This window comes from Melospiza melodia, chromosome 17 (genome assembly GCF_035770615.1).
Source record: "Melospiza melodia melodia isolate bMelMel2 chromosome 17, bMelMel2.pri, whole genome shotgun sequence".
NCBI classification, from domain to species: Eukaryota; Metazoa; Chordata; class Aves; order Passeriformes; family Passerellidae; genus Melospiza; species Melospiza melodia.
In genome coordinates, this window is record NC_086210.1 from 9,937,226 (window position 1) to 10,009,314 (window position 72,089).

The following is a 72,089-nucleotide window of genomic DNA, read 5'->3' on the forward strand; positions in this document are numbered from 1 at the left end:
CGGAGCGTGGGCGGAGCGTAGGAGGAGACATCTCTTTTGGGGAATTTTCAGGTGGTCGTTCCTGTTGCCTTCATCATAGACGGGGTCTTTCCGATGAGTCTTCCTCTCTAAACTTTTGAACTCCTTTCCTAATTTGGTCAATTCCCAGTGTATTTGGCTTAGATCCCGTGGCTTGGCAAAACCCTTAGGGTCGTTTCGACATTGCTGGCTCTAAACCTGCTTAGCCCATTAGTTTCTCCTATACCTATCTCTTCCCCTGTCATGATGCTCTACCTCTTATCTAATTTGTTGCTCTGTTTTCCTAGTGCTGTGCTTTCTCCGTGTGTTCTAGTGCTAGGCCCTTCTTTCCATGCCTCTCATTCCATGTTTTAACCCATTACTTCTGGAAGGCTATCTGCTTTAGGGCTTCACCGGGGTCCGCAGCGATGTTGGCTACCCACCTGACCCGTCTTGAAACACAGACCAAGGAATGAGCTTGACAGGCGGCACGTGCGCGAGTCAGGAGTCGTTGTCGAAAGCCCGCGGCACAATGAAGGTAAGGGCCGGCGCGCGCCGGCTGAGGTGGGATCCCGTGGCGCATGTTGCGCCTGGTAGTCCCAGGCGCACCACCGGCCCGTCTCACCCACCGCCCCTTCGCGGGGCCGGGAAGGTGGAGCGTGAGCGTCCGTGCTAGGACCCAAAAGATGGTGAGCTATGCCTGGGCAGGGCGAAGCCAGAGGAAACTCTGGTGGAGGTCCGTAGTGGTCCTGACGTGCAAATCTGTCGTCCAACGCGGGTCTAGGGGCGAAAGACAAATCAAACCAGCTAGTAGCTGGTTCCCTCTGAAGTTTCCCTCAGGATAGCTGGCACTCGGCAATGGGCAGTTTTACCCGGTAAAGCTAATGATTAGAGGCCTTGGAGCTGAAACAATCTCAACCTATTCTCAAACTTTCAATGGGTAAGGGGGCCGGCTCACTGGCGCGGAGCCGCGCCATGGAATGCGAATGCTCAGTGGGCCACTTTTGGTAAGCAGAACTGGCGCTGCGGGATGAACCGAACACCGAGTTAAGGCGCCCAATGCTGACACTCATCAGAGTCCAAAAATGGTGTTGGTTGATCTAGACAGCAGGACGGTGGCCATGAAAATCGGAATCCGCTAAGGAGTGTGTAACAACTCACCTGCCGAATCAACTGGCCCTGAAAATGGATGGCGCTGGAGCGTCGAGCCCATACCCGGCCGTCGCCGGCAGTGCGATGCCCGCAGGGGCTAGGCCGTGACGAGTAGGAGGGCCACGGCAGTGCGCCTCGAAGCCTGGGGCTTGGGCCCGGGTGGAGCCGCCGCAGGTGCAGATCTTGGTGGTAGTAGCAAATATTCAAACGAGAGCTTTGAAAGCCAAAGTGGAGCAGGGTTCCTTGTGAACAGCAGTTGAACATGGGTCAGTCAGTCCTAAGCGATAGGCGAGCGCCGTTCCGAAAGGGCGGGCAATGGCCTCTGTTGCCCTCAGCCGATCGAAAGGGAGTCGGGTTCAGATCCCCGAATCCGGAGTGGCAGAGACGGGCGCCATGAGGCGCCCAGTGCGGTGACGCAACCGATCCCAGAGAAGCCGGCGGGAGCCCTGGGGAGAGTTCTCTTTTCTTTGTGAAGGGCCGGGCGCCCTGGAATGGGTTCGCCCCGATAGAGGGGCCCGCGCCTTGGAAAGTGTTGCGGTTCCGGCGGCGTCCGGTGAGTTCTCGCTGGCCCGTGAAAATCCGGGGCAGAGGGTGTAAGTCTCGCGCCGGGCCGTACCCATATCCGCAGCAGGTCTCCAAGGTGAACAGCCTCTGGCATGTTGGAACAATGTAGGTAAGGGAAGTCGGCAAGCCGGATCCGTAATTTTGGGATAAGGATTGGCTCTAAGGGCTGGGTCGGTCGGGCTGGGTCGCGAAGCGGGGCTGGGCGCGCGCCGCAGCTGGACGCGTGCCGGGCCCTTCCCGTGGATCGTCCCAGCTGCGGCAGGCGCCGCCCACCCCCCCCCACCCGCCCTCCGCCTTGCCGCAGCCGGCGCCCCGAGCGGTTCGCGCAGGGGAGGGTCCCCCGGGGGGGTCCCCGGGCTGGCGCCCCACCTCGGCTGGCACCTAGCAGCCGGCTTAGAACTGGTGCGGACCAGGGGAATCTGACTGTTTAATTAAAACAAAGCATCGCGAAGGCCCGAGGCGGGTGTTGACGCGATGTGATTTCTGCCCAGTGCTCTGAATGTCAAAGTGAAGAAATTCAATGAAGCGCGGGTAAACGGCGGGAGTAACTATGACTCTCTTAAGAATAGTTACTAACTGGGCTCAGCTGCAGAAGTCGCACCTCCTCGCGGTCCCGCCGGATGCCCTTGTGGTAACTAAGTCAACTTTTGCCCCAGTGTGAGTGAGGGCATTTACCAGCCCTCCCTATTGTTGGGCTCGCCACCCAATGGTAGTATCACGATCTGCTGAAACAAAGAGTTTGCTGCAGCCTGTTCGCTGTTGCACAGTGCCTTGTCCACGGGCCGTTGATGTTGGACAAAAGTTGGTAACTCGAGAGAGGGTCGACTACTGACTATTTCTACCCTCACTTGGGCTGGTCATTTCTTTAACTTAGCGGACTAACATAATGGTGCAATCTCTAGCTTTGCGTTACATCTCTACTGCAACTCAGACTGACCCATTAGATCTAAGGGTCAATGATGCCAAATCTGTGCCCTCTCTGCCCAGGGAAGAGGGGTTCAATCTTGTAAGTCTAGAGTTTGTTAACTCTGGAATTGTCAAAGGAGATGGTATACATCATGCAGATGTCTGGGAGTTTCTGGGGCAACTCCCTGAGCCATATGAGATCTCCCCTATGGGGCTGGCCCAGGAAGAGGCTGTGAGTGCAGAGGGAAGTTTCGAAGAGCCCAGAACACCTGAGGCCGAAAGTAGGAGGGGGGATACTGAAGAGCCCAAAACACCCGAGGCTCCTTACGGGTCCAAAGCTATTGGTAGTACGCCAAAAACACCGGTCGTATCGATGCCGGACAAACAGCCATCTTGTCCTCAATGTGAGACCCGGTTTACTAGGATGCTGGGGCTGATTGATCATCTTAAAAGGGTGCACGGGCAGAGAAAGATCATTTTCAGATGTGCGAAGTGTGGTAAACAAAATCTAAAATACCACAGTATCTCGTGTCACATCCCACGTTGCAAGGGAATGGTGTGTGTGGCTCCCACAGGTGACTGGGTCTGTGAGGTGTGCCATCGAGGGTTTGCCACCAAGATTGGCCTGGGTCAGCACAAGAGGATAAGACATCCTCTTGTGCGGAATGAGGAGCAGATTATTGCTTCCCATCCTAAAGAGTCATCGGCCCGAGGGGCCCACAAACAAGTATGGACTGAAGAGGAAGAGGCTCTCCTGATACAACTGGTGGACAAGTACACCGGTAAAAGGAATATTAATCAACCTTTAGCGGAGCATATTCCAATGAAGACAGCAAAGCAGATAAGCGATAAAAGGTGCCATCTAGTGAAAGGTCCCTCCGCAGAAGAACATGAAGGCCTAGTAGGCGCCGTGGGGATCGAACATCCACCCGAGTCTGCTAAATTGCCGAAGGAGGGACAGTTAAAGCTCCAATACCGCAAGATGATCAAAGCGGGACTATCGGTTGGAAAGTTCACCATGTATCGGGAGGCCTTTGAGAAAATTGTTGATGGGCAAGATCCAGGTCGTGTGGTGAATGACGTATATAACGAGTTTCTTGGTATTCTGGGGGAGCCTAGCCAGAGCAAATCTATCTGTAAGGGTCGAAAAAAGCAGGCATCCCGTGGCGAAAAAACATCCAAGACTACACCAAATTGGATGTGTAAAAGAGCTATCAAGAGGTGCAAATTCTTGCGATTTCAGTTGTTGTTCAAGTCACATAGAAGGCGCCTCGCGCGTATCATCTTGGACAGCACGGAAGCCATTCAGTGCCAGGTACCATCGAGCGTTGTCCACGATCACTTTAAGAATAGATGGGATACATCTGGTACATTTGGTGGCCTCTTAGGTTTCCCTCCTTACAAGGAGGCGAACAATGTGGTGTTCGAGGCCCTAATTACAGAGAAAGAGGTGGATAAGAACTTGAAAGAGATGTGTAAAACCTCCGCTCCCGGGCCAGATGGGATTACTCTGGGTCAAATTATTGCAAAAGACCCGAGATTTTCCTGGTTGACTGAGATCTTCAACCTCTGGCTTATTACCGGTACAATTCCAGATGCGCTGCGGGACTGCAGGACAGTCTTGATACCCAAGTCTTCAGATGTAGAGAAGCTTGGTGATATCAATAACTGGAGGCCTATCACTATTGGTTCAATGGTGATTAGGCTATTTTCCAGGATCGCCACGGCGAGGCTGTCCAAAGCTTGTCCCATTAACCCCCGGCAACGGGGTTTTATTTGCGCATCAGGGTGTGCCGAGAACCTCAAGTTGTTACAACTTGTGGTAAAAACAGCAAAAGGAGAGCACAAACATCTGGGGGTCGTGTTCGTGGACATCGCTAAGGCATTTGACACCGTGTGTCATGAGCATGTATTTGAGGGTCTGGTCCAGAGAGGTGTGGATTCACACGTGATTGATTTAGTGAGGGAAATGTATCGTGATGTCAGGACGTACATTTCCGTTGGAAGGGGAAGAACAGACCCCATATACATTCGCTCAGGTGTCAAACAGGGCAACCCTATGTCACCTCTGCTGTTTAATTTAGCGATGGACCCCCTTCTATGTAAACTTGAACGTGAAGGTGAAGGTTTCCATCATGGGGGTTGGAAAACTACAGCCATGGCATTTGCCAATGACCTAGTGCTCCTGAGTGATTCCTGGGAAGGCATGTGTTGTAACATCAAAATTCTGGAGGCCTTTTGTAATCTTACTGGCCTCAGTACGAAGGGTGAAAAATGTCACTTTTACACTTTGGCTTTTACATCAAGCCAACAAGGGACTCATATACTATCAATGATTGTCCCGCATGGGTAATAAATGGATCCCCTCTTAACATGATCGACCCAGGTTCCTCAGAAAGATATCTTGGCACATGGGTAGACCCCTGGACTGGCTTCGCAGACCCTAGATTATCAGAGAAGCTAACTGTTTGGCTCCATCGAATTGGTCGTTCGCCTTTAAAACCTCTCCAGAAAGTCGATATACTCAGGACTTATACTATTCCGAGACTGATATATTTGGCTGACCATACTGAGGTTAAGGTGGGCCTCCTCGAATCCCTTGACCAGTTGATTCGTAATACGGTCAAGGAATGGCTTCATCTTCCACAAAGTACGTGTGATACGATCTTGTACTCGAGTTTCAAAGATGGTGGTTTAGGTCTCATCAGATTGGTGGCGCTCATTCCAAGTATACAGGCGAGAAGACTGCATAGATTGGCACAGTCTTTGGATGAGACTCTTGTGAATTATTTGAAGGAAATCCATCTGGAACGGTTATTTGAAAGATTGTGGCTAAAAGCAGGGGGGACACAAGAGTCCGTCCCATCAATTTGGGAGCCTCTACTGGCGGTAGAGTTGGGGGGTGATGATGAAGCCCGGCTTGAATGGGAAGCACCCGCTCCTAAAATTTGCTATCCAAAACTGTGTAATTGGAGGAAATTAGAATTTCAAAAGTGGATCCACCTGGTATCCCAGGGTCATGGAATTGAAAATTTTGAAAATGATGAGATCAGTAATGCCTGGATAAGGTGGTTTGGGGGCATACCTCACCGAAAATTAATCACGGCCCTACAATTAAGAGCCTATGTCTACCCGACAAGGGAATTCCTGGCTAGGGGTAGACAGGAGAATGTTGTTCAATCCTGCCGACATTGTGGAGCTAGATATGAGACCGTGGCCCACATTGTCGGCAACTGCGCCATCACTCAGGAAGCCAGGATTAAGAGACATAATGCCATCTGTGAAACTCTTAGTGAAGAGGCTAAGAGGGAGTGTTGGGCAGTAGACAAGGAGCCACACATTAGGAATGAGGCAAACGAATTGTTTAAACCGGATTTGATCTTTGTTAAAGGGTCTAAAGCAGTCGTGGTTGACGTGACAGTGAGGTACGAGCACTCTGAAATCTCATTGAGTGAAGCCGCCTCGGAAAAGGCCAAGAAATATCAGAGCCTTCATAAGCAGATCGAACAATTGACGAATGCAAAGGAAATTGAATATGTTGGCTTCCCCATGGGAGCCTGTGGCAAATGGTTAGGCAAGAATACTGAGGTGCTGACCACCCTTGGTCTCTCTAAAACGAGGCTAGAGAGAACCGCGAGGGCCCTAGCATCTAAAGTACTCTTCGCCTCTGTCGATATTGCACATATTTTTGTAAGCAAAGCTAGATCGACTGTATCTGTAAATACATTGTAAATAAACAAGGCCCCTCCCCTTGGCTGGGTCCACTGGACAGTGGAATCGGTTTTGGGTGGGAGGGGTTCATCCCTCATAACCGCGTCTTAGCCCATATTTGGGTTAAAAATTCTGATTTGGACATCAGGTGGACGGGCCACCTTACTTAACCTGGAAAAGGAACATATACAGTTTGTATGTGTGTAATAAATAGCCAAATGCCTCGTCATCTAATTAGTGACGCACATGAATGGATGAACGAGATTCCCACTGTCCCTACCTACTATCGAGCGAAACCACAGCCAAGGGAACAGGCTTGGCGGAATCAGCGGGGAAAGAAGACCCTGTTGAGCTTGACTCCAGTCTGGCGCTGTGAAGAGACATGAGAGGTGTAGAATAAGTGGGAAGCCGGGCACGCGCTCGGCGGTGCAGGGCAACCCGCCCGCCGGCGTCCCGGCCATCAGTGAAATACCACTACTCTGATTGTTTTTTCACTTACCCAGTGAGGCGGCGGGGGGCGAACCCCGAGGGGGGCTCTCGCTTCTGGTGCCAAGCGGCCGGTGTGCGCCGGCCACGACCTGCTCCGGGGACAGCGGCAGGTGGGGAGTTTGACTGGGCCGGTACACCTGTCAAAGCGTAACACAGGTGTCCTAAGGCAAGCTCAGGGAGGACGGAAACCTCCCGTGGAGCAGAAGGGCAAAAGCTCGCTTGATCTTTATTTTCAGTACGAATACAGACCATGAAAGCGGGGCCTCACAATCCTTCTGGCTTTTTTGGGTTTTAAGCAGGAGGTGTCAGAAACCTTACCACAGGGATAACTGGCTTGTGGCGGCCAAGCGTTCATAGCGACATCGCTTTTTGATCCTTCGATGTCAGCTCTTCCTATCGTTGTGAAGCAGAATTCACCAAGCGTTGGATTGTTCACCCACTAATAGGGAATCTGAGCTTGGTTTAGACCATCATGAGACAGGTTAGTTTTACCCTTCTGATGATGTGCTGTTGCAATAATAATCATCCTGGGAACCCTTGGGATGGGATGGGATGTGTTATCCCTGAGAGAAGTGAGGCCAATGGAGATCTCTCCCCTGAAAACATTGCCTGCAGAACCCCTTCCAGAGCCCAGCTGAAGGCCTGGCCTTTGGGCTGGGATCAGTTTGGTCAGAGGGGTGACCTCCTTTGACCAGGGACACATCCTACTCTAGTGGGGGATGTTGCTGAGCAGGGCTTTGAGGGTCAGGCTCAAATGAATGTGCCAAGGGACAGTGAAGGGGCCTGGGAGGTTCCTCTCCACTCCTGGTGTGTGGCAGAAGAGTCTCACCCTCTCGTGGGTGGCTGTGCTCTGGTGGGACTGAGGCACCTGTGTGGTGCGCGAGTGCTGTGGCAGTTGAGGCAGCTCCCTGGCCCAGGAGAGCCTCAGTGGGCCCAAGGGTCAGGAACTCCCCAGCACTGCATGGGGCTCCTGGGCCAGCTGTGGGATGTGTTCTGCCCCAGAACCTGCTCAGTGCAGTCCTGGAGGTCCTGGGGAAAAGGTCCTTGTTAAATGTCCGGGTTTTCTTTTTTATTTTATTTTCATATCTACTTCATGTTCAGGATATGTGGTTCATGACTGTCTGGTTGGGAAAGTCCTAAACCTGATATTCGACACAGTCGTTAAGTGTGCTGGATCCCATTGCTCTTGTCTGTGGCCATCCTGGGAACCCTTGGGATGGGATGGGATGGGATGTGTTATCCCTGAGAGAAGTGAGGCCAGTGGAGGTCTCTCCCCTGAGCACATTGCCTGCAGAACCCCTTCCGGAGCCCAGCAGAAGGCCTGGCCTTTGGGCTGGGATCAGTTTGGTCAGAAGGGTGACTTTCTTTGATCAGGGACACATCCTACTTTAGCAGGGGTCTTCCTCACAATTGGTAATGATTTCAAAGACAGAGCACATCCCTTCTGGGATTTCCTTTCCTTTCTTTGAGCACTAAAGGAGGAATCTCACCCTGGGTTTAGCTACAGGGACAAAAGGCAGAAGCCTTTCTGTGCAGGTGAGTGCCAGTCCTTGCCCACACTCCCTGGAAACGGAACCCTGCCAAGCAGGAAGGAGATCCAGAGGTGAGGGCCTGGTGCAGTCAGATTGAGCAGTCCCACCTGTCCATAAATTCCCATTTCCAAAGGCCTCCAGACAGTCCTTTGTTATGTTGCCCATCCCCATGCAGATGCCCAGGACCCTGGGATCCCAGGGTGCACAGATGTCCCTGCAGTGGGCTTTTCCCAGCACAGGCCAGGACAGCCTGGAGGAGAGTAAACAAAAAACCAACCTGTAGAAGACCCAAGAAGAGACCCTCAAAAAGATACTTTAAAACAGAGGAGTTCATCATCCTCAGGCAGGATGGGTGGGCTCCCCTTCAAACAAGCAATGTCAGTTTCCCACTGACACCAATCCTTTTCTACAGGATGGACAAATTAGGAGTAAATAAAAACCCACGGAATGTGACATAGATGAAGACTTCCAGGAGCCCAGTTGCGAAGTGTGGATGTTCAGGGACATCACACCATGACCAATATGATCAAGTGAAGCCAAATTTATTATCCCTAAAAAGACCAGATTTATAATAAGTTTCTACTGCCTACGCTTCTCTAGCTAATACATGATTGGTTAATCCTAGCTGTTAACACATCTAAATTAAATGCTGATTGGATCATCTAATTTTTCGTGCATCTTGCTGTGGTTGTCTGGCCCACCCATTGCTTTCTCTTTTTTCTCACTCTCCCAAGCTTGCTGACAAACTTGCTGAGTCCTGATGACTCTTCTTCTTGTATCTTTCTCAAGGATATACTGACCCCATTTCTGAATATGTCCATTATCCATTGTTTGTGAATGTGTTCATTGTCCATTAGTACAAGCAGGCTGGATTGTGCATCGGCCGAATATGGCCATTGTCTAGCAAGAACTCCTCAACCTACAAAAAATCCTCAACACCCCAGAGCCTGACCACGCCCCACAGCCCACCTCAGAAATGAACCACCCAGATTGGGTGGGGGCTCTGATGAAGGAGATGTGTGAGATGGGCCAGATGCTGAAGGAATACACTTCCCCAGCTGGTGAGGAAACCTCCCCCTGCCTCAAAGAGGGAGAGTCTGATGGTGCAGCAGCGGAACCCACAGATGTTACAACTGTCCAAGTTCCAGCTGAACTGCAGAGGCAGTCACAGCCAGCAGCAGTTGCTCTGTGGAAACGAGGAGGTCTAAGATGAAATCAGAGCACCCAGACAAGGATAAGAATGGAGGGCCCTCACAACTCACAGGGGAGCCAATGGTTGAGATCATCACTGAGTCCCTGATGTACAAAAGTCTCTGTAATCTGCACACAGACATTGTACGCACAGGGACGTGAGGCTTATACAACCTGGTTACTATGGGTCTGGGATCTTATGGGTACAGGTGTCCAGCTGGATGGTGGTGAGGCAAGGAATTTGGGACGCTAGACCCAGGACTCAGGTATCAATCAGATTTTTATAAGGGAGCAAGGGCTTTTAATAAGTGTCAGAGAGAGGTTTGTTCATAGGGAGAGAATGCAGGAGCAGCACCATAGAATGTGCTGGAAGACTCTTGAGGATGGGATCCAACAGCTGAGAGAAGTGATAGTATTGGAGGTACTCTTTGGGAGGGATGGACAGCATGATAATGACCCCAACAAGGTCAGGTGCACAGGGCAAATGTTGTGGAGCCTGGCAAATCTGGGGCCATCTCAATACACCACCTTTATTGCAACAATTAATGCCGATACCGGCTGAGAGACAGTGGGTCATGGGGAGATGTTCAAAGGGGAGACAGTGACAAGTCAGGGCAGACTTTGCTGAGCTCTGTGCAAGCCCTTTCTCCCAGCCCTGCCCCTGTTGCTCTGTGCCCCCCAGTTTTCCTTTTCTCAGATCTCTTCCTTCAGCCCCGTGCCTGGAATTTTGCTGGGATCTGGCCCCATTGCTGTGATGAGCAGGGGCTCTGCCCATGGACACCAAGGGGTCAGCTCTGCTCTGAAGCAGTGGGGTCATGGAATGGGGACAGGGGCAAGTCCTGGGGTTAGATTCCATCAGCTCAAACAGCTCCTGAGGCTGAGGAGCTCAGCAGCATCTCCTGTCCCAGGACTAAGGGAGGGTGATGGCCAAAGGCAGTTTGAGAGGGTTTCCTGCTTCACCCAGGGAGAGCAGAGACAGCTGTGCAAGGCAAGAGCAGTGGCTGGAACTCAGTGAAGGGCTAGGGGAGCTGCTCTGTCACTCCGTCGGTCCCCAGCTGCCCTTTTCTGCAATCCAGGGCAGTCCCTGTGTTCCCCTGGAAATCAGCCTGACACAACTGAGAGCAGAGGGACCCACAGCAAAGCAAACTGGTTTAGCCTTTCTCAGAGTCCCAGCCCCACTCTGGCCAAGGACACTCCTGTCCCCCAGTGTACCCTGGAGGCAGCTGACAGCTTGGATGGCATCCTGAGGACACACCAAGGGTCCTGTCCATGGCAGTGCTTGAGGAGAGTGGGCTCATTGCCAGGGTCCCAGGCTGCCCTGCCCAGAGCTCCCCGGGCACAGGGAGCTGGGACACCCCATTGCTCTGCTCAGCCTGCACAGGAGGAGCCCAAGGGCTGGGCCTGGCCCTGCAGCTGGAACTGCCATTGCAGAGAGCCCCTCAGCAATGCCAGCAGCACCTGGGCAAGGCAAGGAGAGAGAGAGAGCTGGGCCTGAGGAAAAGCCTTTCCCTGCCCAGCCCTGCCCAGCCCCTGCCAGGCAGCAGCAGGGCAGGACAGTGGCCCTCAGGCCCTGGTCAGCAGGGAATGGGCACATGGCCGCAGAGATGCCCTTCATCTCTGGGGCTGCTCTGCCAGCCCAGGAGGGACTGAGGGCCCTGAGCCCCCGGGCTGAGGGCTGTGCTGGCTGCGAGGGGACACAAGAGCTGTGCTGCTCAGGGTAGTGTCTGCCCTGCAGGGCAGGCCCAGCAGGTGCCACATCTGCCCTGCAGCAGGGCTGCCCTCAGCACTGCCTCCCTCCCTCCCTCTCTGCCCACGGCTCTGCTGCTGGAGCTGCCCCAGCCCCAGCTGCTCCTGTGGCCCCGGGCTCCTTCCCTGCTAGAGCTGCCGAAGCCCAGCCCAGCCCCTGGGCCAGCCCTGCCCTGCAGCTGCTGGGTCCTACAGGGATTAAAGAACAGCTCCCCCAGCCTGCGCACCAGGGAAAGGTGATGCTGCATGGATCTGGAGGCTGGGCAGGTGTAGGCTCTTGCTGAGGTTCCCAGGAAAACTCAGTGTGATGGCTGAACAGCCTCAGCTCCTGCTCTGGCCTGCACAGCTGAGTTTCCATTGCCACCAAGCTGAGCAGGGAAAAGTGGGAGCACAGATTCAGGAAAGCAGAGACCCAAGCAGGAAACCCCTGCCCTGAATGACCCCATGAAAAGTCCCCTCAGGAATGAGCTGGGCATGAGCTGGAGCTCTGAGCAGTCCTGGCCCACACAGCACCCTCTTCGCAGCAGCAGGACCTGCCCTGGCAGGAGTCACTGCGTGCACCCACCGCTCACCTGCAGCGTCCATGGGGAGCTGCCAGGCAGGCTGAGAGCTGCCCCTGGCAGGTGGCACATGCCCTGAGCTGGCCAAGAGCCCTGAGGGCTGCAGGAGCTGCTCTGCAGGAAAGCCCTGGGCAGCCCTGACTGCAGCCCCAGCTTCACCCCCTGCAGCCATCCCTGGCAGCAGGAGCTGTCCTGCCCTGTCCCTCTGATGGTGCCCAGGGCAACCCCACTCTGCAGCACATCCTCCCCCAAAGCAGAAAGGGCAGCAGAGCCATCCTTACAGTCACATCAGTCCTGCCATCTCCAGCTTTAGGAGATCCCTGCAGCCAGAAACTGACTGTGTCAAAAACTGGGAAGATTTCTCCATGAATGAGCTTAAAATTGTCCTTCCAGTTCCTTTAAGTCTCTCTCTGCTTCACTGCTCTCAGGTACCTGCAAGCAGTGCCCTCAGCCCTGCTGGACTGAGAGAAAAGCTGCTCATCAGGAGAAATGACTTTTTGTGTTCTTCTTGGTTTCCAAGAGCTCCTGTGGCAGAAGCCCAGCCCAGCTCAGCAGCACAGACACAGCACAAGGACTTTAATGACCCTCTCAGGGCTTTGCTGCTGTTTACATAAGACTCAGTCCCAGAGAGTGTTCAAAGAACTTCTCAGGAACTAAAAATTAAATTTAAACTCCAAAGTTTCTACAAGTTTTAATGGGTCCCACTGAGGGACACAACTGAGGAAGTTCTCCAGGCAGAGCAGAACATTGGAGGCAGTGATGACACGTGGGGACAAGCAAGGCAAAGGTATGTCTGGTGCTGAGCACACCTGGATGTGTTTGAGGAATGCAATGGGCCAAGGCCTGAGCCCCAGCCCATGGCCAGGCAGATCCTGTCCTGCCCTCCTTGCTCAGGGCTCTTCCCGGGATGGGCACTGGCATGCGGGGATGTGCAATGGCAAGGGCAGGAGCATGGGGCGGCGTCTGCCAGGCTGCTGAGCAGGGACAAGGAGACAATGAGGCCCCAGGCCTGCAAGGGTCACTTGTCCCCTCCTGGCCCCAGGGCCAGCAGCCATGGCCAAAGTGCTGCCCAAGTTGGCTCTGGCAGGGCTGTCTTGCAGCTGCTGCCCATCCCTGTGCCCTGTGCAGCCCAGGCTGTCCCACGGAGTCCCTGCCCTGTGCCTCTGTCCCTGCAGGCTGTCAGCATCCCCCGGCTGCCCCACCTGGCTGGGCCCTTCCTTTGCTGACAGCTCTGCCTCCTGCCTCCCTCTGCCTGCCCACACAAAGCCTTTGGCTTATTATCAAAAGGGTTAATTCATTTTTACTGTGCCTGTGAGCTTTTAGCACAGGAACAAGGCATGCAGGGGCTGCCTTCCCAGCAGGAATGGTTGGAAGACAAGAAGACATCTGGCTCAAGAATGCAGTGATAGAAAAAAGGACTAAATCTGGGAACTTGGGGTGGGTTTTACGGTAATGGATAAATTCTAATACACATTTAGTGACATTGGGAGAATTACATGTTCACATAATGTTAGGAGTTATCCCTTGCTAGACCTCAGGCCTGAATAAATGATGCCCTCTTAAACTGCAAATGTGGGAGATTAGGGACTGATCAGAAGATCTAGTGATGTTACGGGTAGACAGAACCCCTCCCCTTTACTGTTAAAGTTACTTAGCCCCCCATTTTGTTGGCCGTTAACCCCCCTTATATATAACCCTGTGTAACCGTTAATAAATGCCATTTGCCATCCACCACATTGGTGTCTGCGAGTACGTGGCCCGAGTGGCAGGGGCATTGTCACTGTGCCATTCCCGAAAAAGGTCATCACACCTCCAGCGGAGGCAACAAAGTGGTGCCAAAACCTGGGACTTTGCCCGGGGGACAGGGATCGCCTGGTCGGGTGAACGACGGCCGCAGCAGCTGGCCCAGCTCAGCGGGGAGGATACTCCCGGACCAGCGAGAGGAATGGAGGCCCTTGCGAAGGTCATTTTTCATGTTCACAGGCAGTGGGGTATTGACTGCAAGCCAGGGGATTTTGCCCTCGTAGTATCAAGGCTATTGCGGATTGGGGTTATTGGGCAGCCGGTGGATATTCTCCACACAGAAATGTGGTATAGGTGTACCAAGGCCCTAGCCGAGGAGGCCATGTCCTCAGGCTCGGGGCGGAATCTCAAATTATGAGGGAGAGTCGTGCGGGCTCTACGGAAAACACGGCAGGAGCAAGAAACGTGGAAAGCCACGCAGGACTGTTTGCTGGTGGTGCCCTGGCTGGGTGCTGGGGCGGCTACGCAGACTGTAGGTGATTGCGATTTTGTTGAGTGCAGGGATTCACAGCCATGGGGACGCTCTTTGCGGCTCCCAAGCCCAGGCGCGCCGGCTGACGGAAAAGACCAGGCGCAGTCATTTTGGGACGGGCTGTTGGAGAAAGCGCGAGGCACCACCGTTTAACTCGGAGGCGCAAGGCACCATCATTAACTCAGAGTCTGAGAGCCTGGGCGGAGCCTCCGCCTTCCGCGCCGCAGGGTGGCGAACCCCCGGGTGGGGGGACGTGGATGTGGTCGGCGGGAACAGAGAGGGTTTGCAGGACACCGCACACGCAGGCAGGAAAGAGGGGAGGGTTTTTCCCCAGTTCTCAGACGCGGCACGGACACCGCCAAGCGGGAACGGAGCCAGATCGGGATTGGGACAGCGCAGGCGTTGGTCACAGGCAGAGAGGACGTTCCCAAGACTGCGCCTGCGCCGAGACGAGTGCACGGGAGGCGCGGTCAGGGCAGAAGCGCCTGCACTCCCGTGATGGCACAGGCAGAGACGGGGCATGGTCAAGGTGCAGAGGGTGCCCGAGGTGCCAGCCCTGCTCCGGTCCCGCGGCAGTGGGCACGCAGCCAACCCCAACAGCCAGCTTCCATGTATTTCACTATCTCTTTGTGTGATCATCTACAAGACATGTGTCTCCTCAGAATCTTGTCTTTTTGTTTCTTAACTACTCATGTTTTTTAGGTTTCTTTTAAATCCAGATTGCCAGTTTCGTGTTTTTCTTCATTTATTATTTCTTCAGTTATTATACAGTACCTCAGCCGAGAATTCAAGAGGTTTGCTGTGTTTGAAGAATTTCTCTCCTGACAGAAGTTTCGGAGGGATTCAATTCTTTAATAGTTTGATTGATCTTTAATTGTAAGGTTTCCTATTCATAATTGCTGTTTTAAGAGTCTTGTTTTAAAATATATTAAGTAATGCCCATCAATTAGAGTTTGAACTCTTGCCAAGTTCTAGCTCTACTTGAATGGAATGATTGAGAATCAGCCCAGATGTTTTCTGCAAGAAAATGTATTCAAGTCGTTTTGGCTTGGCAATTTGACCATATATGATAGCTGAGCCTGATTTCAAAGGGAGTTTGGAGAAACATGAATCTGGACATGAGTTCTCCAGTTCTCTGTTGTTTCAAGGTTCATCAGCTGTCGCAGACTCTGGGATGACAGTTCAGTGTTGTAGTGACTGATAATTGTATGATTTCAGATGTGTTATTGGTTATGTGTATTATCTGATTGATTGCTAATTGTTGTTATCTTACATTTCCCTATGCAATATTGCATAGAGACTGAAACAGAACAGATCAATGTTTTATTTTCACATCAGGACCCATTCTTCACCTCCAAGATTTTGAGATAATCCTCCAGTCCCTGTGGGGACATGGATTTGTTTGTGTTTTAGCAGGTGCAAAAGTCCAGGTAGAACTCAGTAAATAATGTGAAACTTGATCAAGTGCATGAGAATGCTGACAAGAAGCATGGGCAAGAAAATGCAGACCATTCCACAAGCAAAAAAAAAAAAAAAAAAAAAAAGAAGAAGCACAGATGTTGACTGCACAGAGATTCCAACCCTTGTGCTTCACCCACAGAAGATTGTAGACTTTACATTGCTTCATAGATGAGAGCCACGCAGTGATACCTACTAGTGTCACTAGAACTTTGCCCAAAAGACAAGACATTTTAATAATTAGTAAAGACAGAAGCAGCATCCTTAGACTTGTCATTTATCCTTCGATTGTTTCAGCAAATCAGAATGAAGAGCTGACAGACTTAGCCAAAACTCTTCAACCACTACTGACTGTTCCAGAGAACACCCCAGTAGCCAAAGCTACCGCTTTGCCACCACATGCAGCAGAACAAGTCATGCTAGTTTTTGATCAGCAAGACTTTCCCTCTAGAGACCACGTCCATAGAATTCTCCAGTGTTCGTCATTCAGAAGAAAACTTCAGGCTCATAGAGACTGCTGCACAACCTCAAGAAGATCAATGAAGTCATTGAGGACATAGAACTGCTTCAGCAAAGACTTCCTTCACTCTCAATGATTAGCCACTTGTGATCATTGATCTCAAAAACTGTTTCTTCAGCTTCCTCCTCCATCCAGATGATGCTCCTCCAGTTGCATTCTACGTCCCAAACATCAACAAAGAAAAGCCTCTACAAAAGTACCAACACAACAAGAGCTGCAAAAAGCTTGTGACCATCCTGCAGAACAGACAAGAACTGAACCTCCTGTTCATGCAACAAAGAAGCCTGTGTGCTGCCTTGAAAGAACAATGTTGTTTTTACGCAGACCATACCGAAGTCGTAAGAGACTCCATAGGCAAACTGAAAGAAAGGCTAGCACAGAGAAAGACTGAAAGAAAAGCCCAGCAAAGATAGTTTGAGTCATAGTTTGACTAGTCCCCATAGCTGACCACCCTTGTTTCCTCCTTATTAGGCCCAGTTGCTATGATACTCCTCACATTGATTTTTAGACCTTGCATTTTAAACAAGTTAGTACTGTTTGTTAAAAACCAGTTAGAAAAAGTTAACATTTTATTTGTTGACCACCAACAGTTGCTTTGAAGTGTGTTAATTGCAGACATGTTGTATTGTTTTTTACCAGTTGTCAGTTTTGCCATGTATCAGTTTGATAGCCTTTGTATTTTTATAACCTTTACACTTTCTGTGGTTTTAATTAATCATAAAGCGGGGGGGGCAAATCTGGGAGATTAGGGACCGATCAGAAGATCTCGCGATGTTATGGGTAGACAGAACCCCTCCCCTTTACTGTTAAAGTTCCTTAGCCCCCCGTTTTGTTGACCGTTAACCGCCATTATATAACCCTGTGTACCCATTAATAAACGCCATTTGCCATCTATCACATTGGTGTCTGTGTGGCCCGAGCAGCAGGGGGATTGTCACCGTGCTGTTCCTGAATCAGGTCATCACACCTCAAGCGGAGGCAACATGGAAATTAGTGTTAATGAGTCTTATTCTGATATTTTGAGATTTGGTGTTGGCGAGGCCTCACAGAACCAAGGACTCAGCTGTGACACGGTGCAAACTCATGGAACAAAGGGTCCATGGTGACACAGCAGAACAGAACTCCATGGAACCAAAATCCATTCTGGCACATTGGAGCCACATTGAACCAATGTGATACTGCGGCTCCAAGGAGACCATTGTGACTCTGAGAAACCTCTTGAAAAAAGGGTCCATTCTGACACAGCAAGGCCTGGTGGAACCATGCGTCCATTGTGACATTTCAGAACCTCACGGAACCAAGGTGACCGTATTCTACTATGGAACCTCATGGAACAAAGGGGCCATGCTGACACTGCAGAACCAAGGAGAATGATGCTGGCAGTGTGAGAGCTCATGGAACCAGAAGTCCATTGTGACACAGCAAGGCCTTGTGGAACTAAGGGTCTGTTGTTAAACAGTGTGGCCACATGGAGCCAAGGGGCCACTGTGACACTGTGGATCCAAGGAGACCATTATGACTCAGGAGCCTCATGGAACCAAGAGTCCATTGTTCCACTGTGGGGCCCTGTGGAATCAAGGGGATGACAGTGACATTGTGGGGCCTCATGGAACAATGGAGACTGTGCTGACACTTTGGGACCCACTGGAACCAAGGGGCCATTATAGCATGGCAGGGCCTCATGGAATCAAGGGGACTCCAGTGAACACCATGGGTTTCCATGGGATGAAGGGTCCAACAGAACCAAGGAGGCCGTTGTGACACACCGGGGCATCATGGAACCAAAGGTCCATTGTGACACAGCAAGGCCTCATGAAATCATGGAGGCCATTTTTACACTTTGAGGCCTTGTGAAACCAAAGGGCCGTTGTGACACTCCAGAGCCTTGTGGAGCCAAGGGGACCACAGTGACACTGTGGGGCTCAGTGAAACCAATGGCCTGTTGTGACACTGCAAGGCCTTAGGGAATCATGGAGACCATTGTGACACTGAAGGCATCATTGAACCAAGGGGCCATTGTGACACTACAAGACCTCATGGAAGCAAGGAACCATTGTGATACTATGGAGTGTTGGCAGGCCAAGGGGCAGTTGTCACACTGTGTGGCATCATGGAACCAAGGAGTCCATTGTGACACTAGAGGGCCCATGGAACTAAGGATTCATGGAACAGTGTGGGACCCCATGGGACCAAAGGTCCATTGTGACATTGTGGGGCCTCATGGAATCCTGGAGGCTATGATGACACTTGGAGGCCTTGCTGAATCAAGGGGCTCTGCAGGGCCTCATGGACACCCTTCTGACACTGTGAGTCCGCATGGAACCAAGGGTCCATTGTGACACCATGGAACCAAGGAGACCCCAGTGACACTGCAAGGCCTCATGGAAGCAAGGGACCATTGTGACACTGCAGGGCCCCATGGATCCAAGGGAACGGGTAACAGCTCTGGTTGGCTTGGCCTGACTGGTCCAACTGCCCTTGGTATGTTGAGGGTCTCTTCTCCTGGACCCCTGAGACACTGGGGCTCTGGACTTTCCTTCAGATAGAAAAGAAGTATCCATCTCATTCAAACATCCATGGCCAAAATGGGATTTCCCCTTCAAAATTCTCAACATCCAGGGATTGCTCCCAGATAAAGCTGCCATTACCAAAAAGTCTGTCTGACCTTTACTTCCTGAGAGCTGTCGCTCACCTGCCTTCAAACACTGTAAGGCTCAGTGCTTTCCTTCCTATGGAAAAGAGCCCTCCCTCCTGAACAGGCACCCCTGGCCAAAATGAGTACTTTTCCTCCAAAATTCCCTATATGCAAGGGTTTCACTCAGACAAAAGCTGCCAGGACAGACTGCTCTAGCTGGCCTTGGCCTCTGGTGGTCACCTCTGTTCTGCCCTGAAACACTGGCCCTTTCCTTCCCATGGAAAAGAACCATCCTTTTTCTCCAGGTGCCCATGGCCGAAATTGGGATTCCACCTCCAAAAGTCCTATATCCAAAGATTGCTCCTACACAAAAGCTGCCATTACAGACCAGTCTGTCTGGCCTTGGTCTCCTTAGGGCCAGCTCTCATCTGCCTTCCAAACACAGGGGCTCCATGCTTTCCTTCCTATGGAAAAGAACTGCCCTTCTCCTCCAGGCAAAAAGGGCTGAAATTGGGATTCAACTTTCAAAGCTTCAAATATCCAAGGATTGCTCCAGGAAAAACTTGCCAGGACAGACAGACAGGCCTGGCTTTGGCCTCTGGTGACTGCAGTTCATCAGCCCCTCAAACACAGGGGCTCTGTGCTTTCCTTTCTGTGGAGACATTGGTGACACCGTGGGGCCTCATGGAACCAACAACATCTTTGTGGCTCTGTTGGACTGTATGGTCCCACGGGGCCAGTGTGAAGCAGCAGGGCTTTGTGGAACCAAGAGGCCATTGCTGCATTTCAGGGCCTCATGGAATCAAAGGGCCGCTGTGATCCTGAGAGGCACCGTGGATCCATGGAGATCATTGTGGCATTGCAAGGCCCCATGGAATCATGGAGACCATTGTGACACTGTGGGGCCCCATGGAAGCACGGGGCCATTGTGACACTTCAGAAGCAAGGAGAACATTGGGACACTGCAGATCACTGTGAAGCCAAGAGAACATGGAACAGATCTTGCTGGCTTGGCCAGACAGGTGATAGGTCCAGCTGATCTTGGATTGTTGAGGGCTGCCTCTTATCAGCCCCTGGAGAACTGGGGCTCCATGCTTTCCTTCCTATGAAAAAGAATCCTCCGTCTTTCCAGGTGCCCACGGCTAAAATTGGCACTCCCTCTGAAAAATTCCCTATATGCAAGGGTTCTCCCAGACAAAACCTGCCAGGACAGAGAGCTCTGGCTGGCCTTGGCCTCTGGTGGTCACGTCTCATCTCATGGAAGCCCTGAGGAAAGTATTTGAACAGGTTTGACTGTTGGAACATCAATGAGTCTCTGTTCCTCTGAAAAACTCAGATGCTCTTCTAATCATATGTGGGGTTTTTTTCTCATTGTGTATTATACATGAAATATTATTTTCAGGTAAAAAAATATTATTCTTACCACTCTACCAATGTTATCTGGCACAAAACTCCTCCTCTGTTAATGGATCCAGGTCACCTGTATAAGCAAACACAATAAAAAATCCAGCAGGAATTATTTGTGTCTGCTCCCATCTGTCCCATCTCCTCTCAAGCTGGAGGTGCAGCCCCAGCACTTGGGAAGGCTCAAGGGCTCACAAGCTCAGCTCCCACACAGAGAATGTGCAGACCCTGGCTGCTGTTCTTGGCCCCTGCATGCCCAGCCAGGCTGAGATGGACACTGATGGTTTCTGGGCCAGGCTCTTGGAGCCCAGCCCAGCTCCCTGCAAGCTCTGCCAGCTGCCCTGAGCTCTGGGCAGCACCAAGGGCCTCTCCCCAGCCCAGCCCGGCTGGCTCTGGCCTCACAGCTCTGCTCTGCAGAGCTCTGCAGCCCCTGCTGCCCAGGGGAGCACAAGAGCCCCGGCCTTGGGGCCCTCAAGAGCTGCTCCTGCTCCAGGCCCAGGGCCCATGCCAAAGCTGGGGCAGGCACAAAGCTGTGCCCATTTCTGTTCATTGCTGCTGTCATGGGGATGGATCGTCAGCCTCTTGGATGTTGCTGACGAATTTTATTACTCCAGAGGCCTCTTCTTTCTTGAGCTCTACAGTTCAGGAATTCACTGAAAAAGGCTCATAAGCATTTGTTCAAAAGGCCCTGGAAATATCTTAAATTTTTCAATTCTTCTGTGGTTAATTAGGAATATTTCAGAAATGTATTCAAAGTGAATAAACTATTTTGAAAACAATGCAGACATTCCACTATCATATTTTCTGAAAAATCCCTTTGTCAGGATTTCTTCCCCTGGGAAGCTGAGAAGCATCAGAAAAGAATGAAAAGACATAATTATCTGATTGCTTCTCCTGTGTTTGCTGCTTTGGAATGTGGTCTGGAGATTGTTTAACAACATGTGCATATTTGATTGGTTTCCTGGGAATTGTTTTTACTTAATGACCAATCACCATCAGCTCTGTCGGACTCTGAGGAGTCAGTCACGAGTTTTCATTATCATTCTTGTTAAGCCTTCTGTCTGTATCCTTTCTTATTCTTTAGTATACTTTTAGTACAGCATAATGTAATGTAATGTACTGTAATGTAATATAATATAATATGATATGATATGATATGATATGATATGATATGATATGATATGATATGATATGATATAATATAATATAATATAATATAATATAATATAATATAATATAATATAATATAATATAATATAATATAATATAATATAATATAATATAATATAATATAATATAATATAATATAATATAATATAATATAATATAATATAATATAATATAATATAATATAATATAATATAATATAATATATCAGTCTTCTGAGAACATGGAGTCAGATTCTCATCTCTCACCTCATCCTGGGAACCCTCAAAAACTCAACAAAGACAGAATTGTTTTGCCTGCTTTCGTTTCCTGTTTATAGATTGATATCAGCAATGTCTAATTGATACTGACCGCCAGCACCTTCAAATTCAGTCTGAACAGATATGAAAATCAAGGCTGACAAACAATATCACTTTGTCCTCATCCCCAGCATTTCCCTCATCCAACCCTTGGCACCCCTAGGGATCAGGAATGGTGTGGCCAGCAGGAGCAGGGCAGGGATTCTTCCCCTGTGCTCGGCACTGCTTGGGCAGCACCTCGAGTGCTGTTTGTAGTTCTGGGTCCCCCAATTTAGGAAGGACATGGAAGGGCTGGAGCATGTCCAGAGAAGGGTAACAAGGCTGGGGAGGGGTCTGGAACACAAGTCCTGTGAAGAGTGGCTGAGAGAGCTGGGGCTGTTTATCCTGGAGATGAGGAGGCTCAGGGGAGACAAGGCAGTGTCAGGGCACAGGTTGGACTTGATGATCTCCAAGGTCTTTTCCAACCTTGCTGATTCTGTGATTCTCTGAAAGCACCCTTGGAGCAGTTGAAGGATGATCCCTGGTTCTCCTCTTCAGAAGCTCCAGCAGCCCAGGTGCCTCAGCTTCTCCTGCCAGCCCCAGAGCCCATCCTGTCAGTCCTGCAGAGCCTCTGCAGCTCCTCCTCACTGCCCAGCACAGGGAGCCCCAGAGCCAGACGCAGCAGCCCAGATGTGCCCCCCTGGCCTGGGGTGCCTCTGGCAAGGGAGCAGCACCAGGCACTGCAGGAGCCTGCAGACAATTCCTGCAGCACTTGTAGGATGATCCTGCTGCCCAAGGGACGTTCCCATGGTGCCAAGTCAGGAACTGCAATGGGGAGTGGGGCCAGAGAGGAAAGGGCAAACAGGGATGGGCTGTTTGCAGGGAAGGGAACAGGGGTGGGCAAGGGGAAGACATTTGTATCAGGAAGAGTAAAGAAAGCAAAGGTGAAGCCAAGGAAATGCTCAGGGCAGTTTGGGGGTGGCTGCCAGGCAGCCCTGGCTCTGAGCAACAGCGTCTGCAGTGGGACAGGAAACTCCCAGCTGATGGGAACAAACTTTCTGGCTGACTGCAGAGGCCAGGACAAAGCTGAGTGGTTTCCCTGCTGTCCCCCAGCCCTTGCTGGCCCCAGGGGCTGATGGCATTTGTGCTCCCTCAGGTTCATGTCCCCACAGCAACAGCATGGGGGTGCTCCCCCTGCTCTGTGCAATGCAAACAGGGGCTGCTGAGCCAGGGCTGCCGTGTCTGTGCCTGCAAGGATGGGGCACCTGTGTGAGCTGGGGGAGAGGCCAGGGCTGCAGAGGGGGGATGTTGTTGGCAGCTCCATCAGGACGCTCTGGGACGCTGCCCTGGGCTGTCCAGCACACTGGGGATGGATCAGCCCCTGTACTGCTGCTCCTTCCCGTCTGCCCCAGGGCCCTTGCAGAGCCCCAGCCATGCTCTTTGCCCCCAGCCTGCCCACGGCCAGCCTGGGGCTGCTCACGGGGCTTTTCTGTGCTGAGCATTGGCCTGGGCATGTTCTTGAGAGAGCCTGGGCAAGGAGCCTGGAGCCCCCAGGGCCTGGCCTGAGGCGTCAGCGCTGCCCCAGCAGTGCCCATGGCCTGTCCCTGCTGCAGCCCCGGCACTGCCACCCCAGGGCTGTGCCCGGCCCCGAGAGCACTCAGGCCCTGCAGCAACACCAGGGCCACCAGGGCAGCAGGGCAGGGCCACGGCAGCAGCACTGGCAAAACCAAGTGATGCTGCTGCTGCTGGGCACAGCTGCTGGGCCAGCACTGATCTGCCCCCAGCTCTGCACACAGACATTGCCGCTGCAGCTCCAGAGAGGGCAACAAAAGGGGGAGCTTCAGTGAAAACTTTGCTGGGAGATCCTTTACTTCCCTTAAAGCCACCGACAACGCAACCCCTCATTGACACAGTGTGTGGCCGCAGGGAAGGTGGAGAGAAATAAAATGAGAAATGGCACAAGGAGTGGCTTTTCTTTGTGGCCAATATGAAAAAACTAAAACAAAGAAAAAGAACCTCCAAAATGAAACTATCAAAAAGTATCAAAGGTTATTACAAGTGATTTGCAGAAACTGGCCAGCAGTTTAATGTTCCAGAAACCATCCAGTCATCAGTGTCCACACTGCAGCCTTGAGCTCCTGGTTTCTTAGGCTGTAGATGAGGGGGTTCAGGGCTGGAGGCCCCACTGAGTACAAAATTGACAGGGTCAGATCCAGGGATAGGGAGGAGATCAAGGGGGCCTTCAGGTGAGCAGTCATGACAGTGCTGAGGAACAGGGAGTGCACGGGCAGGTGAGGGAGGCAGGTGGAAAAGGCTTTGTGCCATCCCTGCTCAGAGGGGATCCTCAGCACAGCCCTGAAGATCTGCACATAGGAGAAAACAATGAACACAAACCAGCCAAGTCCTAAACAGGCACAAACTTCAATGAGCCCAAGTTCCCTGTGGTTTTAGTGTGAGCAGTAGACCTTGAGGATCTGGGGGATTTCACAGAAGAACTGGTCCAGGGCATTGGCCTGCCACAGGGGCAGGGAAAATGTATTGGCTGTGTGCATGAGAGCGTTGAGAAAGGCACTGGCCCAGGCAGCTGCTGCCATGTGGGCACAAGCTCTGCTGCCCAGGAGGGTCCCGTAGTGCAGGGGTTTGCAGATGGACACGTAGTGGTCACAGCACATGATGGTCAGGAGGGAAAACTCTGCTGAAATGAAAAAGATAAAACAAATGAGTTGGACTGCACACCCTTTGTAGGAGATGGTGCTGGTGTCCCAGAGGGAATTGTGCATGGCTTTGGGGACAGTGGTGCAGATGAAGCCCAGGTCGCTGAGGGCCAGGTTGAGCAGGCAGAAGAACATGGGCGTGTGCAGGTGGTGGCCGCAGGCTACGGCGCTGATGATGAGGCCGTTGCCCAGGAGGGCAGCCAGGGAGATGCCCAGCAAGAGGCAGAAGTGCAGGAGCTGCAGCTGCCCCGTGCCTGCCAATGGCAGCAGGAGGAAGTGCCTGATGGAGCTGCTGTTGGACATTTGCTGTGGCTGCACTTGGGCACCTGTTCATGGAGAAAAGGACAGTGAAGGATTAGACGAGATACCTGTAACCAAAATCAAAGCCATTTCCCACCCACCCTGCCCTGGAACACACCCTTTTGTGTGCAAGAGTTGTAGAAATTTTTTATCAGCTGCCCCATATCTCTGCTGGTATTCTTGGATATCAGAAACTCTCAGCATTTCTCTGCCCCCAGGGAGAACTAAGCAAGTTCTCTGAGGCCAAGTGATGAGTGGAGAGTGAGGGGAGATGATCTGTTGTTCTGACCTGTTCAGTGTTTCTCTGGACTGGAACCCTTCTCAGGTGGAGGGTGATCACCTTCCCACATTTCCCCTAAAATGTGACCAGGCACTGCTGGGAGCAGAGGGATCCACCACAGCCCAGCTCCACATTTGTAGCCAAGGACTAACATCACTCATTCCAACAACCCAGCAGCATTTTCAGTGTCACAAACCTCTGCCTTTCCCCATGGATCTTATCACTCAGAGATGATCTAGGACAGGTTTGCAAGCTGGGTTGAAGCTCCCAGCTTGGGGTGAAATCTCAGAGGGACTTCCAAGTGTCCTTATGATGGCATTGGATGAAGGAAGATGCAGCTCCTTCCCTGGCTGCACTGACAGCATTGCCCAGAGCTGGGCACTGGGGACAGCATCACCCTGAGCCAGCGGTGCCCCCTGCCAGAGCCCCCAGTGCCGGGCAGCTGCTCCCAGCCCTGTGCTCTGCAGAGGGAACTGGGCCCGGGGCTGCAGAGCTGCCCCACGGCTCTGCTGCAGCTCTGCCTGCACAGGAGGGGCTGCACGCCTTGGAGCCCCGGCCCTGAGGGCAGAGGCTTGGCTGGGGCACAGGAGGGAGGGGGCTTGTTCAGAGGGAGGGGCTGCACTGGAGGGGATCCTGTGGACATCTCTCAACTCGCCCTGCCACAGCATTGCTGGGTTTTGTTTTCTCTCATTGCCTGATCTTCTCTCTGCTTCCTGAAGATTTTCCTCCTGCAGGGGTTTCCCTGTGCCTGATCTGTCCCTGCCAGCACTCACAGACCCCAAATCTCTGCATTCTCCCTGGCCTGACAGAACCCTGCCTGTTTGCAGGGCACTGTCTGGGGGCAAGTTCTGTTTGCAGCTTGGAGAAAGGACAGCTCAGACTGAGCCTGATGGCTCCAGCAAAGGTGCTGCTGCTGCTGCTGCTGACCATGGACAGAGTGGCTGAAGGCACATTAGGGATCTCCTGTGAACCTACTGGTCACTAAAAGGAACAGTTTGGTTGTCTCAGGCACCATTTACCAAAATTCTAATAATTAATAACTAATAATTAATATTAATCCTTTAATATTTATCCGCCCTCCCTGACACTCTCCAGTAGTAGGAATCTGAGCACAAACTCTTAGGAAATTGCCTCATTTTTATCAAAATCTATGTCTTGGAATATTCTGTGACTGATCATGTTGCCCGATTGATAAATGACAAAAAACTCGGATAAGTTTTCTGGGTGCTTTATTAAGGGCCCGGGGAACTGGGGGACTCACGTCCCAAAGTCCGAGCCCCCAAATTCACGTATGGGTGCTTCCCTCTTATACATGAGATTCACAACAAAGTCTCCAAGAAACAGTTTCCCGTTCCCCTTGCCTAGCCTCCAAGAAACAGTCCTCCGTTCCCCTTGCCTGGTCACAGACCCCTTGTGATACATTCCTTGGTTCACAAACAAGATCATTAATCCTCTGCTTATCTTATTCTAAGAGCATTGTATGCTGCCTCTAGACAGGTTAGCATTCTTACTTTCTTGCACTAGTTTAATTATTTATTAAATCTCTAAGACTACCTGCTAGGTAACACACAAAACCCAACACACACTTTCAACGGCTACAAAACTATTTTTAACTAACCAGTTCACACACGACTCACTATAATTAAATATTTTGCTAAATTTCATTTCTTTTCCAACAATCAGAACCCCTCAGTACATCAGAGCTTCATGAGCATTTCACCTCCCCTGCACCAGAAATACCCAGAGTTGTACTCACAGAGTCAGCAGACATTGGGATGTTGCAGCTTTAGGAGATAACTGCAGGAGTTGCAGCTGCATTTTCCTGCAGCCAGAGATTCCTGTGCCAAGGCTGGCAGTGATTCTGCCCCAGGCACTTCTCAGCCCCTTCCCAGCCCTGCCTGATTGAAACTCTCTGTGCCTCTGAGCTGTGCCTGGGGTGGCTGCAGGCAGTGCCCCAGCCCTGCTGGGCTGTGTACAGGAGGAGCTGCTCCTGGGCAGAGCTGTCTCTCTGCAGTGCTGCCATTGCCAGGAGCTGCCTCTGGGCCAGGAGCCCAGCCCAGCTCAGCAGCACAGACACAGCACAAAGACTATAATGAGCCTCTGGGGCTTTGTGCTGATGCCCTGAACATCAGTCCCTGAGAGGGAGCTGAAGAAACCTCTCAAGAACTTCGAGTCAGAATCCAACTCCAAAATCTCTTTGACTTTAAATGGCTCTCACTGAGGGACATGACAGAGAAAGTGTCCCCAGGCCCCAGGCAGAGCAGAGAACTGGAGGCACTGATGACAGCTGGGGACAAAGAGAAGACAAGTCTTGCTGCCCAGGGGCACAGCAGGGTCTGTGCCACCAAGGGCTGTGAGGAGACACCTTGTCCTGAGACACTGGGGCCTCCTGGCACAGCCCCATCCAGGCTGGGCACTGTCAGCCCCTTGTCCTGCCCTCAGCATCCCCCCCTATCTCACATCCCAGCGGCCTCAAGGATCTGCTGGAAGGAGTCCCTGGGGAGCCTTGCTCAGCAATGGCGCTGGGGGCTCCTGAATGCTCCCTGCAGGGACTGCAGGTTTTTCAAAGGACTTTGGGTTTTGCTTTGGCCTTGCAGTCTCTGAGAGCTTTGTGCAATCATGGCCTCCAATTATCTGCTGTAATTAGTCCATGGAGAGGCTTTGTCAGTAACAACCCTCAGTGAAGCTCATTAATGCTTCAAGGTACTTCAGTTATTTTAAGGTACTTGGTGCTTCCCTTTTGATAGAGACTCCGTGAGAGATTTGTGCAATCATGGCCTCAGTTATCTGCTTTAACGAGTCGCTTGAGAGCTTTGTATTGACACTCAGTGGAACTCTAATACTTTGAGGTAATAATGGTTTTTAAGGTGCTTTGGAATTTCCTTTCCTCAGTGAGGCTTCTGAGAGGTTTTTGTGCCATCTGGCCTCCAATTCTCTCCTCCAAGGAGTCATGAGGACCATGCTTGGGGAGGGACCTCAGTGGGACCCATTCATGCTTTGAGACACTCTGGGGTTTTCTTCTGTCTTTGACTCCTGGAAAGGTTTGTGCAATCTCCTCTCAGACCTTGAGATTCAAGGGCTCAGCTCCAAATGCACCATGGGGCTCATTAGAATCAAGCAAGTCCTGACAAACCATGGTTTTGCCTTGATTTCCCTCTACTGTAGTGCAGCTCACTAGGAAGTTTTTTTCCTATTGTTATGGAGAAATATTTCAAAGAGCTTCTAATAAATCCACATTCCTGTTTTAAGGGTGTATGGTTCTATTTAGAGAAGAAATGTTAGCAGAATTCTGTGACTGACATTGTCCCAGGGACTTTGCTAAAGGAGCTCTGGCCTGCTCTGAGAAGCTGTGTCTTGAGATCTGGCACAGTGTGGAGAGCCTTGCTCCACATTTCCAAACCCCATCCTGTCTCTCCTCACTCACCTGGCATCAGCTTAGCTTGGAGAACTGGCTGCTCTCAGGCAAAGAGGGTTTTTTTTCTTTTCTTTTAGCGCTCTAAAACTCCTAAGCTCCCTGTTGAAAACAGACACCCTCCTCAAGTGTGTGCCAAGCCCAACCTGCCACCAAGACCCCTCCAGACTTGCCCTGGGCCAGCTGTGAGGACGTGTGGAGGCCCAGAGGCCTACCATCAGAGTCTCAATCCCCCAGACATGGGGGACTGGTTCTAGATAAGAGGAATAGGCTTTCAGGTTAGGGTGAGATGCTTTCTTCTCATATTGACCTTTGCAGACACATGCTGATTTATGTTATGTTAGGTTACCCCATTGGCCCATTGGCCTAATTACTCTAGTTCAACTCCTATTGCCCACGTTTGTTTGGCCCTAGAATGTTCTCTCTCTGTCCCTCCATTTGCCCTAGTTTGCTGTATTCCTCCACCCTTGTTTCCCTATTGGCTGACCTGAGATCTGACCCCCTCCTCTGCACCATTTTCCCCCATATCCATTGGACCCTGACCCTCAGCTCCACCCTCACTACCCCATATAAGACCCTGATCCCTCAGCCTACACCCTGTCTTCGTCCCTGGACCCTGTTCAGCTGTGTAGCCTGTTCCTGTACCAATAAACCCAGTTTGCTGGAGATCATATGAAAACCCATCCTGCTCATTCTGTCAGCTTTCTAAGGTAGCAGTGAGGTTTGGGCTTATGAGTGCTGGACGTTCCAAGGGCCTCAGTAGGGCCATGATGCTACACATGGCGCCCAAAGAGGAACCAAATTCCTTAAGGTCCCTGGGAGCGTCTCCAGCAGTGATCCTGCCAGCCAGACATCACTGGAAGCTGTACCCCTTCGGGTCAGCCACAACACTGAAGTGAGACTCCAGTTTTATCTAATCTCGCTAAAGAAGAAGTTGATAATCCCCTCAACATCTATGGCACCTGCTTCTCTGACAACCCCATAAGCCCCACTTTGGCTGGAGATTGTGCCTGTGAGACTGAGAGTGAGAGACTGAGTGGCAAAGAGCTCCCAGCGGTTTGGGCTTCTGATTTTCTGTTCCTGTGGGTAGGCATTCCCTCTTCCACTGGGGGCAGCTATGGGAAATACTCATTCCCAAGCTGAAAAGGATGTTTTTGTTAAGTTTTGGAGAGTTTTAAATTTAGAGGGGAGTTAGTTTTCTGAAGGGAGTTTAAAAGGTATTGTTCATGGTTATTTGAGGAGCTTCCTGATATCTCTGTTGATTCTATCTATCAGTTATCATTTTGGGATGCTGTTGGGGATAAGCTTTATATTTTACAAAAACAAGGGGTTTTAAAAGTTGAGAAATTTTATCTGTTGTTTCATTCAATTTATAGGACCATTTAATGAGTGCATGGTTCCAACCCTTTGCCCTGGTTTATTCAACCCACCCTTCATATTCCCGAACCCAGGTTCCCTGAGAACAGGATGGGAGATGGAGCCTGCCCTTCGGCACAGACAAGCCATCTGCTGTCTGCCATCTCCCCTCCTTTTCCGTCCTCTCCTCAGGGTGGCAGTGGCCATGCTGCCTTGAGATATTCCCTCACCCACATTCCTGCATTCCCTACTTCTAATCCTCCTTCCTATAAATCACAAGATGGCAATACTCCTGTTAGAGAGACCGCCATTTTTGATTCCCTCCCACCTTCATCCCCATTTCCCGCCTTTGCTCCAGGTGCCTCCTCTGTATCGGGTCTCACCTTAATGTTGAATTCCACTGCCGCATTAGTCCCTCCCCTATCATCAGAAAGGTTCTCCCCAATGCGGGCTGCACCTCTCCACTTCCAGGCCCCTTCTCCAGTCCAGCCTCTTCCAGTTCCCACATCACTGGAACCGGACATGGGGCCAACTAGAAGGAAGCCATTTTGGCTACCAAAGGCCTTCAACGCCAGGCATTGCCGGTCGGCACAAAGGCCTGCGCCTCTGCCAGCAGACCTGCCTCCTCTACAGAGGAAAAGAGTGATAGCTTATCTGAGAGTGAGGATGAGCCCAAGGATTCTTGGCAGAGGATGCGGAGAAAAGCTTCAAAGGAGGGGGACTTGGAGGTGGTATCCAAGATTCAGGTGGCACCTGTGCAGTATAAGCTGGGGCCAAAACCTAAATGGGAATCCATAGGGAATAGATTCCCATTTAGGTTTTGGCCCCTGGGAATCCATAGGGAATAGATTCCCATTTAGGTTTTGGCCCCTGCTTATACTGCACAGGTGCGATCTGAATCTTGGATTCCCTACCTCCATAGGGAAATGAAGGACTTAGTAAAGCTGCCAAGGATTATGGGAGGGGTTCTCCCTATTTTAACAATTTGCTGGACATGCCATTTGCTGCCCACACAATGGTACCACAAAATTTAAAATTGTGTATGAAAATTGTATTGTCATCTGATGAATTTATTTTCTGGAAAGGAGTTTGGATAAATAAAGTTCATGAGTTACCAAAAGGTTATGTTGAGGAAGAAGGGCGACAACACCTCACAATGGACCACATTACCAGGGAAGGAGACTATACTAGACTGCAGTATCAGGCTGAAGTCATCCCCCAGTCAATACTGGAAGATCTCAAAGGCGCTGCATGGTCCACCCTCCTCCAAACACCTGATGCTTCTACACCCCACACTGACTTCACTTACATTCACCAGGGCTCGGATGAGAGCTATATCAAGTTCATAAAGCACCTTATGAAAGCCCTGGAAAAACAGGTAGTTGATCAAAAGGTCCAGGATTATCTTAGTAGCAAATTAGCTTTCTGTAATGCCAGTATTGACTGCAGAAAGGTTCTTCACAGCTTCCCCCTTGACCCTGAGCCAACCATTGCTCAGATTGTTGATGCTTGCATTTGCCAGGCAGTCTCAGACCGGGACTCCATTCTAGCCAAGGCCACCAGCCAGGGTGCAATTGAAATGCTGGTTGCAGCAAATGTGCTTCCCCACAATACAGAATGTAATAAAGGCAGTGGAAACTGTTATGACTGCAGGAAAACTGGACATGTAGCAAACGACTGTAAATACAAGAATAAAAACTCTTCTGGTTTTTTACCCAGCCCTCAGTCCCACAGCCATTACCCAAACTGTTCTTGAAGCCAACAGCACTACCAGCCCTCAGGAAACTCCCAGCAGAGCACGAAATGACACCAAATATGAAGTTATTCTGTCTCACCCTTCCATTGGTGAGAGATGTCCTAGGTTACAATATAAAGATGTATTCTATTCCCATCCTCAAGAGCTGTTGAAACAGGAGGGGCATTGTTTTATTCCTTATCTCCTCTTAATAAACCCATCAATACCTTTCTGCATGACTCAGAGATAATGCCCTCCAGGAGCCATTTCTGTTTAATGGACCACCTCATGACTCATAGAATGATATCAGCCCATTGTGAGATGCTCCACCCAGGGGGGAAGAGCTAAGCATGCCCCCCTGGATATTATCTGGGGTTTGGGACAAAACAAGCTGTGTTTCCACTGGATTCCCCAGAGCAACAGCTACCTTTTCCACTGGATCTTCAGAGGTAGGCTACACCCTACTACAGGATCACTGCTCCAACATTACCACATCTGCCACTCCAGGAGGACTGCAGCCACCATTCCAACTGGACAGCTACCAACACCCTGACCAGCAGAGTGACAGGTTACATTCTGACTTTATCAGTGTTTTTTTTTTGTATTTTTGTATTATTGCATGATTTTTTATTTTTTTTCCTAATAAATTGTATTTCTGACTTTGAGTCTCTCTCTGGTTTTGCTTTCAAACCAGAGCAAATGGAAAAGCCTGAGTGGGTTTCCTGAAAAACAAACTCACCTCAGAAACCACGTGCTCAGTCCAGGCTGCCTGGAATGATGTCACCTTTCTACAAGGGACAGTGTGAGCATACATGATCTCTGGAAGCAGAATTCTCTGAGTCTTGCAGCTGAATTCTCTGTCCCTGTCCTTTCCCTGGGTCTGTGTTGCAGATGAAGCTACTGGTGCCATCCTCACCTTTTACCTCTCTCTTGAATGCAAACAGATGTTCCCAGGTGTATTAAGCACGATTTTTCAAAGTTGCTACAAAACTTTTGTGTTCCTCATGGAACGAAGGGGCCATTTTGGCACTGATGAGGTGACGTGGAAGCAAGGAGTCAATTGTGACCCTGGGGTCACATGGAAGCAAGGGGCCATGGTGACAGAGCAGGGCCATGTGGATCCAGTGGTCCATTGATACACTGTGGATCCAAGGAGACAATGGAGACACCCCCAGAACCTCATGGAACCAAAGAGTCCATGGTGACCCTGCAGGGCTGCATGGAGCCAATGGTCCATGGTGGCATTGCCCATCCAAGAAGGCCATTGTGACACTGAAGAACTTCATGACACCAAATATCCATGGTGACACAGCAGGGCATCATGGGAACCAAGGAACGGCTGTTGGCAGTATGGAAACTCATGGAACCAGGAGCCGTTGTGGCACTGCAGAACCAACAGAGCTGCTGGACCTTGTCCACTAGCCCTGCAGAGCTCCTTGGGAGGCACAGCAGGAGCAGCACCCTGGGAGCCTCTCTGGGATCCATGGCACACACTCTCAGGGGCGGGAATTCCAGTTCCCAAAGACAGCAAAAGGTGTTCCTGCCCTGGAAGGCAAAGCTCTTAAGAAGGAGAAAAAGGCCAAGTGGAGCAAGATCTTAGAGTGACATTTCACTGCCAGCCTTCATAGCTTCACCCGTGGTTGTTGTAGCTCCTGGATTGGGAAATAAATCAGGGCAGGGTCTTTGGTGGGAGCTGCCCATGGTCAAGAGAGACACTGAGAGAGAAACAGAGCAGGCAAAGAAAGGCAGGAGAGAAAGAAGGGCACAAACGCAATCAGCTGCGAAGGTGGCACTCTGAAAAACAAACTGGAACTGACAAAAAATGCATGGGACAGAAGTCAGTAATTCTGAAAGTTTTATTTACTATCAAAATACAGGCCACACATCCAGCCCCACACAATCCCAATCCCACACCCTCAAATTTGGATGCCACTTCTCCCAATCTCCTTCCAACCCCATCTCACCCTGGACATTGTGGAATCAAGTAGATTTGTCATGGGACTGAGTTTTTCTTAGGTGGGAATAAGGCATTTTGACATGGATTGGTCAATTTTGGGGTAAAATGGAGGTGTTTTCAATGGGATTGAATCATTTTGAGGTGACAGACCAATCTATCTGGAATTCTGGAGTGCAAAGATATGGAGAACACTTGCTGAAATCCCCCAAGAACCCACAAATCCTACACAACAAATGTTCACAAACCATAAATTCCACCTCAAATACCTGTTAAATGGCGGGATGTTAGACATCCTTGATCAATTACTTTCAATTTAGTCCCATTTCAGGTGTTTTTAAGTGATAAAGAGAAATCAGAAGAAAATTAGGGCCAAAAGGATAACCAGCCAGGTGTCTTCCCAACATGGATCACTGGGAATGTGGGTCACCAGTGTTCTGACCAATGTGGGTCCTCCCATGGGGATGAAGCTGCACCAGTGCACAAAGCTCCTCCTGCAGTTGGAGCACACGCAGGGCCTCCCTTACCGGTGCCTGCGTTGGTGTCGGGTCAAGGTAGAGCTGTGTGAGAAGCTCTTCCCACACTGGGGACACTCGTAGGGCCTCTCCCCGGTGTGGATGCGCTGGTGGATGATGAGGTGGGAGTTGCGTTGGAATCCCTTCCCGCAGTCAGGGCAGCGGAAGGGCCTCTCCTCAGTGTGAATCTGCTCATGCAGGATGAGATGGGAGCTGATCCGAAATCTCTTCCCACACTGGAGACACTTGTAGGGCCTCTCCCCAGTGTGGATGCGTTGGTTCCTGATGAGTTCTGAGCTGCAGCTGAAGCCCTTCTCACATTCCCCACACTCGTAGGGCCATTGCCCAGTGTGGATCATCTGGTGGCGGATCAGGGTGCTGCTCTGGCTGAAGCTCTTCCCACACTCCAAGCCCTTGTAGGGCTTCTTCCCATCTTGAAGCTGCTCATGCACCACCAGCTCCGAGCCCTGGCTGAAGCTCTGTCCACCTTCCTGGCCCAGGGTGGTTCTTTCCTCCTCAGAGCAACCCGGGCTGGGTTTGGAGCCCCTCCTCCTGTAGGATCTCCAGGGCTTTTCCTCTCTGTTAGATTCTTGTGCCATGGAGCTGCTCAAAACAGCCTCTTCCATGAGGTTCTGCTGTGGGGATTTTTCCTTCCTGGTCTCCATCCTCAGCTCCTGCTCTGCTGGAGGAAGGACAAAGAGAGGATGAGATGTGCCTCTGTACCAGAGGGAAGGGGAAGGAGATCTCCCCAGTGCTTCCCCGGCAGGACCGCATTGCCAGTGGGTTTGTCCTGCAGCCGGGGACCGTGCTGGGCTGGGAGATGGAGCAGGAGAGAGGGGGAAAGGGGCACTGACTTCCTACTCACCCGCCTGGGTGTCCTGGAGCATTGTCTCAGCAGGTGTCTGCTAAGGAAGGCAGGAGCCTCCCTTGAAATGGAAAATGTAAACAACCTCCCTCCGAACGGTTATAATTTTGAAATTATGGGGCTCTAAGGCAACAGATATGGGAATGGGAAAAACAGTTATTTAGCAGGAAAATTAAAATATAAACGCAATAGTACGAAGAAAAAATACTGACAGATTCAGAATACGACCTGACTTCCTGTAGGTTACAGTGGCGGTGGCAGTCCCAATAAACGGTGGCTGCAGTCCTCCTGCAGTGACAGGTGTGGCTCTGTTGAAGCAGGGATCCTGTAGGAGGGTGGAGTGTTCCTCTGAAGATCCAGTGGTGGTGGTGTTGGGCCTGGTCTTCCTCCGGGAATCCAGTGGAAAAGGCTGACTCTGGTCTTCCAGCCCTCTGATTGTATCCAGGTAGGAATGCTTGGCTCCTCCCTCTGGGCTGAGCTTCTCACAATGGGATGATGGAATTTTATCAGTCCTGCAGTGGCACTCAATGGCCCCTTAACAGAAGATATCTCCTGAGAGGGAGGATGGGTTGTGGAAGAGATAAAGAAAACTGCCCAATTCACAGAAGGTAACTGCCCCATCAGACAGGAATAGAATACATGCCCCATGTCCAATCTAAGACAGCTGGGAAATGCTTTGCAGCATTCTGTGTCTGTGTGTCTCTGTTCATGTGTATTTTACACTCAAAGTCCCCCAGATTCCCAAGAGGTTTTCCCTGGGGTTTTGTCTTGTCCCTGTGTCCCTCGGCTCCTCCCTGTGTCACTCTGTCACTGTCACCTCCACACATCTCTGAGCCCACTGGCACCTCCCAGGTTTGCGCTGAATCTCTCCCTCCTGCCCTCCAGCACCAGCAATGCCCATGGCAGGGAGCTCAGAGCAGGAGCAGCCAGGCCAGGGCTAATGCCAGGATCAGGAGCACCTGACAGAGGCAGGAGGAATCCCCCATTCCAGGCAGTGCAAGGGGGGCACCCGTGTCCCCTCCCAGCCCCAGGGTAAAGACCAGGGAGGAGATGCCTCAGCTGCCTCAGCTGAATCGCTTCCCTCAGCCCTTGGCCCGGGAAGTCTCTGACTGGAGCACAACCTCTAGAGGAGAGTTCCCACAAGGAAGAGAAAAGAAAGGAATTGTTTCTTCCCTTTCTCTCATCCCTGCCCCTTGTGCTGATTTTCTTGTCATCTTTTAGCAAAACCAACAAAAAAGCATCTGAAATGAGGTGTTTCCCAGGGTCAGTTCCTAAATAGGGCCAAAGGAAGGTTTTCTGCCAGGGAAAAAGTGACAAATGTGGGATTTGTTCAGACAGTTGAAAACATGACAGTTTCTAAGCACTGGAAATCCAGAAACTATAAAAACCAGAGTTTGCAGTTGTAATGGTCCGTTGTCCTCCCTCTTCCCACTGCTGATTTGTCACATCCCAACTCCGGAGGAGCAGATTATGGAAAGAAGACCTGCAGGGAGTGTTGGAGGCCTAATCCCAGAGACTGGAAGAAAGAGTGAAATCAGGAAAAGATTTCTAGTTGGTTTCTTACCATATTGACCACAAATAGCTCTGCAGTCCATGGCCAATATCCAGATGAGGAGGCACATTCCTGGTTTTTAATACCAAATTGCAGTACTTTGGCAATTCTTTCTGGATGAGAACAAACCACAGGCCAATAATTGACCCACTTCAGTTCCCAAATCAGAAATCATTCAACTTCTACCAAGATGTCTTTCTCTGCAGATGTCCCAGATTGCAAGGCAAGATGGATTCTATTTGCCATCTGTATGGCAGTTTTCCTTATCTCTTCCACAACCACTCCTCCCTCCTGGGGGGACACCTGCTGATAACAGGCTATTGAATGTCACTGCATGGCTGGTAAGAACTACAGCATCCCATTGGGAGATGCTCCGCCCAGAGGGAACAGCTAAGCATTCTAGCCAGATAGAACCTGGAGATTCTGGAATAGCAGCACAGCTTCTCCCCTGGATTTCCCAGAGGAACAGCAGCTGCCTCTTCTTCCACTGGATCCTCAGAGAAAGACTACACCCTTTTCTACAGGACCCCCTGCTCTAACAGAACCACACCTGCCACTCCAGGAGGACTGCAGCCACATTTCCAGTTGGATTGCTACCAACAGGGTGTCAGGTTGTGTTCTGACTCTGTCATATTTGTATTAGTTTACTGCATTGTTTATTTTATCCTTTTATTTTCTTCCCTATAAAATAACTGTTATTTCCTGCTCCCATATTTTTTGCCCGAGAGCCCCTAAATTTAAAATATGTAGCAATTTTTAGGCAGGGAGGTTTATATTCTCCATTTCATGGGAGGCTTCTGCCTTCCTTAGTAGACTCCTGTCTTTCCAAACCAAGACAGCAGGACAGAAGGCACTTTGATTCCTTTTGTCCCAAGTTTCTCCTGAGTTCATAACTTCACATGAACTGTAATGGTCCCAACAGCACAAAAGCAGCCGCAATGAGCAGAATCAAATCCCCAGGTCACCATTAAATGCACTCGATCCACGCCTTCCACAGCCCGGCATCAATTCCTGCCTCTGCCCCCAGCTCTGGCTCAGCCTGAGGGGCATTGCTCTGGTGTGTGTGGGGCGGCTCCTGCAGGACACAGCGCTGGGAGCCACTCTGTGTCCCACAGCTTCGGCATCTCAGGCGCTGCTCCACAGCTGCGGGGCTGTGCCACCACTGCTCCATGGCTGTAGTTCCTGTGCCACCACTGTTCCGTGGCTGTAGCACCTGTGCCACCAGGGTTCCATGGCTGTAGCTCCTGTGCCACCACTGTTCCGCCTTTTCCATGCTCACTCCACTGCTGCTCAAAAGCTGTGCTGTGCTGTTTCAGCACGGTTCCTCAGCTCCTGCACCACTGCTCCTCTGCTGCTCCAACACTGCTCCTCTCCCACTGTTCCACTGCTCCTTCTCTGCTCCTCCCCTGCACTCCTGCTGTTCCACAGCTGCTGCTTCTGTGCTGGTGCTGCTGCCACAGGTGCAGCGTCATAGAGAGGGGAACGTTCGGGCAGCAACTGCTGTGGTGTCACAGAGACTGGGACAACGGGACTGCCACAGCTGTGGTGTCTCAGAGAGGGGAATGTTGGGGTAGCTGCTGCTGTGGTGCCATAAAAAGGAACACTGGGTCTGCCAGTGCAGTGTTGTCATAGAGAGGAGAACACTGGGGCTTCCACTGCTGTAGTGTCACAGAGAGGGGAATGTTGGGGCTGCCATCCTTGTGGGCTCAAGGACAGGGTAATCTTGGGGCTGCCACCGCTGTGGTGCCACAGAGAAGTCAATGTTGGGAATGCCAATGCAGTGGTATCACAGAGAGGGGAATGTTGGGGGAGTCACTGCTGTGGTGTCACAGACAGGAGAGTATTTGGCGCTGCCACCTCTGTCGTGTCACTGAGAGGAAAACGCTGGGGTTGCAATTGCTTTGGTGTCATAGACAGGGGGACATTGGTATTGCCACTGCTGTCATGTCACCGAGAGGGGAACACTGCGGTTTCCACCATTGGGGTGTCACTGACAGGGAAACACTGGGGCTGCAAATGTTGAGGAGTCACAGAGAGGGGAATGTTGGAACTGCCACTGTGTTGCTGCCATAGAGAGCAGAACTTTGGCTGGCCACCTCTGCAATGTCATAGAGAGGAGAACTTTGGGGCTGCCAACACTGTGATGTCACAGACAGGGGAAGGTTGGGGCAGCCACTGGTGTGGTGTCAGAGAGAGAGGGATGTGGGGCTTCCACAGCTGCAGTGTCACAAAGAGGGGAAAGCTGGGGCATTCACTGGGTCTCCACCAAGGCTAACAGTGAAAGCAGGGTTCTGGGGCAGGCAGGAGGGAGAGCAGATGCTGTGCTGGGTGAGCAAGTGAAGAGGATGAGTGCAGAAGGCACAGCCCACCAGGAGGCCACCAGGCAGAGCTGTGGAGCCTCCCCAGGTGAGGGTGACCTGCCCAGGGAGTGCCCTGCTGCCCCCAGGACTGTGCTGCCACCCTTGGCACAGGTGTTTGCCCAGCAGGATGTCCCCTGGTCACCCGGGGCCGTGCCACTGCCCCAGGCAGGAGGGCGCTGTCAGCTGAGTGTGCTGTCCCTGGGCTCAGTGCTGGAGGTGCCCCAAGCAGCCTGGCTGTGTTAAATGAGCACCCTGCAGCCCCTCTGTGCCCTGCCGTGGCTGCAAAGACTCCTGAAAGCACTGGCTGCTGTGCAGCTGTGCCCTCTGCTGCCCCTTGTTCTGCCCTGCAGGCAGAAACTGCCGCAACCGCCCAAGAGCAGCGCGGGTTGTCAATGGAGCGCGCTGCTGCCGATCCAGAGGGTGGAGAGATGTCATGCTGCAGAGTCACATTGAACAGGCACTTTGCAACTCTGCTGTGCCCTGCTGCCACAGCTGGAACCCCAGAAGCAGCACTTGGTAGCAGCAGGGAGGCTCTTTGTCCCTGCAGCCACTGCAAGGCACCCAGCTGCCACCACTGTGAGATGCCTTGCTCCTGCAGGACAGTGCCTGGCCATGGAGCGGGGTTTGCTGCCCCTCCACCAGGCCTGCCATACCAGCTGAGATCTCAGAAGCAGTGCCCGGCCCCTGTGAGATTCCAGCTCCTCTGTGCCATGCGGCTGCCCCTGTAGCCATCTCTGCCTGCGGTGGAACCACCTCTCTGTGCTTTGCTGTGACTGGAAGCGCCCCTACAGCTGTGCCCAGCCACGGCGAGACAGTGCCGGGCCCCGGCGGGAGAGCGCCCTGCCACTGTAAGGAGGTACCTGGCTGCGGAGCCATTCCTGGCTACTATGGAGCTGCCCGTGCCTGTTGCCAAGCTGTACCTGGCTGCTGTGAGACTCCCAGCTCCTGTGGAACACCTGGCTACCATCAAGCCGTATCTGTCGCTCCATGTCCTGCTGTCAACTGCTGTGAAAAGGCGTCGGCTGAGTGGTTCACATGGGGAAGGTCACCAGGGGGGTTCCCTGGGCCGGTGCCCCACCTGGGCCAGCACCCAGCAGCCAGCTTAGAACTGGTGCAAACCAGGGGAATCCGACTGTTTAATTGAAACAAAGCATCACAAAGGCCTGAGGTGGGTGTTGATGCAATGTGATTTCTGCCCAGTGCTCTGAATGTCAAAGTGAAGAAATTCAATGAAATGCAGGCAAGTGGAAGGAGCGACTATGACTCTCCTAAGGCAGTTTTTGAGAGTATAGTTAAAAACCGGGCATTGCTGCAGAGATTGCACTTCCTCGTGGTCCTGCTGGATACCCTGTGTAATGTAACCCAGTCAATCTCTGTCCCAGCACAGAGGCAGTGGGGATGGCCAGTTCAACATCTTCCTGTTGAAATTTCATCCTCCTGAAACAAATTTTCAGTAAGAGCTGTGTGGCTTTTTGCCCAAAACCTGGCTCCAGAGTATTGGGATTTAATTCCAACATCACACTGCAACATCAGAGTTTGAAAGTGGGGAAAAGATTGCTACGTCCTTGGGGATTCACTATCATTCTTATTCTACCTCTCCTAAAATTGTGGCAAATTTACTATCCAGATCCATAAAATGGGGAGCCACTTTAAAACCAAACCTCTAAATGTGACTAGGTAGCCTTGGTGTCCCAGGGTTTTAAGGTGGACAATTTGTCTCAATTTTGTAAGGGAAATTTGAAGTCTTTATTTTCTAAAAAGCAGTTAGACCTCTTGTCTAAAAACTGGGTAGACCTAATGCCAAAAAGTTTACCATCAGAACCCTCCATTTTGGCAGACCACGGATTGGCTATGCTGGTGAGTTTGAGGTTTTATAGATCAGAGTTTTTAGTGAATAACTTTGAATGTGTTCATTTTCCCACAAGCTGGGAGGGTTTGAGCAGGCTGCCTGAAGTCTATGAACAGCTTGCACCACGGCCAAGTGTGGGACTGAAGACCTGCCTTCTGAGGAACTGTGAATCATTTGTGCTTGACAACGGGAAGAGAAACAGCAATTGTGAGATGGAGGGCAAACCAGAAACATCATCTGCTGAGCAAGAGAACAACACCAAGCCGGCGACATCCCCAGCTCAGACAGAGAACTGCAGGGAACAGACACTGGAAGACATCCTTACTGTGACTGTTCCTGATAAAAAATCCACCTTGTCCTTGCTGTGGTACCCAGCAGGTGAACTGTGTGTTGGGCTTGATTGAACATCTGAGGGTAACCCATGGGAAAAGGAGGGTTTGCTTTCAGTGTGCTCAATGTGAAAAAGAGTAGAGTAATTATCATAGTATTGTTTGTCACTTTCCTAAATGCAGGGGAACAGCAGAAATGGCTCCAGGCAGGGAGTGGATATGTGAGGAATGCAGCATGGACTTCAAGATGAAAATTGTTCTGGGACAACACAAAAGATTGGCACATTTATTGATTAGAAATCAGGAAAGGGTTGCTTTCCCACCCAAAAGAGACTTCCAACCAAGGAGCCCACAAAAGATGCTTGACTAAAGAGGAGGAAGAACTACTGATAAGATTGGAGGCTCAGTTTGAGGGGAACAAGAACATCAATAAACTCATTGCAGGACACACATCACAAGCAAAACAGCTAAACAAAGCAAGGACAAAAGGAGATTGCTGCCCAAGAAACCAGCTGAGGATGTAGATAAAGAAACAGGGATGAGTCATCAAACCAGGAGACCACATGAGGGCCTGAGAACGGACTTGGACAAAGATCTTGGGAGCAGTCAGATGCTTGGGAGAGCAGCTGCTGGAACGAAAACAGATCCCAAGATGAGTCCCCACCTCGATAAGGATAACAACAGCTGGGAAACAGCAAGTGACAGAGGGAGAGGCAGCTGCAGACCCATTATCTCAGAACCCCCAGTGAATGGTATCAGCTGGGACAATTAACACCTTCCCACAGGCATTCAAGCACTTCCTAGATGGCCAGGAGATGCAATCAACAGTCAGTCAATCAGCACAGGAATGCTTCTGATGCTTTGAATCAATCAGCCAGATAAGGATAGCAACCAGAGAGAAGGAAAAAATGGGGACCCAGGAAAAAGGAACAACAGGACCTTTTCAAAAATGGATGAAAAGAAGAGCAGTTAAGAAAGGTAATTTTCTTTTCGTCCAGGACCTGTTCCATCTAGATAGGGGAAACTTGCTAAAATTATCCTGAATGACACAGTGTTTGTCCTGTGAAATCATACCCATGGAACATTTCTCAGTTTTAAAAGCCATATGAGAACACTTGATAGCCTTGGGAACTTCCAAAGTAATGGGAAAGCTGACAATGGTGCTTTCAGAGAATTAATTACAGCAAAAGAATTTGAGAAAAATGGGCAGGAGATGAGCAAAAACTCAGCTCCCAGTTTGGGATAACTCTAAGGGACATCAGGAAGATGGACCCAGAGAACTCCTGGACCACGGAGATCTTCAGCTTATGGTTAACATCAGGAAAAATCCCAGACATGGTGAGGGGTTGCAGGACTGTTTTGATTCCTAAGTTACCAAACCAGAGCACCTAAAGGACATTAACAACTGGAGACCCATCCAGATCCAATCTTGCTAAGACTGTTCTCCAGCATTTTAACAGCCACACTGACCAAGGCTTGCCCCCTCAACCCAAGGCCAAGAGGCTTCATAAGAACAGTGGGATGCTCTGAAAACCTGAAACTCCTGCAAATCATAATTCAGTTGACAGAAGGATAACACAAACCCTTGGGTATTGTATTTGTGGACATCACCAAGGCTTTTGACACCATAAGCCAGCAGCACTATCTACATGCCCTACAGGAAAGGGAAGCAGATCCCCACATCATCAATTTGGTGAGCAAATTGATGTGTGAGCATTAATTTGTGTGAGCAAATCCATGTGCCTGCTCCCATATTTTTGCCTGAGAGCCCCCTTAATATAAAATTTATAGTAATTCAGAGGGGTGGGGAGGGTTTACATTCTCCATTTCAGGGGAGGCTCCTGCCTTCCTTAGCAGGCACCTGTCTTTCCAAACCCAGACAGATTTTGGCGCCCAACGTGAGGTTCGAGGGCACAGAAACAAAAAAGGGAATAACAGCTCTTGAGTAATCTAATTTTTGTGTGTGGCTATAGAAACCTCATTAAGTGACACCATGTGGTCCAGCTTGCCCTGGTTTGGGTGGCATGTGATCATGGCTGTATTTCTCCCATTTGTAGGCCCTCATCTAAACATGGGTCCTATAACCAAGGCTTCTGTGTCTGTTATCTGGATTGTTTGATGGGTGAATAAGGTGAGGAATTAATGGATTTTTAACTTCTTCTGGACAACAGGCACATGGATTCACAGCTATCACACACTAACTGTATGGTTTTGGGGTTACTTTATTAATGGCACCTGCTGTAAGGAAATGATACTGGGCAAAATCTTCTCCCAACCTTTTAGCCATTTCTTTGGGTCCTCCCCACCAGTTTTTGAAGGGTTCAGTTCCACTCTGAATATTAATTATATCATACAGTGGCTGGTGTTGCTGATAAGCCTGCTCTATTTAGCATTTAGAGAGAAGGGGTGACTTACTTGGATAACCACCCTGACACCTACCCCAGAACCTAACATGCCACCAGAGTCTAGGGATGCTGCTGCCCCAGAGCCTGACCCTGCCCCACAGCCCACCCCAGATGTGAACTACCCAGATTGGGTGGGGGGGTCTGGTGAAGGAGAAACATGAGATGGGCCAGATGCTGAAGGAATACACTTCCCCAGCTGGTGAGGAAACCTCTCCCTGCCTTGAAGAGGGAAAGTCTAATAGTGCAGCAGCGGAACCCACAGATGTTACAACTGTCCAGGTTTCCAGCTGAATTGCAAAGGCAGACACAGCCAGCAGCAGTTGTCCCTGTAGAAACAAGGAGATCTAAGATGAAAGCAGAGCACCCAGATAGGGGAGGGCCCTCACAACCCACAGGGGAGCCAGAGATTGCAATCATCCCCGAGTCCCTGACGTACGAAAGTCTCCGTAATCTGCACAAAGACATTGTACGACAGAGAGGTGAGACTTCTACAACCTGGCTACTTCGGGTCTGGAACCTTATGGGTACAGACCTGCAGCTGGATAGTGGTGAGGCAAGGAATTTGGGACCCTTGCCAGGACTCAGGTATCAATCAGATTTTTGTAAGGGAGCCAGGGTCCCTTTCCCTCTGGGTGTGGCTTTTACGAAGTGTCAGAGAGAGGTTTGTTCACAGAGAAAGAATGCAGGAGCAGCACCATAGAATGTGCTGGAAGACTCTTGAGGAAGGGATCCAACAGCTGAGAGAAGTGGCAGTATTGGAGGTGCTCTTTGGGAGGGATAGACAGCATGATAATGACCCTGACAAAATCAGGTGCACAGGGAGAATGTTGTGGAGCCTGGCAAATCTGGGGCCATCTCAATACACCACCTTTATTGCAACAATTAATGCTGACACCAACTGAGACACAGTGGGTTCTGTGGCCAACAATCTTAGGAATTATGGAAGTATGATCAATGGACTGATGCAGGCTCATGTCTCTGCTGTGATTAAGGACCTCAAAGAGGAGATGAGGGAGGTGGTGAGGGAAGAGGTGAGGAGGAACAGTTCCCACATGGCACCAGTACAATTCACAGGTGCCAGAGTCAGAGCCCAATGTTCCCCAGCTAGAGAGATGGGGGGTACACCCCACGGGCTGACCTGAGGGTTTTTCTGCGTGACCATGGGGAAGACATGGGAAGGTGGGATGGAAAACCCACTTCTGTCCTGGCAGCACGGGTGTGTCAGCTCAAGGAGGGAAACACAAATCAAGGGAACTCCAGTGAAGTGAAGGTAGCCTCAACCTCCCATGACCGAGCTGCTGAGTATGATCTGTCAGATCCCCTGGAAGGTACCTCTACCATGTATACCCAGGGTTAGAGGGGCCCTGCCTCCAGCCATGGAGAGGCACGGGAAAACTGGATTTTCTGGACGGTGTGGATCTGATGGCCTGGCACATCAGAACCACAAAAGAACGATGCTTTAGTTGATACTGCTGTGCAGAGTACCCTAATACCATCAGGACCTGTGCAGGCAGAACCTATTTCCATTGCCGGGCTGACGGGAGGATCACAGCAATTGACCCTGTTAGAAGCCGAGATGAGCCTGACTGGGAAAGAGTGGAAAAAACATCCCATGGTGACTGGCCCAGAGGCCCCGTGTATTCTGGGCATAGATTTCCTCTTGAATGGTTATTACAAAGACTCAAAGGGACTCAGATGGGCTTTTGGCATAGCTGCTGTGGAGGCAGAAAACATCAAGTAGTTGAACACTTTGCCTGGACTATCAGAAAGCCCATCTGCAGTAGGACTCCTGAAGGTGGAAGAGCAAAGAGCACCAATTGCCACCTTGACAGTGCACCACCGGCAGTATCGGTGCCAAAATGCCATGATCCCCATCCACAAGATGATCTGTGAGCTGGAGAGCTAAGGGGTGGTCAGCAAGACCCACTCACCCTTCAACAGCCCCACTTGGCCTGTGCGCAAGTCTGGCAGAGAATGGAGATTGACTGTGGACTATTGTGGCTTGAATGAAGTGACTCCACCACTGAGCGCTGCTGTGCCGGACATGCTGGAACTCCAGTACAAGCTGGAGTCCAAGGCAGCAAAGTGGTATGCCCCCATTGACATTGTTAACACATTTTTCTCCATTCCTCTGGCAGCAGAATGCAGGCCTCAGTTTGCTTTCACCTGAAGGGGAGTGCAGTATACCTGGAACTGACTGCCCCAGGGGTGGAAGCACAGCCCCACCATCTGCCATGGACTGATCCAGGCTGCACTGGGAAAGGGTGAGGTTCCAGAACACCTGCAGTACATGGATGACATCATTGTGTGGGGGAACACAGCAATGGAAGTATTTGAGAAAGGATCATCAGGATTCTGCTAGAAGCCAGCTTTGCTATCAAGAAGAGCAAAGTCAAGGGACCTGCCTGAGAGATCCAGTTCCTGGGAGTGAAGTGGCAAGACAGACGGCATCAGATTCCCACTGAGGTCATCAACAAAATCACCACAATGTCTCCGCCAACTAGCAAGAAGGAAACACAAGCTTTCCTGGGTGCCATAGGTTTTGGAGAATGCACATTCCCGAATACAGTCCAGGTTGTGAGCCCTCTTTACCTGCAAGAAGAAGGAGTTGCACTGGGGTCCTGAACAGCAACAAGCCTTTGCCCAGATGAAGCAGGAGATCGCTCATGTGGTTGCCCTTGGCCCAGTCAGGACAGGACCAGAGGGGAAGAATGTGCTCTACTCTGCAGCCAGGAACCATGACTTGTCCTGGAGTCTTTGGCAGAAGGTGCCCAAGGAGACTCAAGGCCGACCACTGGGATTCTGGAGTCGAAGCTACAGAGGCTGCGAAGCCAACTACACTCCCAAAGAGAAGGAAATGTTGGCTGCCTGTGAAGGAGTCCAGGCTGCCTCAAAGGTGATCGGCATGGAAGCACAACAACTCCTGGCACCTCGACTACCAGTGCTGGGGTGGATGTTCAAAGGCAAGGTTCCTTCCACCCACCACGCCACTGACGCTACCTGGAGTAAATGGATTGCTCTTATCACACAGCACACCCGTGCTGAAAACCTGAATCGCCCTGGGATTCTGGAGATAATTACAAACTGGCCCGAAGATGAGAACTTTGGTCTGACTGATGAAGAGGATCAAGAATCAGTGACACGTGCTGAAGAAGCTCCTCCATATAACCAACTGCCCCCAGAGGAAACACACTATGCTCTTTTCACTGATGATTCCTGTCTCATCATAGGGATGAACCAGAAGTGGAAAGTAGCCATATGGAGCCCCACCCGACAGGTTGCACAAGCTACCGAAGGAGAAGGTGGATCAAGTCAACCTGCAGAACTCAAAGCTTTTCAGCTGGCCCTGGACATTGCTGAGAGAGAGAAATGGCCAAAGCTCTATCTTTATACTGATTCATGGATAGTAGCCAATGCTCTTTGGGGCTGTCTGGAAAGGTGGAAAAAGGCCAGCTGACAGCGTAGGGGGAAACCGATCTGGGCTGCTGATGAGTGGAAAGACATTGCCGCTCGGTTAGAGATGCTACCTGTGAAAGTCCACCATGGGGATGCTCATGTCCCCAAGAGTCGGACTAATGAGGAACACCGAAACAACGAGCAGGTAGATCAGGCAGCAAAGATAGAGGTGTCAAAGATAGACTTATATTGGAAACATAAGGGGCAGTTGTTCCTAGCTCAATGGGCCCATGATGCCTCAGGTCATCAGGGTAGAGATGCCACCTATAAGTGGGCATGGGGGGTGGATCTAACCATGGACAGTATATCACAGGTTATCCATGACTGAGACATGTGCTGCCATCAAGCAGGCCAAGTGAGTGAAGCTGCTCTGGTAAGGTGGGTGGTGGTCCAAGTACAAGTATGGGGAGGCCTGGCAGGATGACTCCATCACACTGCCCCAGACACGCCAGGACAAGCGCTACGTGCTGACCATGGTGGAAGCCACCACAGTATGGTTGGAGACCTACCCTGGGCCTCACACCACTGCGCGGTACACCATCCTGGGCCTGGAATAGCAAATCCTGTGGAGACATGTCACCCCTGAGAGAACTGAGTCAGAAAATGAGACCCATTTCAAGAATGGCCTTATCAACACCTGGGCCAGGGAACATGGTATTGAATGGATATATCATATCCCCTACCATGCACCAGCTGCCTGGAAAGTTGAATGGTGCAATGGACTACTTAAAACAACCCTGAAGGCACTCGGCGGGGGGGGTGGGACTTTTAGAAACTGGGAAATGAACCTGATAGTGGAACCCTGGAAAAAGTTAAAGATAGAATCTAAAATGTTAGGCTTTGTGCTTTCCCAGATCAACTGCACCTGCGTAAGCAGTATGATAAATTATATAATTGTTAGATGTGATGATTGTTTAGTAATTAAATATAATTATTATATAACCATAGAGGAATAGTGAGAAACTATGTTGGAAATTCAGAGAGGGGCTAAATTTATGTATACAATAGAACAATATAAGTTTAATAATTAACATGAAAGTTATGTAACGATAGAGTATAAAACATGATCATTTCAGATGTATGGTCGGAGTCAGATTTGGGTTGAATATACCCCTGGCACCCAGAGCTCTTAATAAAAAGCACCACATATAATCGTTCCGTGATTATGTGTTTCTGAACGCTAACAAACCTAGCAAAAGCCACCTAGATGGTCAACAGCAGAGGGTCCATAAATCGAGCTGGTCCTGCCCAGTCTGAACCCCTGCACACAGTGGGTGGATATAAAGTCCCTGTTGTAAATGTGAAAGGTATTTTAGGAAGGACTGTTTGGATTGATCCCACCTCAGGCAAAGACAAACCCATCCATGGAATTGTTTTTGCTCAATGACTGTTTACACTTGGTGGGTAGTGCAGAAAGATGGAGAAAGCCGTTGTGTACAACCAGGAGACCTAGTCTTAAGTGAGAACAGTGTGTAAGGTTGTTTTTTTTTTTTGTTTGTCTTTTTTTTTTTTTTTTTTTTTTTTTGTGGTGCAGATGGAAATAGAAAATGGGGTGGATAATGTTGAAGATTGCAATGCAAGATGTTTTCCGTTACCATCTGTATGGCAGATTACCTTTGTCAAGTGGGCAGTTTGCCTTATCTCTCTCTTTGAGTGACCACATTCACACCTCCCTCTGGAGGGGACATCTGCTGATAACAAACTATTGAATGTCACTGCATGACTGATAACAACTATACCGTCCCATTGTGAGATGCTCCGCCCAGAGGGAGGAGCCAAGCATTGCTACCCAGATATAATGCGAGATTCTGGAACACTAGCACGGCTTTCTCCACAGGATTCCCCAGAGGAACAGCCGCTGTCTCTACTCCTACTGGATCTTCAGAAGAAGAATACATCCTTCTCTACAGATCCCCCTCGCTCCAACAGAACCACACCTGATACTTCAGGATGTCTGCAGCCACATTTCCAAGTGGACTGTCACCCACACCCTGACCCACAGGGTGTCAGGTTGGGTTCTCACTCTGTCAGTGTTGGTCTGGTGTACTGCATTGTTTTATTTCATCCTTTAAATTTTTTTTCTTTTCCCCCTTAAAGAACTGTTATTTCTTACTCCCATATTTTTGCCTGAGAGCCCCTTAATTTGAAATTTATAGCTATTCAGAGGGGTGGGGAGGGTTTACATTCTCCATTTCAGGGGATCCTCCTGCCTTCCTTAGCAGACTCCTGTCTTTCCAAGCCAAGACACCAATGAACTCCTACCAAATTAGGTGAAACAAATTCCTCGGTAAAGGCCGTGTGGCTTATCGCCTGAAACCTGGCCCCCCGGTTGCAGACAGGGGCAAAGAGCTCCCAAGTGGAGTGACCACCCCCTCCGTTCTCACCTAAATAAATGTGGTCCTAATTCGATGGCTCAAAATCCGGATTTTGTCCTTTGGAGGGAGGGCGGTTTGGGGGCTGCCAGTAGGCCTGTCCAGGGTATTGGTGGGCACTCAGACTTAGATCCTAGCCTCCTACGAGACAGTGAACCTTTTGTGCTTGGTGAGGGAAGCAGCAAAAAGGTGAGTGAAAGCACACCAGAGGCATTGCCTCCAGGGCCTGGGGAACATGGAGGGCAGTCACCGGATAACATCGTGAAGGTGACTGTTCCTGACAAAAATCCACCTTGTCCCTGCTGTGGTATCCGGGTAAACTCTGTGTTAAGCCTGATTGAACATCTAAAGGAGTCACACAGGAAAAGGAGGGTTTGCTTTCGGTGTGCCAAGTGTGGAAAGGAAAATATTAACTATCATAGTGTTATTTGTCATTTTGCAAAATGCAGGGGTCCAGAAACTGAAAGGGTTCCAGCTGGAGAGTGGATCTGTGAGGTATGCGGCAGAGACTTCACAACCAAAATTGGCCTGGGACAACACAGAAGATTGGCACACCCATTGATAAGAAACCAAGAAAGGATCATTGCTTCCCAACTGAAAGAAACATCAAATCGAGGAGCCCACAAAAGATGCTGGACAAAAGAGGAGGAAGAACTGCTGTTAAGACTGGAGGCACAGTTCCAGGGAAACAAAAACATTAATAAACTTATCGCTGAACACATAACAACCAAAACAGCTAAGCAAATTAGTGACAAAAGAAGATTGCTGCCTAGGAAACCAACAGATGGAGCTGACAGAGGACCTGTGATGAGTCATCGCACCAGGAGAGCAGCTGAGGGCATGGGAATGGAACCTGGGTTGAGTCAGCAATCCCAGGCAAGAACAGTGGACAATGGACCTGGGGAGAACCATCTGCCAGCGAGGCCAGCTGCCAGAGGGAAAACAATGGATAAGTTAAGACGACACCCTGATAAGGATAACAGTCGCCAGAAACCAGCAGAGGGTGGGGCAGCTGCAGGCTCATTACCAAAAGACAATCATGGAACATTTCTCAGCTGGAGCCATTAACCACTTCCCCAGAGCATTCAAGCAATTGATGGACGGCCAGGAGATGCTCAGAATAATTAATCAGGCAGTGCAGGACTGCTTTCAATGCCTAGAATCAATAAGCCAAATAAGAAATGTTACACGTGGAAAAAATGGGAAGGAGACCCAGGAGAAGCAACCAAGAAAGCTGTTTCAGAACTGGATGAAACACAGAGTGATCAAAAACGGTAATTACCTTCACTTTCAGCGTTTATTCCATCTTGACAGGGGGAAACTAGCAAAAATTGTTTTGGATGACGTAGAGTGTTTGTCCTGGGATATATCACCCAGTGAAATTTACTCAGTAGTTAAAGCCAGATGGGAAACACCTGGTAATTTTCCTGGCATCGTGGAATTTGAATTTAATGGTAAGGCAGACAACAGCACCTTCAGAGACTTAATCATGGCCAAAGAAATTGAAAGAAATGTGCAGGAAACAAGAAAGGGCTTGGCTCCAGGTCCAGATGGGATTACTCTTGGGGACATCAAAAAGATGGATCCCAGGTATTCCCAGACGGCTCAGCTCTTCAACTTATGGTTGACATCTGGGGAGATCCCGGACATGGTGAGGGGGTGCAGAACTGCTTTGATTCCTAAATCTACAAAACTGGAACGTTTGAAGGACATTAATAACTGGAGGCCTATCACAATCAATTCCATCTTGTTGAGATTGTTCTCCAGGATTGTAACAGCAAGGCTGAGCAAAGCGTGCCCCCTCAACCCAAGGCAAAGAGGCTTTATTAGAGCAGCAGGATGCTCTGAAAACCTGAAACTCCTGCAAACTATGGTTCGGACTGCCAAAAGTGAGCACAGACCACTGGGTGTTGTATTTGTGGACATCGCCAAGACTTTTGACACTGTGGGCCACCATCACATCATACATGCTTTGCAGCAGAGGGGAGTGGATCCCCACATCATCGGCCTGATGAACAATATGTACAAAGACTTCAGTATGTATGTCACCACAAAAATGAATACACGCACAGACAAAATCCAGATCCGGGTTGGAGTAAAGCAGGGTGACCCACTGTCACCCCTTTTATTTAACCTGGCAATGGACCCCCTGTTGTGCAAGCTGGAAGAGAGTGGTAAAGGATTCCACCGAGACAGAGTAGTATAACTGCAATGGCATTCGCCGATGATCTGGTCTTGTTGAGCGACTCCTGGGAAAACAGGAAAACAAACATCAAGATATTAGAGACCTTCTGCAATCTCACCAGTCTCAGAACACAAGGGGAAAAGTGCCACGGCTTCTACATCAAGCCCACAAAAGACTCTTACACCTTCATGGACCATCAACGGCACACCCCTGAACATGATCAACCCCGGGGAATATGAGAAATACCTTGGCCTACAGTTTGACCCCTGGACTGGGATAGCAAAAACCAACCTCTCCACAAAACTAGAATTCTGGCTCAAATGAATTGATCAAGCTCCATTTAAACCTTGCAAAAACTTGATATCCTCAAAATATACACCATCCCTCGACTGACCTACCTGTCTGACCATTCAGAAATGAAACAGGGGCCCTTGAAGCCCTTGACCAGAAGATCTGAACAGTGGTCAAGAACTGGTTGCAACTACCTCCGCGCACGTGCAATGCCATCTTGTACTTGAGCACGAAGGACGGCGGTTTGGGCGTCACCAAGTTGGCGGGACTGATCCCCAGTGTGCACACCCGGAGACTGCACCGGATTGCGCAGTCCTCAGATGAAAAAATGAAGGAGTTCCTAGAGAAAGATCAAATAGAACACCTGTATAAGAAATTGTGGATTCAAGCTGGAGGGGAAAGCGAGAAGATACCCTCAATTTGGGAAGCACTACTGGTGAATGAACCATCCAACAGTGCAGACACAACCTCAGAGTGGGAAGCACAGACCCTGAAAACTAAATTTCCTAAGCCTTGTGATTGGCGGAGAAAAGCATTCCAGAAATGGACCAAATTAGTGTCCCAAGGCCATGAAATTAAAAGCTTTAAAGGTGATAAAATTAGTAGTGATTGGCTCCAATACTATAGACGCATACCTCACAGGAAACTCCTCACTGCACTACAACTTAGGGCCAACCTCTACCCCACGAGAGAATTTCTCTCCCGGGGTAGAGAGGAAAATTACATCAAGGCCTGTAGGCACCATGATGCGGACAACGAAACCCGCACCCACATCATTCGCTACTGCCCAGTCACTCAGAACTCTCGAATCAAGAAGCACAATCACATCTGTGAAAGGCTTATTGAGGAGGCGAAGAAGAGGGACTGGGTAGTGTTCAAAGAACCACACATAAGGGAAACCATCAAGAAGCTGTACAAACCAGATCTGATATTTGTTAAGGACAGACGTGCATTTGTCGTGGAAGCGACAGTATGATACGAAGCCTCCAAAACATGTCCGGAAGAAGCCACTGCAGAGAAAGTAAACATGTAAAAACATTTGGAAACTGAGGTGCGAAGCCTCACCAATGCAAAGGACGTTGTTTTTATGGGCTTTCCCCTTGGAGCGCGGGGGAAATGGTACGAGGGGAACGTTGAACATTTGAGTACACTTGGCCTCTCCAAATCGAGGCAAGTGATGGTTGCAAAGACTTTATCCACAGAAGCTCTCCTATCGTCTGTGGACATTGTACATATGTTTACCAGCAGGGCCAGAAGATTAAATGATTCAGGGTAGTGAATTTTTGCATTTTTTGTACTTTGTAATGTTTTGTAGATTTTTATTGCTGTTTTTATATGTTGATTTTTGTATGCAATTTTTTATTTTGGATCACTTTTATATTTTAATAAACTAGAGAGTAGCTAGGTTCGTAAGGAAGCCACAAGACAGTAAGGTGGCTCATAGTGAGTAGGGACAAAGACTTTAATTCATAACGCATCAATTAGCACCTGATTCAGACCAATTTACTGTATTTGAACCAATTTACCGGATTTGTCCAAGCTGGACGAGCCATCTTTATTTAACCCGGAAAAGGAACATACATTATTTATATGTGTTTGAGAAATAGCCAAATGCCTTGTCATCTAATTAGTGACATGCATGAATGGATGAACGAGATTCCCACTGTCTCTACCTACTATCCAGTGAAACCACAGCAAAGGGAACGGGCTTGGTGGAATCAGTGGGGAAAGAAGACCCTGTTGAGCTTGACTCTAGTCTGGCGCTGTGAAGAGACATGAGAGGTGTAGAATAAGTGGGAGGCCGGGCATGTGCTCGGCAGTGCGACCCGCCTACCAGTGTTCTGGCCATCGGTGAAATACCACTACTCTGATCGTGTTTTCACTTACCCGGTGAGGTGGGGTGGCAAACCCCAAGGGGGGCTCTTCCTTCTGGCGCCCAGCCCCGGGGTCACTAGCAGCCACTCTATTGGATAGTGAACCCCCATCTCCCAGTTGCTCTATCGACTGGTCTGCCTCGGGCACAGGAATGAGGCTGAGCACTCAGACATCTCTTAGTGACTCAATCAGCCATCCTATCTCTCTTTTCCCTCGAGGGCCCCTCAATACATACAGTATCCTCCGCACACCAGCAGGTCCTTTTCTGTCTCCGCAGGAGGCAAACCGAGACAAGGAGAGCTCCTCTGGGAAAATCCCAGGGTGAGCTTTGGAGGTCCGTCTATGCCTCTCTGCCCCTGTGGGGACAGAGATGATTCCTCCTACCTGGCTCACCAGTGCCTGTTTTGTGGAGATAAACCAAACTCCACAATTTTGTGAAAGTTGTAAAGCTGGTATGTTTATTACAGCGCTGGATGCATGTGGAGATTACTCTCCTTAAAAGACATGCATACTTCTGGGAATTTCAGGTCCCTTTTTATCCCCCTCTCAAATACATAATGCATACAATTTTACAATAGGTTCATACATATTCATTTTCACAAATTTCGCCATTTCCACATTTGCCGCTAGTTCTTCTTTATCAGAAAGAATTCCAGGGTCAGGTTGACCTGCTCTCACAGCAGTCTTTCTGTCTCCCCCCCTTATCTCTGTCCTTCACTGAAGCAGTTTTTCTGAGCCTAGGCTTCTTATGAGAACAGGCAGTCAGACTAAATAGCTATGTTTTCAAACTACAGACTTAACTCAAAGATGTACATTTCAAAGATGTACATTTCAAACATGAATTTCGAGTCTGGAGAATTTCTACTCCCTCGCACCACAGCCTCAGCCAGGGACTGGCTCCCAAGGCCTTTGCCATGGCAACCCGGACTGGGACCAGCTGGGATGCTCCGGTCTCCATGGGCCAGAGTATAGGCATGGGATTTCCCTATTTCCTGCTCCGGCTGAAACCGCACTGCCATTCGCTGCCCTCCTACCTCCCATGGAAAGCACAGAAGACAAAGATCCCAGTGTGGGATAAAAACAATTTACTGGGAAAAGCAAACAGATAAGGAACAAATAGGAACAGCAACAACACTTATAACAGAAGGCATAAGAAAATCTATTTGCAGGGAAAACTACAACACCACTGTCTCTTCTCAGCCACATATTCACTCCTGCCTGGAAAGGACACCCTTCTCCTCAGGGGAGGGAGAGAGACAGTCCCTTTCCTACCCCTAGCAATGACCTGATGCAGGAGAGAATATAATGACACAACCATGGCCAGACCCTCATGTTCTTGGACCCACATCATGTCATTTGCAGGGACAGGAAAAGGGACAGGTGTCTTCCCAGCATTGATGACAGGGAACATGGATCACCAGGGTTCATCCCAATGGGGGTTGTCCAATGGGAGATGAAGCTGGAGCAGTACAAGAAGCTTTTCCTGAAGTTGGGGCGTTTGCAGGGCTTCCCTTACTGGTGCCTCTGTTGGTGTTTGATCAAGTGAGACCTCTGGGTGAAGCTCTTTCTACACTTGGGAGACTCATAGGGCGTCTCCCCAGTGTGGATGCGCCAGTGGGTGATGAGCTGGGAGTTGCGGATGAAGCCCTTCCTGCAGTCAGGGTAGCGGAAGAGCTTCCCCTCTGTGTGAATCCGCTCATGCAGAAGGAGATGGAAGCTGGTGTGAAACCTTTTCTGACACTCAGAACACTCGTAAGGTTTCTCCTCAGTGTGGATGCGTTGGTGGGTGACAAGTGCGGAGCTGCAGCTGAAGCCCTTCACACACTCCAAGCACTTGTAGGGCCATTGCCCAGCGTGGATCATCTGGTGGCAGATCAGGGTGCTGCTCTGGCTGAAGCTCTTCCCACACTCCAAGCACTTATAGGGCTTCTCCCCATCGTGAAGCTGCTCATGCACCACCAGCTCTGAGCCCTGGCTGAAGCTCTGTCCACCTTCCTGGCCCAGGGTGGGTCTTTCCTCCTCAGAGCACCCTGGGCTGGGTTTGGAGCCCCTCCTCCTGTAGGATCTCCAGGGCTTTTCCTCTCCATTGAAGTCTTGCGCAGTAGAGCCTCTCAAAGTGGCCTCTTCCACAAGGTTCTGCTGAGGGAATTTGTTCTCCCTGGTCTCCATCCTCAGCTTCTTGCCTGCAAGCGGAAAGGCAAGGTCAGGATGGGATTTGCCTCTGTGCTACAGGGAAGGGGAAGGAGATCCCCCCAGTGCATCCCTGGCAGGAAGGCATTGCCAGCGGCGTTGTTGTGCAGCTCAGGGCCGTGTTGGGCTGGGAGATGGAGCATGAGAGGGGAAGAACGGGGCACTGACTTCCTTCTCACCCGCCCGGGTGTCCGGGGGCATAGTCTCAGTTTGAAAAGACAGGTGTCTGCTATGGAAGGGAGGAACCTCCCTTGAAATGGAAAATATTAATCCGCTCCCTCTGAATTGTTATATGTTTAAAATTAAGGGGGTCTCAGGCAAAAATATGGGACTAGTTAAAACAGTTATTGACTAGAAAAAATTTAAAAATACAAATGCAGCTCTACAAAAAAACCCCACTAACTGAATCAGAGTATAACCTTACACCATGTGCGTCAGGGTGCTGGTAGCAGTCCCATTATATGGTGGCTGCAGAGCTCCTGCAGTTACAGATGTGGTTCAGTTGGGATCCTGTAGAAGGGTGGAGCTTTCCTCTGAAGGTCAGTGGTGGTGTTGTTGGGTCTGGTCTTCCTCTGGGAATTCTGTGGAGAAGAAAGCTGCTTCTTCCTCTGGGAATTCTGTGGATAAGAAAGCTGCTTCTGTGAGAATCCAGTGGGAAAAGCTGGCTGTAGAGTTCCAAGGCCGAGCTTATATCCAGGTAGGAATGCTTTGCTCCTCCCCCTGGGCAGAGCATCTCACAATGGGATGATGGAATTTTTATCAGTCATATAGTGACACTCAATGGCCCATTAAGAGAAGATATTTCCCAGAGGGGGCATTGGTTGTAGAAGAGATAAAGAAAACTGCTCAATTAACAGATGATACCTGCCCCACTTCTAATAGATGGGAATTGACAAACCCCCAGCTACATCTTGCAACCTAAGACAGGCATCTCCATCTTCCTCACAGCCTTCTCCTCCATGCCACCACGATTGGGAATGGAAAATCCTGGTTCTGGAGAAACAAGGGTTTAGCACAGATTGAGATTGAATGTCCCTCTGCCCAAGTCCATCTCTAGAAGTAACCGGCTATCTGTGCTCCATAAAAACCTCCCAAACATCAAGGTTCAGCCCTGAAAATGCTTCCCAGGAGTTGCCTGTCTCTGGTCTCTCCCCTTTGGTGTTTCAGGGTTGCCCCCTGTCCCAGCTGGTGTGGGTCACACTTGGATTGGAGGTCCCCTGTCTACTTGGTCCCCACCCTCCGCTGCTGGAAGTCCCAAGAAGCAAAACGTTTCCCCTTTATCCATCTCCTCATTTAGGGATGCTGGGGGGTTTTGGGATCCTAGGGTCCCTACTTTCCTAATTCTCTGCTTTGGAGTGCAGGGGATCCCAGGAGTCCCTCCTTCCCCTCTCCAGGGTCTTGAGGCTCCTGCCAATGGCACTACTCCCCCCTCTCTGGGCTCCCGACTTTGGGCTCCTGGGGGACACAGGGCTCAGCTCCTCCAGGCTGCCTCTGCCAGCAGTTGCCACTGGGACCCTCCAATGTCCCTCCATGGGGCCTTTTCTGCACAGCCTTGGAGCTCTACATTTTCCAAACATCCCCTCAAAAAAAACCTGCCCAGGGAACCCCCCAGGATATCTGGGCCAAGCTCCTCCCCTCACCGGTCACCTGCGTGATGGCGGGGGTGAAGATCCCATGGGTGGGGATGCGAATTCATGGAGTGCAAGACCTTGTGGTTCCTTCTGCTTTCTCTGATCCTCCTTTGTCCCTCATCTTCCTCTTCCTCCCATTCCCTCCCTCCTCCACTCCCAGCAGCAGCCACACCCTCGGTGTATCGCAGACATTTCTTCACAGAAATCCTTTCTTTCAGATTTCTGTGTCTTCTGGAAGGCAGAGGCCTCAGAAGAGAACATAAACAATTATTATCAGCTGCTGTGAAATGCAACAGGGGCACCTTGATTGGCTCATGTTCCTATGTTTATAATTAGGGGCCAAATCACAAAGTGCAAGCTTGGGACAGAGTCCTTGGACACAACTTTGTTAGAGATTCTTTCTTTCTATTCTTAGCCAGCTAGCAGCAGCTCTGCAATGTTCTCTTTTATTTCTTTTTAGTATAGTTATAATGTATTAGATATCATATATCAATAAATTCAGCCTTCTGATCAAGAAACAAGATTCTCGTCTCTCTCTCACCAGCAGCAACCCACTCAGGTCGCTGTATTATTGGTGCCCTGTTCCCACAGCCCTCGCAGCCTGCGGCAGGAGCGGGGATAGAGCCGGGACAGGTCGGGATGGGCAGCGTGGGGCTCTCGGCTGCTCCCAGCCACTGCGGGTGGGGGGAACCCAGCCTGGGCCAAAGGAGGGGCAAACTGGGAAAACTGGGTGCTGAACATCCAAATTGGGTCTTGCTGGGGACCCTGCCTGGGCGCTGCCAGCCCTTGTGGCTCCACTCAGGAGATCTGGGAGGGGCAAATGCAGAGAGGGCTGGGGGATCCCAGGAGTTTCATCACTGGGAGGGAGTGAGCTGTACTGGGATCATACTGTGATCATATAGACAGTGACTGGATTTACCCTGGGTTTGTACTGACATCATACTGGGATCATACTGGGAGCAGCTGGACCCCTGCTGGTGGAGACTGTGATCACAATGAGGTGAATGGGATCATATGGGATCATACCGGGACTGAGTAGGGGCCTGCTGGGTGCAATTGTGGCCCTGTTGAGGCAAATGGGATATACTGGGAGCAAGTGGGATCATGCCAGGAGCGAGTGGGAGGAACTGGGATCATGCTGGGTGCACACTGGGGGTCATTAGAAGCAACTGGCCTTCCACTGGGATGAACTCAGATTATGCCAGGAGTGACTGGGAATATGCTGGAAGGAACTGGGATATATTGGGAGAGACTGGAACAAAAGTCAGGCTGAAAGGGAGAAACTGGAACCATGTGGGGCACAAGTGGTTCATACTGGCAGCAACTGGGACCACAGTGGGCTCATCTCTGCATTGTACTGGGACTGACTGGATTAACACTGGGAGTTTCTGAGAGTGACTGTCAACACACCATGCACATCATCCCTGGACTGGGGGTGACTGGGAGCAACTGGGAGCACACTGGGAGCAACTGGCATAATTCTGGGACTGACTGGGTTGATCTAGCTGCAGGTAACTGGGACCATCCTGGGAGTGCTTGAAAGTAACTGGGATTATTCTGGGACCATACTGGGAATGCTGGCATGTCACAAAGATCATACTAATACATAAAATTTCAATAGTCAATGCGAATTTTTTTCTATATCTTTGATTTGAAAGAAGGTGAGCAAGCAGCGCTGGGTGGCCGAGGAGTCACCGCTCCACTTACGGCACACACTACTTACAAATTCAGTAAAGTATATATACTGTTTTTAAGCTTATAAAGCATTTTCCAATGTGCTTGGTTAATACAAATGAGTAAATATCAGTAAGCTGGAATCAGCAATTTCATCATCTTTCCAGGTGGTTGTTGGCTTCCTGTCCTTCTTGTGCTCATCTGGAGGGAGGCCCCTTCACTGCTGTCTGCTACAATATTTTGTTAAGCTTTTTATTATATATAAGCATTTAGTCACATTGCAGTCCCTTTAGCTTTACAAGTTCCTCTATTTTATTCTAAGCATCAGCCATCTTTCTACCTCATCTCTTTACTTTACCATAATTCCCCTATTTCAAAGCTTTATTTGGCTATAGAAAGTTTCAAAACCCTTCCTTGTATCTATCCCAAGGAATGCATCCATTTTCCACACAGCAGATACAAGCATTTGCTGATTCCATTGCAGATTGACACAAATCACAAAAACATTTTTCACAATATTGCTCAACAAATTGACGATGCGGCGATCTGCTTCCCTTTGCACTAGGGCATGTAGAATGTGCTGCTGGCTTATGGTGTCAAAAGCCTTGGTGATGTCCACAAATACAACACCCAGGGGTTTGTGTTCTCCTTTTGTGACCGAATAATGATTTGCAGGAGTTTCAGGTTTTCAGAGCATCCCACTGCTCTTATAAAGCCTGTTTGCCTTGGATTGAGGGTCAAGCCTTGGTCAGTTTGGCTGTTAAAATCCTGGAGAACAGTCTTAACAAGATGGAAATGATTGGGATAGGTCTCCAGTTGTTAATTTCCTTGAGGCGATCTGGTTTGGTTGACTTAGGAATCAAAAGAGTCCTGCAATCCCTCACTGTTGTGTTGGGTCTGTATAAGTTGGACTGTTCTGTTCCCCCCTATCTTGTAATGGTTCTGCCCTGGTTCTCCCTTCCCTCCCTTGTGCTGCCAGTTATCCCAGCTCCTCCCCTGTCACCTTGGAGATAAATGTACCCTGTCTCAAATCCCTCCCCGGTGCCCTGTCCGTCACTTGGCGCTCTCACCCTTCTCTCTGGAACTCTCTAGAAACATCTAACTAGAGCGTCAAGTGATTGGCTCAGGGGCCGAGGCTCCACCCTCAAGTTATTCCCATTGGTGTTCTCCCTAAGTCAATCTTTGGTATCCCACTCCCCTCTGCAATCCTATTCATCCAAGGACTGACTCCTCCCCTGTGTCCTTCCCTCCTTATAAGCTGTTGCAACTTCCCCCTCTTCCTCTTCGGTTGTCGGTTTCCCCTGGGATTCAATAAACCTGCATTCTCCACAGCTGGAGAGCGCTCTCTTCTTGTTTCTGCTGACTGTAGCCATAAGCCATGCCATGTCCTACCACAAGGTACTGCTACTGTCATAGCACAGTGCGTTTGACTTAGGTGCTGTCCCGAACCACGGAGATTGGGATAGTGCCCACCTACTGCTAGCCATGCTGGAAAGCTGGCCGGGACGTCCGAGAACGACCATTATTCTCCAGCTGGACCACTTCAGTTGTGGTGCCCAACGTTCCCCACTGCCTCTGTGCTGGGGCAGAGATCAATTGGGTTACATTACACAGGGTATCCAGCAGGACCATGAGGAGGTGCAATCTCTGCAGCAATGCCCAGTTTGTAACTATACTCTCAAAAACTGCCTTAGGAGAGTCATAGTCGCACCTGCCATTTGCCTGCACTTCATTGAATTTCTTCACTTTGACATTCAGAGAACTCGGCAGAAATCACATTGCATCAACACCCACCTCAGGCCTTTGTGATGATTTTTTTCAATTAAACAGTCGGATTCCCCTGGTTTGCACCAGTTCTAAGCTGGCTGCTGGGTGATGGCCCAGGTGGGGCACCTACCTGGTGACCCCCCTGGTGACCTTCCCCATGTGAACCACGCAGCCGACGCCTTTTCACAGCAGTTGACAGCAGGACATGGAGCAACAGATACGGCTTGATGGTAGCCAGGTGTTCCACTGGAGCTGGGAGTCTCACAGCAGCCAGGTACAGCTTGGCAACAGGCACGGGCAGCTCCATAGCAGCCAGGAATGGCTCCTCAGCCAGGTACCCCCTTACAGTGGCAGGGTGCTCTCCCGCCGGGGCCCGGCACTGTCTCGCCGTGGCTGGGCACAGCTGTAGGGGCGCTTCCAGTCACAGCAAAGCACAGAGAGGTGGTTCCACCGCAGGCAGAGATGGCTACAGGGGCAGCCGCATGGCACAGAGGAGCTGGAATCTCACAGGGGCCGGGCACTGCTTCTGAGATCTCAGCTGGTATGGCAGGCCTGGTGGAGGGGCAGCAAACCCCGCTCCATGGCCAGGCACTGTCCTGCAGGAGCAAGGCATCTCACAGTGGTGGCAGCTGGGTGCCTTGCAGCGGCTGCAGGGACAAAGAGCCTCCCTGCTGCTACCAAGTGCTGCTTCTGGGGTTCCAGCTGTGGCAGCAGGGCACAGCAGAGTTGCAGAGTGCCTGTTCAATGTGACTCTGCAGCATGACATCTCTCCACCCTCTGGATCGGCAGCAGCGCGCTCCATTGACAACCCGCGCTGCTCTTGGGCGGTTGCGGCAGTTTCTGCCAGCAGGGCAGAACAAGGGGCAGCAGAGGGCACAGCTGCACAGCAGCCAGTGCTTTCAGGAGTCTTGGCAGCCATGGCAGGGCACAGAGGGGCTGCAGGGTGCTCATTTAACACAGCCAGGCTGCTTGGGGCGCCTCCAGCACTGAGTCCAGGGACAGCACACTCAGCTGACAGCGCCCTCCTGCCTGGGGCAGTGGCACGGCCCTGGGTGACCAGGGGACATCCTGCTGGGCAATAACCTCTGCCAAGGGTGGCAGCACAGTCCTGGGGGGCAGCAGGGCACTCCCTGGGCAGGTCACCCTCACCTGGGGAGGCTCCACAGCTCTGCCTGGTGGCCTCCTGGTGGGCTGTGCCTTCTGCATTCATCCTCTTCCCTCGTTCACTCAGCACAGCGTCTGCTCTCCCTGCTGCCTCCCCCAGTGCCTTGCTTTCACCATTAGCCTTGGTGGAGAGCCAGTGAATGCCCCATCCTTGGAAACATTCCAGCTTGGATGGGCTCTGAGCAACATAATGGAGTGAAAGATGCCTCTGCCCGCACCCCACAGGAGGCTCTGTGGTGTCAGCTACTGGAGTTGTTGGGGTCTCCTGTAGGATGCAATTCCCCCAGAGAGCACAGAGAGAACACAAAGCACCATAGCTGGCAAGAACACCCTCCATGGAGATGGGAATATTCTGGATCAACAGGCTCAAGCTGCTGAGTTTTGCCCTCTTGTAGATGGACACAAGTGTCAGAAGTGACTGAGAGCCAGGAGGCCCCACCGTGTCTCTGAGTCCCCTTGGTTCCCTGAGATCACACAGTGTCCCAGTGTCCCTTTGGTTCCATGAGGCCCCACAATGTCACAAGGATCCCTGGACACCACAAGGTTCTGGGAGATCCCAATGGATTGTTGGTTCCAACTGGCCTCACTGAGTCATAAGGGCCTCTGGATTCCATGAGACCCCACAGTGTCACAGTGTGCCTTTGGTTCCACAAGCCTCAGTGTCACAATGGTTCCTGAGCATCTTTAGGCACCAGAGTCTCAGAGCATCCCCTCAGTTTCATGAACTCCACAGTGTCACAATGTCCCCTTGGTTCCATTTATATCTGCAGTGTCACAAGGATTCCTGGAAAGAATGAGGCCCTGAGGTATCACAATGTATGGTTCCATGAAGTCCCAGAGTTTCAGTCTCCTCTTGGTTCCATGGATTCTACAAGACCCTGGAGTGTCACAGGGCCCCTAGAGTCCCATTGTCACAATGTGACAATGTCCCCAGGAGGCACTGCAGTGTGACAATGTCCCCAGGAGTACCTGCAGTGTCACAGAGGAGCAGCACTGGAGTGGGCACAGCACCAGGGGAGGTTTGGCAGTGTTCCCATATCTGTGACACAACAGTGGTGGCAACACCAATGTTCTTCTCTCTATGATACCACAGATGTTCAAGATCGAGCATTGCCCTGTCAGTGACATCCCAGTGGTGGCAACCTCAAAGTTCCCCTGTCTGTGACATGACAGCAGTGGCAATACCAATGTCCCCCTGTCTATGACACCAAAGCAATTGCAACCCCAGCATTCCCCTCTCTGTGACACCACAGAGGTGGCACCCGCAGCGTTCTCCTCTCTATGACAGCACCACAGTGGCAACCCCTATATTGCCCTCTCAGTGACACCACAGGGGTGGCAGCCCCAAATGCTCCCTTGTGACACCACAGTAGTGGCTCCCCCACATTCCCCTCTCTGTGATACCACTGAGTTCCAACATTGACTTCTGTAGGACACCACAGGGGTAGCAGCCCCAAGATTACCCTGTCTTTGAGCCCACAAGGATGGCAGCCCAAACATTCCCCTCTCTATGATACCACAGCGGTGGGAGCTCCAGAAATCCTGTCTGTGGAACCCTAGCAGTGTCAGCCCCAACATTTCCCTCTCTGTGACATCATAGTTGTGGCAGTCCCAAGTCCCCCTCTCTGTGACACCACAGCAGTGGAAGGCCCAGAGTCCCCTGTCTGTGACACCGCAGCTTTGGCAGCCCCAACATTCTCCTCTCTGTGATTCCACAGCAGAGGCAGCCCCAATGTTCTCCTCTCTATGACTCCACAGCAGAGGCAGCCCCAGCATTCTCATGTGTATGATACCACTGTGGTGGCAGCCACAACGTTCCCCTCACTGTGACACCTCAGTGGTGGCAGCCCCAGTTGTACCTTCTATGACACTACAGCAGCAGCCACCCCAACATTCCCCTCTCCACGACACCAGACCTGTGGCAGTCCTGTTGTCCCAGTCTCTGTAACACCACAGTGGTTGCTGCCCGAAGTTCCTCTCTCTGTGACACCACAGCTGTGGCAGCAGCGCTAGAACAGAAGCAGCAGCTGAGGAACAACAGGGGAGCAGGGGAGGAGCAGAGAAGGAGCAGTGGAACAGTGGTAGATGAGCAGTGTTGGAGCAGCAGTGGAGCAGTGGTGCAGGAGCTGAGGAACCGTGCTGAAACAGCACAGCACAGCTTTTGAGCAGCAGTGGAGTGAGCATGGAAAAAGCAGAACAGTGGTGGCACAGGAACTCCAGCCGTGGAACAGTGGTGGCACAGGTGCTACAGCCATGGAACAGTGGTGGCACAGGAACTGCAGCCACGGAACCGTGGTGGCACAGGAACTACAGTCATGCAACAGTGGTGGCACAGCCCCGCAGCTGTGGAGTGGCGCCTGAGATGCCGAAGCTGTGGGACACAGAGCGGCTCCCAGTGCTGTGTCCTGCAGGAGCCGGCCCCGCACACACCAGAGCAATGCCCCTCAGGCTGAGCCAGAGCTGGGGGCAGAGGCAGGAATTGCTGCTGGGCTGTGGAAGGCGTGGATCGAGTGCATTTAATGGTGACCTGGGGATTTGATTCTGCTCATTGCGGCTGCTTTTGTGCTGTTGGGACCATTCCAGTTCATGTGAAGTCATGAACTCAGGAGAAACTTGGGACAAAAGGAATCAAAGTGCCTTCTGTCCTGCTGTCTTGGTTTGGAAAGACAGGTGTCTGCTAAGGAAGGCAGGAACCTCCCATGAAATGGAGAATGTGAACCCTCCCCCTCTGAATTGTTATGATTTTAAATTAAGGGGCTCTCAGGCAAAAAATAAAAAGTATGGGAGCAGGAAATAACAGTTATTTCATAGGGAAGAAAATAAAAGGATAAAATAAACAATGCAGTTAATTAAAACAACACTGACAGAGTCAGAACACAACCTGACACCCTGTTGGTCAGGGTGCTGGTAGCAATCCAACTGGAAATGTGGCTGCAGTCCTCCTGGAGTGGCAGGTTCTGTTGGAGCAGGGGGTCCTGTAGAAAAGGGTGTAGTCTTTCTCTGAAGATCCAGTGGAAGAAGAGGCAGCTGCTGTTCCTCTGGGAAATCCAGGGGAGAAGTTGTGCTGCTATTCCAGAATCTCCATATTTTATCCAGTTAGGAATGCTTAGCTCTTCCCTCTGGGCTGAGCATCTCCCAATGGGATGCTGTAGTTCTTATCAGCCATGCAGTGACATTCAATAGCCTGTTATCAGCAGATGTCCCCCCAGGAGGGAGGAGTGGTTGTGGAAGAGATAAGGAAAACTGCCATACAGATGGCAAATAGAATCCATCTTGCCTTGCAGTCTGGGACACCTGCAGAGGAAGACAACTTGGTAGAAGTTGAATGATTTCTGATTTGGGAAATCATTTTAAAAAAAGTGGGTCAGTTATTGGCCTGTGGTTTGTTCTCATCCAGAAAAATGTTCCAAAGTACTGCAATTTGGCATTAAAAACCAGGAACGTGCCTCTTCATCTGGATATTGCACATGGAATACAGAGCTATTTGTGGTCATTGTGATAGGAAAACAACTGGAGATCTTTTCCCAATGTAACTCTTTCTTCCTTTCTCTGGGATTAGGCCTCCAACACCCGATGTTGGAGTCTTCTTTCCATAATCTGCTCCTTTGGAGTTGGGATGTGACAAATCAGTGGGAGGAGGGAGAGACCATTACAACTGCAAACTCTGTTTTTATAGTCTCTGGATTTCCAGTGCTTAGAAACTGTCATGTTTTCAACTGTCTGAACAAATCCCACATTTGTCACTTTTTCCCTGGCAGAAAACCTTCCTTTGGCCTTATTTAGGAACTGACCCTGGGAAACACCTCATTCCAGATGCTTTTTTGTTGGTTTTGCTAAGAGATGCCAAGAAAATCAGCACACGGGGCAGGGATGAGAGAAAGGGAAGAAACAATTCCTTTGTTTTCCTTGTGGGAACTCTTCTCTAGAGGTTGTGCTTCAGCTAGAGACTTCCCGGGCCAAGGGCTGAGGGAAGCGATTCAGCTGAGGCAATTGACGCATCTCCTCCCTGGTCTGTTACCCTGGGGCTGGGAGGGGACACGGGTGCCCCCCTTGCACCGCCTGGAATGGGGAATTCGTCCTGCCTCTGTCAGGTGCTCCTGATCCTGGCATTAGCCCTGGCCTGGCTGCTCCTGCTCTGAGCTCCCTGCCATGGGCATTGCTGGTGCTGGAGGGCAGGACGGAGAGATTCAGTGCAAACCTGGGAGGTGCCAGTGGGCTCAGAGATGTTTGGACATGACAGTGACAGAGTGACACAGGGAGGTGCCGAGGGACACAGAGACAAGAAAAAACCCCAGGGAAAACCTCTTGGAAATCTGGGGGACTTTGAGTGTAAAATGCACACAGACACAGGGACACAGAATGCTGCAAAGCATTTTCCAGCTGTCTTACGTTGGACATGGGGCGTGTATTCTATTCCTATCTGATGGGGCAGTTACCTTCTGTTAATTGGGCAGTTTTCTTTATCTCTTCCACAACCCATCCTCCCTCTCAGGAGATATCTTCTGTTAAGGGGCCATTGAGTGCCACTGCATGACTGATAAAATTCCATCATCCCATTGTGAGAAGCTCCGCCCAGAGGGAGGAGCCAAGCATTCCTACCTGGATATAATCAGAGGGCTGGAAGACCAGAGTCAGCCTTTTTCACTGGATTCCCGGAGGAAGACCAGGCCCAACACCACCACCACTGGATCTTCAGAGGAAAACTCCACCCTCCTACAGGATCCCTGCATCAACAGAGCCACAGCAGTCACTTCAGGCGGACTGTAGCCACCGTTTATTGGGACTACCACCGCCACTGTGCCCCACATGGTGTCAGGTCATATTCTGAATCTGTCAGTGTTTTTTCTTTGTACTATTGCATTTATATTTTACTTTTCCTGCTATAGAACTGTTATTCCTAGTCCCATATCTTTTGCACTAGAGCCCCATAATTTCAAAATTATAAGAGTTCGGAAGGAGGTTGTTTACATTTTTCCATTTTAAGGGAGGTTCTTGCCTTCCTTTGCAGACACCTGTCTATTCAAACTGAGACAATATCCCCAGACACCCAGGTGAGGAGGATGTCAGTGCCCCTTTCCTCCTCTCTTCTGCTCCATCTCCCAGCCCAGCATGGCCCCCAGCTGCAGGACAACCCCACTGCCAGTGCCATCCTGCCGGGGATGCACTGGGGGAATCTCCTTCCCCCTCCCTGTGGCACAGAGGCAAATCTCATCCAGTCCTTGTCCTTCCACCCACAGGCAAGAAGCTGAGGATGGAGACCAGGGAGGACAAATCCCCACAGCAGAACCTCATGGAAGAGGCCACTTTGAGCGCCTCTACTGTGCAGGAATCCAATGGAGAGGAAAAGTCCCAGAGGTCCCTCAGGAGGAGGGGCACCAAACAGCCTGGATTGCTATGAGGGGTAAAGACCCACCCTGGGCCAGGAAGGTGGACAGAGCTTCAGCCACCTCTTGGAGCTGGTGGTGCATGAGCAGCTTCACAATGGGGAGAATCCCTACAAGTGCTTGGAGTGTAGGAAGGTCTTCAGGTGCAGCTCTGAGCTCGTCACCCACCAACGCATCCACACCAGGGAACGGCCTTACAAGTGCCTTGAGTGTCCAAAAATGTTTCACACCACCTCCATTCTCGTCAGGCACCAGCGGATTCACACAGAGGAGAGGCCCTTCAGCTGCCCTGAGTGCCGGAAGGGCTTTAGAGAAAACATCAGCCTTGTTACCCACTGGTGCATCCACACCAGGGTGAGGCCCTACGAGTGTCCCAAGTGTGGAAAGAGCTTCAACCAGAGCTCTCATTTGACCAAACACCAACTGAGGCACTGGTAAGGGAAGCCCTGCAAATGCCCCCACTACAGAAAAAGCTTCTTGCACTGCTCCAGCTTCATCCCCCATTGGAGGATCCCCTTTGGGAAGAGCCCTGGTGATCCATGTTCCCTGTCATTAATGCTTGGAAGACACCTGTCCCTCTTCCTGGCCCTGCCAGGAAACTGACCATAGCAACAGGGGGCTGGGGAGGGTTGCCATGGAAACTGTCCAGAGCAAGGGGTTCTGGTGATGGGTGCCTTCTAAGGAACTGAGTTGCCACAGGCACTCAGAGGGGTTCCATGGGAGGCGCCCTGATGTTTTAAGATTTTCTAAGATATTGACATTCTTGTAGCGAACTTTCTCACACACTTGCTGTAAATAACTCATTGTTTTGCATTCCTTTATGGAGGAGGAGAAAGTTGATGGACTGTTGGTTTGTCCAGTGTCATTGGAGAGGTGGCACTGTCACGCTCCAATCCACTGTCACTCTTGGGAAACTATAAATGTTGGAGTCAGAAAATTAACTTCCCTTTTTTTTTCACCATGACAACAGCGATGTGTGCTTGTGTTCTTTCATGTCCTATACCAACACATGGGGACATTCCAGGAGTCTCCAGGTTGTTCCAGAGCTGGAATGTCACAGGCAGAGACAGGGGCTCCATGGAGACCTCCCACGGCTTTCTGGGGATGGTAAAGAGCCCTGTGGTCAGAGGCAGTCACAGCCATTCCATGGTGACATCCCAGGGCACCTTGGGCTGCAAAGGCACCGATCTGTCACAGGAACTCACGGGGGCTCCACGGTGACATCCCAGGAGTCCCCAGGCTGCCAAAGAGCCAGGATGTCCCGGACACTCACAGGGGTTCCTGTCATGGGCACAGTGGGAGCTGCAGGCAAAAGCTTTGTTTCTTTTTTGAAGAAACTCCTGCTGAGTCATGGGATGGAGAAATGACACCCAGCAGCCACCACAGAACCCATAAAACACTCCAGAACCCCTAGACTTCTAAAATTTCTTCTCAGAGAGGAGACTGGGAGTGGTTGGATCCAATCCCAGCCCCAGACATTGAGAAAGATGCAAAAGATTGGACAGGGGGAATTGAACTTGTCCCACAGGATTAATGATGGAATACCTCAGAGATTTCTAGAAATACAGCTCTGATTGATTCTGATCATGATCAGACAGAAAGATCTTGATCAGAGTTATTTCCTCCACAGCACTGGAGCTCTAACAATTAGAATATTTTGCTCTAGGCAGCAATATTGAAGTCAACAGAGCCTTGCTGGAGTTGTTGGAGCCCATTGCAGGCAGAGCCTCCTGCTCCAGCAGGAACTGCCTTTCCTGTGCCATGAGCAGGGCAGGTCCCGCTGCAGGAAAAGCCCCAGGTCAGCCCCAGCACAGGGAAGGGCTCGGGCACAAGGGCAGAGCGCCGTGCTGGGAGCTGTGCCAGGGAGAGCCTGAGGCACCAAAGGCACCTTGGCAGCAGCAGCTGCTTGCAGGCCATGGCCAGAAGCCTCCCTTGGTAGCCTGGCCTGGTGGCCACCACTGCAGAGCTGCTGCCTCAGGGCTCATTCCTGGCTGGGCTTGAAAAGCCACTTCTGCTCCAGAAGCCTGAATGGGAAGCCATTGGCCCCAGCACCTCGGGGACAAGATATTATTGACAAAACTCTTCATGCCAGCAGAGCCAAGGCAGGGGCAGAGGAAAGGGGAGAGCCAGGCCCAGGGGACAGGGCTGCCATGGTGATGGCTGTGAGGCCACTGCCCCTGCAGCAGCCTGGCTGCCCTCAGCAGACATTCTGGCCAGAAGCCTTGTGAGGGCACCCAGCACAGCAGAGAACACACACTACGGGAATTCTGTTCTTGGGGTGGGGAGGGTTTCACTGGGTCAGGCTGCACAAAGCTCCTGCTCTTGGACAATTCCTGGGATAGGGCATCCAATTCTCTAGAAAAACAGCTGCAGTTTCATGCCACTTTCATAATTGTAGAATATTTCTTCCTTCTAACAAATGTAAATCCACCCTCATTCGGTTTAAAGATATTGACCCTTTTTCTGTCATGGCATGGCAAGATTTGGGAGAAAATAACTTTGACCACAATTTTTCCATTTTCACAGACCTTATTTTTTTTCCAAAAACCTCCCAGGATGGGGTTTTGGAGGCCTCATCACAAAACCAGCAGGGGGAGTCTGCAGGCTCTGGGCTCAGTGGTGTGGAGACTGAGGAGAGAACAGGCGTAGCCTGGGAGGGATGGAAGGCTGGTTTCAGAGGGGCTGGAGCTTTTCTTCATAGTGGGAATGAGCCTGAAGAAGACATAATAGCACCAAGAGCAGCTGGGGAGGTGCAGAGTGGACACCAGGAGAAAGGAATTTCCCTGCCAGGGCAGGGCTGTGGTGCAACACGTCCCCAGCAGTAGCCTGGAGCAGCCCAAGGCTCTGTGTGGGCAGGCAGAGGCAGGCAGGAGGCAGAGCTGTCAGCAAAGGAAGGGCCCAGCCAGGTGGGGCAGCCGGGGGATGCTGACAGCCTGCAGGGACAGAGGCGCAGGGCAGGGACAGCCTGGGCTGCACAGGGATGGGCAGCAGTGGCAAGACAGCCCTGCCAGAGCCAACTCCTGCAGCACTTTGGCCATGGCTGCTGGCCCTGGGCCTGAAGCCATGTGAGAGTCTGTCCAAAATATCCTTCATTTTTGCCTCACGGTTGCCATGAAGAGAGACCACCGAAAAATTAAAAACTGCTGAACCAGTGGGGAGGGAAAATCATGTGCCTCTCAGCTCACTGTTCCTAGAGGTGTTGTTTTCTATACGCGACACTGAACTCGAAGGAGCACCCTGCCCTTTTTCCTGAACAATGGTCCTGGAATTTCTCTCCGCCTCCTGGCCTGGCTGGTTTGAGCTTTAGCGTGGTCCCTCCTCCAAGTGAAGACCCCTCTAGCCTGTTCTCAACCATCGTGATAGACAAGTAGAGATGTAGGCCTCTTCATCAAGGACCCGAGACATGAAACCCCTGTGTGACAAGGCCCCCTCTCACCTTCTTCCAGAGACTGGGACTGAAACCCTCCCAACTTGAGGGAGATGTGCAGGAGGCAGGGAGGAAAGCTGCCCAGAGCAAGCACAGGTGCAGGCACTGGGCCATGAAAACAATGGTTCTCGCCTGCTGCCTGGCTCAATTTTGTGTACCCCTGAACAAATACTATTCTTTCCCCCTGAAGACCTTTGTTTAGCTTGTGAAATTCATTCCCCCTTCCCCCAACGAAAAATAGTATAACTTGGGGTTCAGATGAACTGTGCCTCCAAGATCTCCCTGGATGTGGCCTGGCAGACTCCATCGACTGGATCCCGAAGGATAACGCAGCACCACGTTTGGTAGCTATAACCCACCCCTCCTCTTCCTTCCTCTTTTCCTTATTTTCTCCTTTGTTCCCCTGGTTCCCCTCACCAATGCTTTTCTGTTGTGGTTATTTCAAGAAAATTGCACTTGTTGATTGTTACTGCAAATCCCCTGTGCCGTGTTGGTTTTTTTTGCACCCTGAGATCACCCCTACGAACCATCACATCATCCATTCACTAGGACGGATCATGACAAATGGTCTCCATGATTCCATGGGGCCTTGCAATGTCACAATGATCTCCATGGATCCATGGTGTCCCTCAGGATCACAACGGCCCTTTGGCTCCATGAGGCCCTGAAATGCAGCAATGGCCTCTTGGTTCCACAAAGCCCTGATGCTTCACACGGGCCCCTTGGGACCATGCAGCCCAACAGAGCCGCAATGATGTCCTTGTTTCCACGAGGCCCCACAGTGTCACAATGGTCCCTTGGATCCATGGTACTCTGCAGTGTCACAATGGCCCCTGCATGTCACAAGGCTCAAAAAAGTCACAATGGTCTCCATGGCTCCTCAAGACCCCACAGTGTCACAATAGCCCCATGGATCCATGGCACTCACAGTGTCACAATGATCTCCTTGGTTCCACAAGTTCCTACAGTGTAACAGGCTCCACAAGGGCTTGCAGTGTCACCATGGCCCATTGGCTCCACAACGCCCCGTAGTGTCACAATGGTCTCCATAGGAAGGAAACAAGTGAGCCCCAGTGATGCAGGGGCAGATGAGAGGCTGTCACCAGAGGCCAAGGCTAGCCAGATTTGACTATTAGCAAATTTTATCTGGGAGCAACCCTTGGATATAGGGAATTTTAGAGGTGGAATCCTAATTTCAGCCATGGGAGGCTAGACAAGAAAGACAGTTCTTTTCCACAGGAATAAAAACACAGAGCCCCGGTGTCTCATGGTCAGATGGGAAGTGGTCCTTGGCATGTCTAATTCAGTGGGACCTGTCAGACAGCCCCCAGGAGGCCAAACCAGGCAGACCTGTTCCATGTTCCCCTGATTTCATGGAGTCCCATACTGCCACAATGGTTCCCTTGATTCCATGAGGTCTTGCAATGTCACAATGGTTTCTTGGTTTCATGAGGCCCACATG